The sequence below is a fragment of the Humulus lupulus genome, chromosome 1 (genome assembly GCF_963169125.1).
Source record: "Humulus lupulus chromosome 1, drHumLupu1.1, whole genome shotgun sequence".
NCBI classification, from domain to species: Eukaryota; Viridiplantae; Streptophyta; class Magnoliopsida; order Rosales; family Cannabaceae; genus Humulus; species Humulus lupulus.
The window spans coordinates 263,069,863-263,141,951 of NC_084793.1; positions in this window are offsets into that span (position 1 = coordinate 263,069,863).

Sequence of the window (72,089 nt, forward strand, 5' to 3'; positions counted from 1 at the left end):
ATCCTTTATTTACCAAGTTCTGAAACGGGTCATAGAGGGCGATGACTATAAGATTGGGATTTGGAATTCTTTGTTACCTTCAGACAGACTGACAACCTGATAGAACGACTTAGATTTTATGCATTTTACTTCGAATATATAGGTTTTCAGGACAGTGAGGCAAATACGGTCCCTTGATTGGATGGTCATGGTGATGAATGCCAGTCGACGGCTAGAGTGACTATGAATAAGATATTGTGAGATAGAGAATGAGAACTACTCATGTTGGGAAATGAAACAAGGGACAGGAAGTATTCTGGTTCATAATCGGTTCGGAGGACAAATGAAGTTATTAAAGATTGTTAGAGCAGGAGAGTCTGATTTATTGAAAGGGCATAAGAGTTCACAAATTTAAATATGGGAACGTGGAGTTCTAGGATTGGAGACTTCATACTTCTTTGAGTATTGTTAATTAAATGATAATATGGTTTGGGAAAGAAATAATAAAATTGACTCTAGATTTGATAGACATATGAGATCCTAATAAAGATTGGGACAAGGGGCCCATGAATTAGCCTTACCCCAGTATGGGTAAAGGCTCATAGGGTGTTACTGGTGCCAATGTCAAGGAAAGAGGTGTCGAGTAATACCCCTGATTAGGTGAAGGGACCCTAGAATTTTAGTGCAATTTATTGTGTAAGGAAAGGATAGTGGATATGTATTAAACAATAGTTTGGGATCCCAATGTAACTCTTTTATGATTTTAATGAAAGTTTAAATCTTTTTATGGAAGTTTTATTAAATGAGTCTTTGCTTTAAATTAATTACACTTTTGGGTCTAACACCTTGATTAGCTAGTCAAATACACATTTTAAAACCACATGGTAATGACTCTAAGGTAGTAGGGCGTTACACACGCTCTAAGCATCTCCTTTAGAATTTGTATCGTCCTTTCTGTCTAAGGATGGAATGTTGTATTGAACTTCAATCTAGTTGCCATTGCTTTTTACAAATAATCCCAAAACTTACATCAAGTTTCAGATCAGGGTCCGAGACTACAAATTTCGGTACACCATGAAGTCTGACTATTTCCTGTACATAAAGCTCTACGTACTGCTCTGTTGTGTACACTATCCTGATTCGTATGAAATGTGTTGACTTTGTGAATCTATCAATGAATTCCCAGAATGAATCATGCTGCTTTGTGGTCTTAGGAAACCCTACCACAAAGTCCATATCAACCTCTTCCCATTTCAATTAAGGGATATTTAACAGCTGCAGCAAATCGAATAGTCTTTGGTAATCTTCTTTAACTTACTTGCACATAAGGCACTTAGCTACATACTCCACTACGTCCTTCTTCATTTCAAGCCACCAATATAGCATGTTCAAATCTTGGTATATTTTTGTAGTCCTTGGGTGTAAAGAATAGGGAGTAGTATGCATCTCATCAAGAATCTCCTTTTTAGCCTCTATATTTGCAGGCACACATATTCGCTCCTTATATCTCATTGTTCCACTGTCACTGAGCGTAAAATCTTTGCTATTTTTTGTCTTGGACTTCTTGTTTATACTTTTGTATTTGTGGGTCCTTCTTCTATCCTTCTTTAATTCTTCCCAATAAATCCAAGTGTAGGATCAGGTTTGCTAGTCCCCCCACGATCATTTCTATACCCTCTCGCTCTATCTCTTCCATTAACTTAGCTGAGAAATCTCTTATATTCCTTACTTGCCCTTGGCTTCTACGAATTGGGGGATCGGCTACCACATTCATCTTTCCTAGATGATACAAGATTTCACAATCATAATCTTTGACCAGTTCCAAGCACCTCCGTTGCCTCATATTTAACTCCTTTTGGGAAAATAAGTATTTCAACTCTTATAGTGTGCATAAATCTCACATTTCTCGCCATAGAGATCGTGTCGCCATATCTTCAATACGAACACTATTGCTGCCAATTCCAAGTCATGCATCGGATAGCACTGTTCATACTCTTTCAGTTGTCTAGATGGATATGCAATCACATTCTCCGCTTGCATCAATACACAACCCAGTCCTTGTTTTGACGCGTCACAGTATACCACAAACTTCTCATTATTCGTAGGCAGACTTAATGCAGGTGTCGTGATTAGCCTATCTTACAACTCCTGAAAACTCTGTTCACAATCGTTAGTCCAAACAAACTTCATACCCTGCCTCGTCAATTTCATCAATGGCGTGGAAATTTTTGAAAACTCTTCTACGAATTTTCTGTAATACCCTGCCAACCAAGGAAAAATTCTCACCTCCGAAGGATTCTTTGGTTGTGGCCAGTCTTTTACGGTTTCTATCTTTATTGGGCCAGCCTTTATACCATCCTTACTAACAACGTGTCCTAAAAATGCCACTTGAGTTAACCAAAATTTACACTTCTTGAATTTTGCATACAATTGGTGCTCTCTCAACCTTTGTAGTGCCATCTTTAAATGTTCTTCTTGTTCCTCCTCAGTCCATGAATAGATCAAAATGTCATCTATGAACACTATCATGAATCTATACAAATAGTCCTTGAAGACTCGATTCATGAGATCCGTAAATGTCGATGGGGGCATTGGTAAGTTAAAAAGACATGTTGACGGTGAAATCTCGTCAACGAAATTAGATCGGAAAACTCAAAGGTAAGTATGGAGATATTTAGATAAGAACTTAGGATGAACTTATGAAAGGATAAACACGGGTAAAAAATGGAGTAAGCCCTTGTATATTGCTTAATAGCCTGAGTGTACAATGAATTTTCCAACCCCTCATTATGAGGGGTAAAGCTCTATTTATAGCTGGGCTCTGATGGCCCCTTATACATGGTGGTCCCTTTGGACAAAATAGTATAGGAGTACACTGTCAGGGTCATGGCACAGGTGGTAGTGGTGTCAGAAGAGTGGTGGTCTGCTCTAGTACGTGTCAGGGGCATGCATATAGTGCTTCCACTTTGGTACCATATTGTGCCTCCACTACTTGTCGGGTACGGACCTCATAGGCGTGCTGAGGGAGTGCTTGCTATGAACCATTCTTGTATTGCCACTACTTGCTTGGCGTGGACATCATGTCCATACTCTAATTCCTCTAGGTTTGTAGGTGTATACTGTACCTGTATGAGCTCCTCGGGCCATACATGGGCTTTCACCCTCACAAGGTACCTTATTCTTCAAGTATTGGAATCCCTACACGTTATCATGGAACATATGGTTCCAATATGCCTGGGAGACAAGGTCCTCATGTGAAGTGGGATTGAACATGCGAGGCTATGCCTCGCGAGATGGGGCGCGCGTGATGGCCTCGCGACACCCTTGGAGAGAAGTGGGACGCAACATGCGCGGCTGTGCCTCGCGAGATGGGGCGTGCGTGATGGCCTCGCGACACCCTTGGCGCGAAGTGGGACGCAACATGCGCGGCTGTGCCTCGCGAGACGGGGTGTGCATGATGGCCTTGCGACACCCTTGGTGCGAAGTGCAACGCAACATGCACGGCTGTACCTCGCGAGATGGGGCTTGTGTGATGGCCTCACGACACCCTTGGCGTGAAGTAGGACGCAACCTGCACAACTGTGCCTCGTGAGATGGGGCACATGAGATGGCCTCACGACACCCTTGGCGTGAGGCGAGGCTCCTGATGCAAGGTTGTCCCTCACGAGATGGGGCACATGAGATGGCCTTGCGACAACCTTGACGCAAGGCGAGGCTCCTGATGCAAGGCTATCCCTCGCGAGATGGGGTGCATGAGATGGCCTCGCGACACCCTTGGCGCGAGGCGAGGCTCCTGATGCAAGGTTTGCCCTCGCGAGATGGGGCGCATGAGATGGCCTTGCGACACCCTTGGCGCAAGACAAGGCTCCTGATGCAAGGCTATCCCTCGCGAGGCCTACAAGGTGCGAGACTCCTCCTGACGCGAGGCCCCTTCCAAGCGCGAGGCACCCTTGGTGCGCGAGACGCCCTTGGCATGAGACGAGGCTCCTGATGCAAGGCTGTCCCTCGCGAGGCCTGCAAGGTAGGAGACACCTCCTGATGCGAGGCCCTTTCCAAGTACGAGGCACCCTTGGTGCATGAGACGCCCTTGGTGCGAGACCCTCGGGGCAAGGCTAGGTGCGCCTCACTTGGTGCGAGACACATGGCCTCGCTATGCGAGGCTATAAGTGATTGGGCACTTAGGCGAGGCGAGCCTCACTATGCGAGGCAAGGTGGGCCTCGCTATGTGAAGCATTGACTTCGGCTGGGCGTGGCCGAGACTCCTTCATGAAGCCCAGGCGTGAGGCCCTGGGCGTGGCCGAGGCACCTTCACGAGGCCCAGGTGTGAGGCCTTGGGCGTGGCCGAGGAACCTGCACGAGGCCCAGGCGCAAGGCACTAGGTGTGGCTGAGATGACCTCTGCGAGACTCTAGCACGAGGCGCTTGATGTCCCGTGTGATGGTCTTGCAATGCGTGTGGGTCTTATTCAAACTTGATTGCTTAGGACTTTTTCCCAGTGTGGAATTCTTGTCCCTCATCTGGCATGAAGAGACTTTGTGAGGCTTAGGGCCTTGCACATATGTGGCCTTTTGGTGGCACGTGATGACCTTCTGACTCTATAGCGTACTTGGCGCCTTCAGTACCCCTTAGCCGCTCACTTCAATAAGGGACTAGAAACTTTTTTTTTTGGTGGATTTTTGGTATCCACAAGACATAATCATAAAATCATAATCACCGTACCTAGCACGGAAGGCTATTTTCATGATGTTCTCCTCTTTCACCCTTAACTATTGATACCTTGATCTAAAATCTATCTTTGAGAACTCCGCCTTTCATTGGAGTTGATCAAAAAGATTGTCTATCCCTGGAAAATGGTATTTGTTCTTGATTGTAATCTTGTTGAGCTCCCTGTAATCAATGCACATTTGCATTGACTCATCTTTCTTCTTCACGAATAACACGGATGCTCCCTACGGTGAGTAACTTGGCCTAACGAATCCTAGGTCAAGTAGTTCTTCTAGTTGAACATTCAAATCCTTCAATTCTGCTAGCGCCATTCTATAAGGTTGTTTTCATATTAGCGTTGTTTTTGGTACTAGTTCAATCTTGAACTTGACCTATCGCTGTCGTAGCGATCTTGATAAAATCTTTTGGAAATACATCCATGTAATCACGTACTATCCTGGTGTCTTTCGGTCTATGCATTCTAATTCCATTGTGTTTACTACACTAGCCAAGAATCCCATGTATCCATGTTGTAACATCTTTCCAACCTCTAATGCTGAAATGATTGGTATTCGTAGTCCCATTTTTGTCCTCATGAACACGAAAGGCTCATCTCTGTCTGGCTTGAACACCACCTTTTTATTCTTACAATCAATGGTAGCATTGTACTTCATCCACCAATCCATTCTGAGGAGTACATCAAAATCAGTCATACTAAGCTCAATCAAATATACAAATAGCTCCCTACCATCTACCTCAAAGGCAAAGCTCTAAACCACTTCCTAGATATGACCATCTCCCTGGTCGGTCTTATGGTCCCAAACCCCTTTGCATGCATTTCATAAGGTCTATTAAATCTATCCACTATTCTCTTAGCAACAAATGATTGAGTGGCACCGAAATCAATAATAACATGACAATGTTTTCCAGCGATTGAAATCTGACTTGAGACAACAAAATTTCTTGCTTCTTCTTAAGGCTTGGTGAGTTGGAACTAAATTATCGTCCTTCTTAGGTTGCTCCTTAACCCCTTCGTGACTCTTCTGTGGGCAGTTCCTTTTAATGTGCCCTTCGTTACCATTGTCGTAACATGCATTTGCCCGACATTCTTCTTGGTGGTGCTTCTTACACTTCTCCCACTCTGGGCACTGTACCGATTTGTTATTCCTAATGTGATTGTTTCCTTTGCCCTTTTATCTTGACTTGACTGCCCCGCATTGTCACTTCCTTTCCTCTTCTTTGTCATTAGAGTTATGACCCTAGGAGGCATTCTTTATTGCCTCTCTCTTAGTAGCACCTTCTTTCCAAATTCTGTCCTCCATTATCTAAGCAGTACGTCCTTTTCTAGAACTTGAGCATATGTGTCGTTAGCCAATGCTGACACAATTTCCATATCCCTGGCTATCATTGGCTTCATCCCTTGAATGAATCGATAAACTCTTGCTGCATTAGTTAGCACCAGATCTACTGCAAACTAGGTGAGTCTATCAAACTTTAACGCATATTTAGTTATTACCATCATATTTCCCAAGGTCAAAGTGGAAAAATCATCAACTTTTGTAGCCTGTACTACTGCATTGTAATACTTGTCATTAAATAATTGCTGAAATTCTATCCAAATCATTTTAGCGACTCCCCTTGACTGTGAGATCACTTCCCACCAAATCCTTGCATCTTCTCTCAGTATATGTGTTGCACAGTCCACCCTATTGTTCCTTCAACTTACATAAAGTCTAAAATCGACCACATCATGCTCATCCATTGTTCAGGCTTTAACGGATTAACGCTCCCTTCAAACACTGGAGGGGTGTTGCTTCCTGAATCTTTCATACAATGGTTCCAAATTATTTCAGCTTCATGAATAGCTGCAATTGGTGCGATAGGTTATTGTATGTCTTTAATTATCGAAGCTGGTTCAACTTGTTTCTGCCTCAGTTGCTTCAGTTCTCTTAACTCATCTGTTTGTCTTCTCATAACCTCTTGCATAATAGTAAACTACGCCTCCAACCTTTGGTAGGCAGCTTGAGGATTCTCGTTACGCCTACCTCCTCCATCAACTAGTAAAGAGTTACCATTATTGTTTGCATGTGTGTTAGGCCTCACAGCAGGTGGAGTGTCAAGGTTGTTGTTAACCCTAACATTTCTTCTTACAGATCTTCTAGGAGGCATGATTTCAGTTCATTCTTGAAACCAATAGCGTATCTTAGTGCAACTTTCCCCAAATCATGAACCATAACATACTTTCAATCCATCAACCAACCATTCTTTATTTGTTCACAAAACTAAAATATCTTGATACATCCATATCCACAAAGTTCAAAGTCCAAAAATTATGAAATAACCAAACTAAACCAAACTACGTGTCAAGAAACATCTAAATCCACATGCTGTGAATGGGGTAAGAATTCTTGATCATATCCATCAACTTCAGCGTGATTCCTAGATCATACGGTTTGCTAGCCATCTTGAGTCCTTGTTGTCTCGCGAACACCATAAGTGTGTGGTTATATTTGGTGCCCCTTAAACTAGTCTCGTGCACTTATTTCCACACAGCTTCTAAATCCTCTCGCATCATCTCTGAAGAAATCGTGCTCTTATGTACATCGTAATTTTTCTTACAACTTTGCAATCCTTCATCCTAGATGACTCCTTGAATATGCTCGTTCACTATTACGAAATGGTTGATTAGCTCCTCGATGTTCCACTCCGCAACATAACACGTCCTTATCTTTCATATCTTGCTTATCCTCCTTGATATCCTTCTTCGTTGCGTCTTGCTCAAGCGGCCCTTAGGAACTTTAAGTAAACAAGCCATTTTACTCTATACAAGAAAGTAAAGTAGTAAAATACATAAGGCAAATAATCATATAATCAAAACAACTCACACAAAACTTAACCCGCAATAAGTCGAGCATGTCTTCAGCGGTGAGAGTACATGTCAGGACATTCTACATGAAACAAAACCTTTGTTCTAATACCAAATTGTAACGCCCAAATTTCCATGAGCCGTTAATTACTCATATTATGAGTAAAGTAGGAATAAAACATCTTTCATTATAAAGAAACCAAACGTAAATGACAACCCAAACATTTTAAAAAGAAAAGAAACTCTAGAGTTTCATAAATACCATTTAAACAAATAAAACCAGCATTTGACTCTATAACAAGACTCAAAACATTACTCATAAATGTAATAAAACATGTCTTAAAAGTGAACAGAAAACATTAAAAACTTCCAAGTAGGCCCGACCACTAAGAGTCGTGATGCCCATGCATGTACGCCCTCAACTGTAGCTCTCCAACTTATTGTCCTATAAAAAATTCTTTGCCTTTACTTGCAACACAGAGTACCCGTGAGCCAAGGCCCAACAAGAAGAGTTGTGTAGGACACAACTCCATTAAAACTTACCAAGAGCATAAATCAATACTTCAATTTAATATAGCAATAAAAATTAATTAATAACATTAAACAACAAGTCAAATCCAAGGTAAAATAAACATAGTGCATTAAAGCACATAATAACATAAGCATGCATTTTCCAACATATCATAATCATTAAAGTTTGTAACATAGACATGCATTTAAGAACATAAGCATGTCAAGCAAAATATCAAACATACAAGTATACACACATGCAACATTCAAAACAAACTACCTAAAACATATAACATTCGCTAGCATAAATATACCTTAAGCATAAGTAAATAAACCATAAAATTTTACTATACAAAGTAAGTCAAGCATACTCCCTGCGTGCATGTGTCTACTCTTCTTACCATGACCGCAGTAGCAATCCATACACTAACACATTCCTTCAAGTATCATTAGCGAGCCCCTAAACATATAACACATAAACGTATCAATAACTTAACATTCACCAAAATAGACATCCCAACATCCTAAGACCTAATCGACCTTAAAAATAGGCTTCCAGAAGTCCTAAGAACTTACATTAGGATTCCCATAACTTATAAACCCAAATTACACGTTTTTTACATCATATACTATTCTTTGTGATAGGTCGGTCGACCAGTTACTAAATTTTTTTAAACCTGAAATAAATCGCAGGCCAGTCGACCTATCCCTACCAGCCGATCGACCGATTTAACCCAGAAACGCCTAAATCGCAAAAATTTGACCTTGAGCCCCTACCGAATCAAACCTAACATGTTTCTAACCTTAATAACTCATAATAACTTGACTCTAAACATTAACACAACCTAAAATCCCCATTAAACACAGCTGATTTACTATTTTTACTTTGAAACCATAGATCTGACATAAGACATAAACTAGAACAATTTGAAAACTTACCGATCAAAATCATAGCCACGAAAAATCAAATCCTTGCTCCTTATGATATCTCCTAGACTGCCAAAACTCATATCAATTGTAATGACCCGACTAACTTAAAGACCTCGGACCATTAAAAACTACTAATCATAACTACTATTTTGGAATACATACATAAAATAATAGAACGTTATTATAAAAATCCAAAATACAGGATCCCATTGTTATTACATAAAGAAAACAAAACTTTTATTAATTGTTCAAATACTAAATGCGGAAATAAAACATAAATACATAATTAAAAATACTTGAACAAAACGTCATCCTCGATCTTTCCCATCAGTCCATTCATTCAGTCTTCACCCAATACACATGCCAAAGTTTCCATTCATTTTGACTGAAAACATAATGACTAAAGCGTTAGAAATTATCATAAACATAATAATCATAACTTAAACACTTACATTGGCAGTTAGATTCGGAGCTTTTGCGTGTGTATCAAGGAGAACTTCTTGCATATGAACTGTGGGCTCTGATACCAACTGTAATGCCCCGATTAATTCTAGACCTCGGACCATTAAAAACTACTAATACATAGCTACTATTTTGGAATACATATACACATAAAATATTAGAACTTTATTAAAAATCCAAAATATGGTATGAGATCCCATCGTTATTTACATAAAAACGTAAACATAAACTTTAATTAATTGTTTAAAAACTAAGTGCGGAAAATAAATACATAAATTTAAAGACTTAAAATAACTTCATCCTTGATCTTCCAGTAGTCCATCCAATCAGTCCATCCCTAATACACATGCCAAGCTGCCCCGAATCCATCTCTCCTTCCAATCTCATTTTCATGCACCATCTAAAATAAAAGGAATGAGCCTAATGCCCAGCAAGGAAAATCTACAAAAAACATATATCATAAATCATAAGACTATATCATGAAATATATACTATAAAACATATGATGTAAAAACGTATATCATATAGGACTACAATATTAATGGCCATTAACTCATGACTGTAGCATGTGATAACCCATCTAGGTCCTCAGTCTACTAATCGAGGTAGGTTAGATCACAAAATAGTATATGATAACCCATCTAGGTCCTCAGTCTACTAATTGAGGTAGGGTAAATCATAACTCTAAACCACGATAATGATAAAAATCTTGGGGTTTGCTATCTAAGCAACTATAAGCCCCAAGCGACTAAAAACATATTCATACACATATACATAGCACATAACATATCATAGCATAATAACATATCATAACACATATAATCTAACCTATTTTCCTTACCAAAAACTGGGATATTGGAGACAAGAACGGGATTGGAAAACTCCTAAAACCAACAGTAAGAATCATGAGTTTCTAAAGAAATGGAGATGGAAAAGAGATCTAAACCATCAAGATAGAAACTTACCGAAAACCTTAAGTTTCAAGAATCTTAAACACCTAACTAAAAGCCATAATAATTAGTTAGGATCTAAAAGAAAATAAAAGAACTACGATGGATTAAACTTGAGGATAAGAATACCTTGAATGAACTAGAACTCTGATCTACACCTCGATACCGAAATAACACTCTATCTTACTTCCCAAGTGTTTATAACGCTTAGATTGATGTACGCCCTGATTTTCCCACGGGCTTATTAGCAAGCTAGGTTGCGGCCTAGTCATGATTATCTCGTGGACACCCCTCAAAATCGGAGCTGCCGTCATAAGGTCATACCTCCTTAGCTTGAGGCAACCCAAGGGTTCACCAAGATTTCCCGAGACTTGAGTCCAGACTCTGGAGGCCGAGGGTCGAGTTAAGTATCCAGTTCGTGGCACGAGCTGGATATGGAGCTATGACCCTTTGTAAAGTCAACACACGCAAGGTAAACGTGCATATATCAGAGTGCACGTGTCTGATATGCCCCTGACTTCTTAGACACGCAGCAGGAACGTGTGTATTCAGACACCCATGACTGGGTTGGGCCGTGCGGCCCATTATCTCCTTACCTATTGATTTGACCACACTTATGTGTCATGTTTAGGAATTAATCATGAATGTCACAGAGTTGATATGATAGGTAAGAAGGTCACGGGATGACCTTCTTACCAACTCCCAGGTGCCTTCTCCTATAAATATGGAGACCCTGGGAATTGATAGAGTTTGGATTATCTCTTGTAAGACATATCCTGTAATCATATACCCAGAATAGAGCAATAATATTGACTAGTGGAGTAGAAGGACTTTAACCTTTGAACCACTTAAAAACCGTGTCTTGAGTCACCTTTCCATTTTCTAAGATCATATATCTGTTTCGATTCATTATCAGCACTAATCCCTTTCTCTTCTTTTCTTAATTACCTGTTGGCGAAGAACCGCGTCAACAGTTTGGTGCTTTCATTGAGAGCAAGTCTGATTCAGTGCTGTCGCAAACATCCCACTATGGTGACAACTCGATCCAGGCACGGTAAGGAGACATAGCAGCATGATGGGCAGGAGGCTCATCATACCACCACCCCTGGTGAACAAGCTCCTGAAGTCCAGCAGCGGCCAGGAAAGCAGCCGGCGGGCCAAGACGACACCGGAAGTTCGGCGCCTCGGCCGCCTAACCCGAACCCATGTTATTACACTGCGGTGGAAATGGAGAATGCTCAGCTGAGGAGCTAGCTAGCAATAGCTAGTCAGCAGATCAAGGATGTGCTGGCCCGACTACCCCCTCTCACAACCGACGTTAACGTCGGAGAGAGGCAAGGCGAAGCTTCTAAGTCTCGCCGGGGTAATCGATCCAGGCATAGCCATTCAGACAGACTTCCGACGCCCAACTCCACTCCTTCATCACACCATTGAGAGGCAGACTTCAGAGGAATGCCTAGAGCCAAACAACAGCAATACAGCCGTTCGGTCAGAACATCGACTCCTAGCTCCCAACCATCCTCGAGCGCGCCCAGGAGAGCTCGAGGAAATTCCCGAAGGAGATCCGGAGAAGGCTCACAGCATCAGCCCGTCCTCAACAACCATCCTGCACCTCTTCCAGATCGTCAGGCGCGGGACCAGCAGGTTGGCAGGGCCGAAAGGCCCCCACCAAACTTGATCAGTCCTGACGAAACTAGGATCGCTTCTCCAGTCAGGCATCCTCCTTCTCCAATCAGATATCCATCTCCTCCTCGGCCCGTCCGAGACATCCCAGCCTATGGGAGTAGTAGGAGAAACCCACCATCAGCTGGACTTTCCCGGCGTAGCAGGGCGCCAAGGGAAATATCAGATCCTCACCACCAAAGGCGGACTCCAAGCCTATCTAGCAGGAGCCACTGGACCGGCAGTCGCCGGAGTGATTTCTCTGGGGGAGACCTGCGCCAGCGTTTGAGTTCGGCACAAAGTCCTCGAGTCACCCAAGGAGGCGACCTTCGAGATCGCCTCAACTCTCATAGAGGGGAGCAGGCAAGAGGAGACAGCCATGCTCGCTCAGGAAGGGCCCTGTCCGAAGTACGTAACGGAGGGAATGCCCCAAATAACTATCTCAAGATAGGAGGGGCAATAACCCACCAAATATGTACGATGGATCCGGAGCTGTTGAACTGCCCCGGAATAACCAAGGACACCAGGACCAAACCCTCGAACACCTAACTTAGATGGAGGAGCTGATGAGGAAGCTCCTGATGGAGAAAGAAAAAGATGAGTACGATTCAGGGGACGAGATGGAACTCTTCGCCCCCAGTATAGAGGCAATGGCGCACCCATCTGGTTTTCGTATGCCTCACTTGTCAAAGTTCAATGGGGACGGAGACCCATCGGACCATCTAGGGATGTTCAACACCCTGATGATGGCCCATAACATTGGCCCCGAGCTGAGATGTTTAATCTTCCCTTCCACACTGACTGGACCTGCCAGGCAGTGGTTCAAGCAAAGTAAAAGACAGTCAATCAGTTCCTGGAAGACCTTCTCAACTAACTTCAAAAGGGCATTCCGAGCCTCCCAGGCCGCCCGCGTTCAGGCCGACTCCCTGGCTAACGTGAGGCAGCAGCCCGATGAGACTCTAAAGGCCTACCTGAGCAGATTCGCGAACGTTGCTGCTCGAGCTAGAGACGCGGATGATAGCTCCAAGCTCATGGCCATGAGAACTGGAATCCTCGTCGGAGGAGACCTCTGGAAGGATATACAAAGGAAGGGAGTCAGCTCGGTTAACGAATTCCTTAACAGGGCCCAGGAATGGATAAACTTGGAGGAAGCCGAAGCTTCAGCTGCGGGAACCAGCCAGGTCTCCGAGCAGCCCGCTTGAGTGGGGACGGAGGTCATGGCAGCGACCCAAAACGTCACACAGAATAACCAGCCCGGTGGAGGCAAAAGAAAGGGAAATGGCGAAAACAGTCCGCACGGCCAAAAAAAGAATAAGCCCATAGACAAGTTTAAGCCTGTCTTCGCGACTTATACTGAGTTCACCCAGTCTAGGGAGAATATCTTCCTAGCCAACTCTGCTCGAGTCCCCTGGAAGAGGCCGGAGCCATTAAAGCACCACAAGGGGAAGGGAGATACCTCCAAGTTTTTCTGTTTTCATAACGATGTTGGCCACAATACCGACGATTGCAGGCATTTAAAAGATGAGATCGAGACTCTCATTTGAGCCGGACCCTTGGCTCAATACGCACGGAACAGGGTTCCAGCAAGTCGACCTGCCCCTGAAGTTCCGGCCAGTCAGCCCGGGTCTCGGGTAGACTAGGATGTACCTTCTCCTGTGGTAGGAGGAGAGATATCCACCATCTTTGGAGGTCCGCACATGGCCGGCATGAGTAGAGGTGCCCAGAAGAGATATGTGAACAAACTAAAGGCTCATAACAGAGTGGAGTTCGTCCCGGAACAACGTCAGTCAAAGCAGCAGCGATTGGAAAGGCAACTAATCATTTTTACGGAGGAAGATGCGGGCCATGTCCAGTTCCCTCACAATGATCCTCTGGTCATAGCAGTCCAGCTCGCTAACCGGAGAGTGAGGAGGGTACTGATAGACAATGGGAGTTCAGTGAACCTCCTATTCCGATCCACCTTAGAGAAGATGGGTCTGACTGTCGCCGAGCTGAAGGCAACCTCCATGAGGTTGTATGGTTTTTCGGGAGAAGGATCAGCAGCGATAGGGACGATCGAGCTGGTGATCACCCTAGGTGAAGGATCTCGGACAGTCTCCAAACTCCTAGAGTTCGTGGTCATTGACTGCTCCGCTGCCTACAACGCCATTTTGGGATGACCTACGCTCATAGCTTTCGAGGCCGTCACGTCCATTCGCCACCTCGCGATGAAATTCCCTACTTCGACGGGAATCTGCACTATCCGTGGCGATCAACTCGCTGCCAGGGAATGCTACAACATTTCCATGAAGGGAAAACCTAAACCCGGGCAGCTGGCAATGGCCATTCAAGGTGAAGAGGAATCTCAGGAACCCTTAGCCGATCTTGAGATTGAAAAACCTCAAAGTGGCGAGGGGGAAAATGTCGTCTTAAGTGAGGATATTGATCCCCGAGTAGGCGAGGACAGATTCGAGCTCCAGGCGATTGAGGAGCTCGAGGAAGTGAATATTGATCCGAGGAATCCATCACGGATGGTCAAGCTTGGGAAAAACCTCTGTAGCAAGAGGAGGGCGGAGCTGACCAGGTTTCTGCGAGATAACCTGGACATGTTTGCCTGGTCCCATGAGGACATGGTGGGAATCAGCCCAAGTGTCATCATGCATACACTTCATCTGGATAAGAGCGTCCCCGCCATGTCCCAGAAGCAAAGGCGTTTAGGAACAACTCGAGCTGAAGCCCTAGAGGAAGAGGTAGCCCGGCTCAAGAAATGCAGCTTTATCCGTGAAGCCAAATTTCCAATATGGGTTGCCAACCCCGTGCTGGTCCCGAAGCCTAACGGGAAATGGCGGACCTGCATCAACTTCTCCGACCTGAATAAAGCCTGCCCCAAGGATTGCTTTCCATTGCCCAGGATTGATCAGTTGGTAGATGCCACGGCAGGGCACGAGCTCATGTCCTTCATGGACGCATACTCAGGCTACAATCAGATCGCGATGAATCCGGCGGATTAGGAGCACACCAGCTTCATGACCCCGACTAACGTCTATTGTTACAAGGTCATGCCGTTCGATCTGAAGAACGCCGGAGCTACCTACCAAAGGCTAGTAAATAGAATGTTCGCAGACCAGATCGGAAAAAACATGGAAGTGTACGTTGATGACATGCTAGTCAAGTCAAAGACTGCCGATAACCATGTTTCCAACCTGGAAGAATGTTTGAAGATACTACGGGAATATGGCATGAGGCTCAATCCACAGAAATGCACTTTTGGAGTCGCGTCAGGGAAATTCCTGGGGTTCATAGTCAATACTTGAGGAATCGAGGCAAACCCCGACAAGATCAGATCACTGCTCGAGCTTCCTTCGCCCAGGTCACGAAAAGATGTCCAAGGCCTAACAGGAAGAGTGGCAGCTCTCAACCGGTTTATTTCCAAGTCCACCGATAAGTGTTTGCCCTTCTACAACCTGCTCCGAGGAAACAAGATCAGGCGCCTTCGTAAGAAGTGGAATGTGAAGAGTTCATGGGGACGCCTAAAAGCCCCTACTGTGGTCTTACACGACGTGGTATACCACGAGCACGGGCTTGGGGGGCAGATGTACGCTCTGATTTTCCCACGGGCTGATTAGCGAGCTAGGTTGCAGCCTAGGCATGATTATCTCGTGGACACCCCTCAAAACCGGAGCTGCCGTCATATGGTCGTACCTCCTTAGCTCGAGGCAACCCAAGGGTTCGCCAAGATTGCCCGAGACTTGAGTCCAGACTCTGGAGGCCGAGGGTCGAGTTAAGTATCCAGTTCGTGGCACGAGCTGGATATGGAGCTATGACCCTTTGTAAAGTCAACACACGCAAGGTAAACGTGCATATATCAGAGTGCACGTGTCTGATATGCCCCTGACTTCTTAGACACGCAGCAGGAACGTGTGTATTCAGACACCCATGACTGGGTTGGGCCGTGCGGCCCATTATCTCCTTACCTATTGATTTGACCACACTTATGTGTCATGTTTAGGAATTAATCATGAATGTCACAGAGTTGATATGATAGGTAAGAAGGTCACGGGATGACCTTCTTACCAACTCCCAGGTGCCTTCTCCTATAAATATGGAGACCCTGGGAGTTGATAGAGGTTGGATTATCTCTTGTAAGACATATCCTGTAATCATATACCCAGAATAGAGCAATAATATTGACTAGTGGAGTAGAAGGATTTTAACCTTTGAACCACTTAAAAACCGTGTCTTGAGTCACCTTTCCATTTTCTAAGATCATATATCTATTTCGGTTCATTATCAGCACTAATCCATTTCTCTTCTTTTCTTAATTACCTGTTGGCGAAGAATCTTAAACACCTAACTAAAAGCCATAATAATGAGTTAGAATCTGAAAGAAAATAAAAGAACTACGATGGATTAAACCTGAGGATAAGAATACCTTGAATGAACTAGAACTCCGATCTACACCTCGATACTGAAATAACACTATATCTTACTTCCCAAGTGTTTATAACGCTTAGATTGAAAAAGATTTTTAAATCCCAAACCCTAGTGTTTTCTCTCTTAGAATAAACTTAGCAGCTTGGAGCCTCTGAAGAATGCTTGAAATGATGAATGAAATGGCTTAGTACTTGGTCCAATTTATAGAGTTCAATGATTGAAACTAACCCCTTTTAAAATGAATAAATAAAGGATTAACAATTGAATAAATTTGAATTTTTATTTCAACAAATGCCTAGAACTCGGTCAAAAACGTTCAAGAGCAAGTCTAAGTGGTTGAGGGCTATTTCTAATTTAATCCACAAAGTTTCAAAAATGGCTCCAAGAGTCGATATTTCGCCTACCCTAGGCGATATATCGCCCCTACCTATGCCCCAAGCTTCCGTGGTTTCGTTCGTGCGAAGTCGACATGTCTTTCGTATCTTCCGTGGGCGATGTATCGGCTCTATAGATGTAATATATCAACATACGATGATATTTTAAACACGTTTTTGCACACTTTCATCATATTTGAAGTTTTTTAAAACAACTTTGACTGACTAAAACGTAATCTTAACAGCTACTGGAAGGTTATAGAGCTTCTAGATCTATCTTTTATTCATTTATTCATCTAAAATGCTTAAATCCTCAATAAACATGCTTGTGACAAGTGTCACATTCTTATTAGTTCTATCTAAACCTTAGGTTATAATAAAATATTTCTAGGACCAGCTATATTAATCAAACCTTATGTTAAATTTAATATTTCTAAACTATAGGTTAAACTTATAAAATCCATAACTATTTCTGAGTTTCCAACTAAATCCCGGCTTGAACCAATATCCATGAAAACTAAATTTAATACTACTACTACTACTGCTACTGCTACTACTTTCTAACTAAGTAAAATTCCAAGACGCTACATCGATGCCCTCTCTTCCAAATGCTTAACCTTCGAAGACTGATATCAAGAATGAAAGAATTATTTTTGGTATGTAACTCTTTCATATATCGCAATAGAGAAATATGATCATTCGTACGACGTCTAAACCTATTTTACTTTATTCAATATTATGATAATAATCATATAAAGACCCAATTTACAATAATATCCCCAAATCTTTACTATTCTAACATGATTTCCTAAGCCCATAATTGTACTTTACTTTAGCAAATAGTTTTGTTACTCTTTGTTTACACTTTCTACTACAAAAGCTTATTTTTCTGCTTTGGCCACCATAATTTAACTATTACTATTTGTGTAACACCCTAGATAGCCAAGAACGCTACACTGTGTATTTATAAAGGTGCAGGACTTGCTAATCAAGCCAGTCAGTTAAAAACGTGAATTCTAAAGTCATTAATGTGCTAGGGTTAAATGGTTTTGGTCTCAAAAGATATTTTCCATATAATTAAACATTTACACGTGGGATCCCAAAAGAAATAGCATTTAAAAGCCCGTTTACAAAATTTCCAATGTACAGACAACCACCAGCCTTTCTAAGGCAAACAAGAAGTTTATGGTTTTCCTGTCCCTGTCTCCCCTCAACCGTGGTGGCTGAGCAGCTGATCATGTACATTATGCTCTCAGAGCTCTCCAAATCAGGGCTGATCAAGCTTGCCCTTGCCTTTACCTGCACCATGAAGCACCCGTGAGCCAAGGCCCATCAAGAAAACATATCATATTATATAACAAGCAATAATAAAATTTGGATAACCCTTTGAGCATGTTCACACACTTAACATACCACAATAATCACCAAGCATGAAGAATCAACCAAAGAGTCAACTAATCATCATCCAGCTAAACAGTATAACAATCAACCAATCAATAATAACAAGAAAATCACATAATAATCAAGTTCAACACCCTAGGTCGCACCCTCTGTTTACCCCACTGAATCCGGCCTGCTTAAACCGAGCTCAATGCATAATAAGCTATCCTCAGCTACCAGTGACCGAGCCGTGCCCTATGCGCTAGTGTAAACTTTGACACTCTTAGGCCGTTGGTTTACTGTTTACATGGCATAATACCATCCTTTAAAAGCATACAAAATAGTGAACCCTTAGTCCCATTATAAATCCACAACCGGGTGTAGTTTTCTTACCTTTAATTTCCAAGTTTACTGATTATGAACGACGCCCCTCGAGCACGATCCGCTTCCTGAGCTTTAGAGTAATTACTAGTCACAACCAAGATAGGGAGTACCATTAACAATCGCATTAATATTTCCAGATGGAGTTCTAGCCTCCGGGACGTCGAATTCCACCAAACACGGTGATGGAATCGATCCCGAGCACCCTATGTTAGGTTCCCGCTCTTAAAACCTCTAAAAGATCAAAATTACCCTTAAGGGTTGCGGCCCTTGAAACCCAGTCGCAACCCGCTCCTGAAATAGAGGTTAGGCCTCTCTGAAGACAGAAACGCGCCGTGCCCTGCATTGTGGCGCCGCAGCGCTTCCCCACTGCAGAGCCTCCTTGGCTCTTCCTTGCTCCACAGGGCTGCGGCACTCTAGAACAAAGTCGTGGCACAGCCCTTCGTGCCCAGAAAAACCACCATTCTCATCATTCTAACCTTGCTCAAAGCCACCTCAAAGCACCCTAATTCCAAAACCCTTTGGTCACAAGACTTTTAACATGATTCTAGCAACATAACCCAACAAAAACCTAGCTTAAAAACTTAGTTGTTATCCAAAAAGCTGGCATTGATGACGTGGCAAGTGATCCCTGGACACGTGGCTGACATCTGGAGGAACTCTGCTAGTGTATCGACCAGAAGACACATTATAGGCAGTAGGCGGTCCAGTCTTTCCTGCGACCAGTCTGGTCGATGGTTCCGCAAGCAGCATGATGTTCCAATAAAGATCTTTATATATCCCGAAATTAACTCCCACAATCTCCTAGTATCCGATTATTTAGGAGAGAATATCTGTAACAAATTCATGTAATCCCCCTTGAGCCTATAAATAGAGAAAGATAGCTCAAGGAAGGGACTTTTGGCTTTTGAATCATTTGAGACTAGAGTAATTCTACTAGAAATATTGTATTGTTATTCAGAGGTTAGTGAAACTCATTGAACCCTAGTTCTTTGATCACTCCTTTGATTCTCGTATCAATAACAATCTAAGTGGACGTAGGTTATTACCAGATCTTGGGGCCGATCCACTATAAAATATCGTGTTCTTATCCTTTTCGCTATTACGTTCTTTTCAACGCATTCATTCACATCAAGCATATTCTGACTCCGTCTCAGTTGGCCAAAATCAGGGTCAACATTCTGGTGCTTTTGTTGAGAGGTTGATTTGTCACCGTTGAGAAAACCAATGGCGAAAACTGCAAGGAAAAATGGACAGGCGGCCGCCGCTGCACCGTCAAACCCGCCTCCTCCTCCTCCTCCTCCTGCAAGCGTAGATGAGGATGAGCCACATTTGGACTTTAAGGAGGAAGAAATGGATGACGCAACGCTGAAAATTACTCTGGGGGCGTTGCATGAAGAACTGGCCAATTTGAGGGCCAGTCAAGAAACTGCTGCCGAAGTCATGGCAAGGCAGTAGCAAGAGATTGAACGGTAGCGCGCAGAGCTAAGTGAGAGGCAGGCGGAGATGGAGCGCCGCCAGAGCGAGGCCATGGTAGCCTTAGAGGCAGCCTTGCAATTGGCTAGGAATCAGGCCGCACCTGCCTCGCAGTCTGATCAACCAGCAAATGAGCTCCCCCAAAGGGGTCCCAATCCAAGTCCGCCTATCCAACCCTTGAGCCCACAAAGGCCCGAGCAGCCTCAGGTGCCCCATGACGAAGTCCCACTGGACCCTGAGGCATAGCCTCCATCCCAAGCTGGTTGCGGCAATCCCCTGCATCAGAGGCAGAATAGGACCAGGCATCAGCCTCGTAGTCCTAGACGCCATAGGGGCGACCAGCCGAACCTACCGAACAGAGGTTAGAATCCTCCTGGTAATAGGAGGAACTCAGAGGCAGGCTCTGTGGTCCGGGGTCCCCCACGGCATGATAATGCACGGGGACACAACGACCAGCGCAGGCCACCCTCTAACGTTCGAGACGTTTCAGCCCGGGATGGAAATCGAGGGAACAGTCGATCCCACCATAGCCAATCAAGATTCAGAGATGGCCATGGGTATAATGAAGCCGGCTCCGGCAGAGGAAATACCGGTCAGAGGAATGACGAAAGAGGTGGAAATAGGAATCAACCACCTCAGGATGACCAACCCGGCAGACGAGACGCTGGGGGGCAATCTGGACAGAATAACGTCTTCAACTGGCTCGGGGGTAGCGAGCAGCGGAGAAAAGACGAGGATTTGAGAGATGTACTCAACGATCGCCGCGAGCGGCATGGCGAGAACGTCCCCCCAGCGACAGAGGCCACAGCAATTCCTGTCGCTGTACAGGCCCAGATAGATGCCCTCAACCAGGCGGTGCAACAGCTGGTCGGGGGAAGGACATCTTACATCGACCATGATAGGAGGAAAGGCACTCCTTTCGTCCAGAGGATAGCTATGCCAGAGACTCCTAGCAAGTTTAAAATGCCTACACTACCAAATTTTGATGGGTACGGTGACCCGGTATCTCACGTCAATAAGTTTGAGATACAGATGGACATTCAGAAAGTGTCCGAAGACACACGGTGCAGGATCTTTAGTAACGACCCCAAATTCGCTAATAAGGCTTAAGGGCCTTGATTAGTGTGCCAGGAGGGCATATTGGGATTTACGTGTGACTTTATTGAGTAAAATGCATGGTTATGATTTAAAGCATGTTATATGACTATTTGACTATTTGAGATGCATGACTATGTGTATTAGTATGCATGTAGGCCCTGATTGTGTTGGAAGGGCATAATTGTAATTTTGGCCATTTTGGGCATAACTGTATTGATATGTGCTGATTGTTGAGACCACATTGTGATGTGGATGTATCTGGGATTTGTGACTCGAGACGATCCCAGAGAGAGCAGTTTAGCGGAAAAGTCCAGGCGGGAATTTATACCCGGCTCGGAGCGGGCCTGGGGTATAAACAGGAATTTAGAGAATATATTGAGATTAATTTTTGATAATGAGGAATACATATTTGGTGATTTATCAGGTATTGGGAAGCAACGGGAAAATATTAGAGACACTTGAGGAATTAACGGGAATTGGGTAAAATGACTAAAATGGCCCTACATGGACAAAAGGGTTTAGAATTAATAGGGAGGGCATTTTGGTCAATTGGCTTCTTAGAGATAGATTAAATGAGGCTTTATATAGTGAGTGGGATTGTTGACGGTGAAATCTCGTCAACGAAATTAGATCGGAAAACTCAAAGGTAAGTTAGATGATATTTATATAAGAACTTAGAATAAACTTTAAGGAAAAGTAAACACAGATAAAAAATGGAGCAAGCTTTGGTATATTTCTCAATAGCCTCTGCATACAATGAATTTTCCAACCCCCTCATTCTGAGGGGTCAAGCTCCTTTTATAGTTGGGCTCTAATGGCCCCTTATACATGGTGGTCCCTTGGGACAATATAGTACATAAGTACACTGTTAGGGTAATAGTACAAGTGATAGTGGTATGGGAAGAGTGGTGGAGCAGAAGATCATGGTGTCAGCCTGGTACATAGTCAGAGGCATGCATATAGTGCCTCCACTCTCTATACAAATCTGTACCTCCACTACCTGTGTGATACAGGTGTCAGGGTCATGCTTCTGTCCTCCTCATGGTTGTACGTCATGCACCCATACACGCACGGGTACTATGTACCCGATGGTTATTCTCACCTCTCCAAGGCTATTCCACGTCCTACTAAGTGTAGGGAAGCTAGTGTGTTGACATGAATGATATACTCAGTCATCTATTCCACTATTGGCTCTATACCTAATAGTTATTGGGTCTCTCCTATTGCTCTTCACCTCATGTGACTCATAGGGAGAGTGGTGCCCCGTTGGCGGTACTTACCTCAGAAAGAGAGATAAGGCCTCTTCAACGGGGCATGATGCGTGTGTGATGAGGCATGATGCCTACAAATGAGATGAGGGTCTCATCTTGTGAAACCATCACTTTGCAGGCCCCGCACTACAAGGCTCCTGATATATGGCCGAAGGGTGTTTAGTGGAGGCTATGTCTCTTGAGGCCTTTGACGTGGCCGGTGAGCGAGGCGAGGCACTCGTGGCCCTTGGGGGAGGCCCTTGAGGGCGTGGCCACTAGGCATGCGTGACCCATGGGCGAGACCCTTGAGGGCGTGGCCACTAGGCATGCGGTCGTGAGCCCCTGGTGCGCGCGGGGCGCGAGGCCCCTGGTGCGCACGGGCGCGAGGCCCATGTGCGCGCGGGGCGCGAGGCTTCTGGTGCGCGCGGGCACGAGGCGCCTGGTGCGCGCGGGCACGAGGCGCATGCCTTGGTGAGACGTGGAATACATCCTAGGTGCGAAATGTCTCCTTGGCGTGAGGTCCTTGGTGTGGGACACCTCGGGGCAAGGCTAGGCGTATAAGGTGTTGGCATGTGCGGGGTGCAACGGGGTACTGCTGGAGTGGTGTTCGCGAGGCTGGGGCCTTAACTTCGAGGGGCATGGATAAGGGCCATGTGTGCATGACTGAGGCGTCTAACAAGGTGATGCAGCTTGGAGGCCTGGAATGACCTCGTGAGGCCTAGAGCCTTGCGAGTGTCTAACACTTTGATGGCCTGTAATAACCTTCTGCCTTCATCGCGTACTTGGCGCCTTTGGTGCCCCTTAGCTGCTTACTTCTTTAAGGGACTAGAAACTTCTTTTGTTTGTTTTTCTTATTTGGTGGATTTTTTGCATCCACAGGGATTGTTACAGAGTGTGAGAAATCTGAAGGAAAAGAAAGAAAAAGGAAGAAAAAGAAAAGAGAGAAAAACAGAGGGTTTTCCTAAAAGGGGCGGTTTGAGGATTGTAGGACCATTTCTCTTCAAATTTCTTGGGGCAAAGCTCAGAGGAGAGCTAGGATAGGCTGAGCATCAAGGATCCTAAGCTAGGCTTGAAGATTTGGCAAGGGATTAGCAAGATCACATCAATGTTTGAGGTAAGTTTTTAGAGTTTTCAGTTTTGGGTTTTGACTGGTTTGGGCTGTGTATCTAAGCTGGATTGATGGGAATCTTAGGGGAATTTCTGGGCAAGCTTTGAGAAGAGCAAGCTAAGGAGGTCTAGGAGTTGAATCAAAGTCGAAATTGCATCAACGGTATGAATTCTAAGCCTTTAACTTGATGTTTGACTGAATTTCTGGGTTTAGGGTTCATCTATGGTGAATCTTGAGATTTGGGATGCATGAGCTTGGCTTTTGAGATTTGGGAATGCTTGGGATGAGTGGAGAGTGTTTATAAGCTTGATTTTGAGTTTTGTGATGATTTGGGGAAGTTTGGGTTGAGATTGGCTCAAAGAATTCGCAGAAAAAGAAAACTGGTGTTGCCTGCGTGCAACTAGCGCTACAGCGCTAGTCTTTGGGCGCTGTAGTGCTAGGCCCTGTTTCTGGGTGGTGCGGTTCTGCTTGTAGCACTAGAGCGCTCTCTTTTGAGCGCTGTAGCGCTACCCTGTTCCCAGAAAGGGGTTTTTGGGTTATTTTTAAGGGATTTTGACCTAGGGTTCGGGGTTCGATTCCACCATCTTGTTTTGTGGATCTAGGACTTCCCGGGGGGCTCGGGATTGGTCCCGAGGCTAGGTTTTCGGACTTGAGGTTCGGTGATGACTTTGACCTATGGCTGTGTTTAGGTGTGCGCTAGGGCTCGAGTGGGATCGTGCTCAAGGAGTCAAGTGATGAAAGCTATCAAATTGACAGGTAAGAAAACTATAGCACCCGTAGGACAGGGCATGGGCCCATAGTGTGATTGAAGGGCACGACCCTATATTGCATTACATGTTAGGGTGCAGACTTAATTGAATTGATATCAGGGCATGTTAGGGTGCAGACTTGATTGGATTGATATCAGGGCACGACCCTATATTGCATTACATGTTAGGGTGCAGACTTGATTGAATTGATATATGTTTGAATGTTATTTGAGCTATACTATTTGTGATTATAGTAAGAATGTATGGCAACAGAGCCGGGAACGGAAACGAAGCCGGGGACGGCAAAAGAGCTGAAACGGCAAGGAGCCGAGAACGGCAAAGGAGCAGAGAACGGTGAAGGGCCGAGAACGGCAGCTGGGCCAGAAGTAACACTTAGCACGCGAAGTGCTTGTAGGCAGGGTGAGACCCCAATGGATACAGGGGATATCCTTACGGTGAGGATCGAGACCCCAGGCTTTGGTAAGGCCTCTGGGACGACATGGCCGTATTTGTTTAGTCTAATGGAATACTTGTTTATCTGTGGATTATCTGATATGTTAACTATATAAATCGCATATGTTATGTACTGTATGAGTTTTCTTGCTGGGCTTCAGCTCACGGGTGCTCTGTGTTGCAGGTAAGGGCAAAGATTGAGTCAACCAGCCATGAGTACGGAGAGCGTGAAGCGACGCGTACATGTTTGGCCTGCCCGACTGCTTTGGTTGGGGGTTTATTTGAGAAATGGCTGTAATAATCTGTGATTTTTATAATTAATCGACTGTAAACTTATTTTAAGTTGTAAATAGTTTTCAAACCTTATTTTGGGATCCCAGATGTTAAATACTAGAAGTTTTCAATGAAACAACACATTTTTAAAGATTACAGCCTTAACTTTTGCTTAGTCACACTTTTGTTTTAAAAACCTCGGTTAGCGAGTTCATTGCACATTTTTCGTTTTAAAACCCACCTCGTAACAACACTAAGGAAGTAGGGCGTTACATCTTCCCTGCGACACTTTCTGAGGCCGCGCAGGAGTGGTTTTTTAAGTTCCCTCCTGCAAGCATAGTTTCCTGGGAGATGTTCGTAAGGGAGTTTTACGGACAGTTTTATGCAGGTCGTGTGCATCCGACCGAGGCAAACCAGCTGGTTGAAATTCGCCAGCAGGATGGAGAATCTTTGAAAGACTACATCCAGCACTTTATGCGAGCAGCAGCTAGAGCAAAAACGGTGGGGGACGAAGGCAAAATGATGGCCATAACCACAGTGGTTAGGCGTCGTTCCCCCCTCTGGAAGAGCCTTCGCAAAGATGGGGTTATACTACCCAGGAATTCTCGGACCGGGCTGATTGTTACATCAAGCTCGAAGATGCCATTGCCGACGATGGAAAGCCCTCAGGCAAGGATAAGAAAGCAGCCGAGCCCGCCAAAGCCGCCAATAGGTCCAAACCTAACGGCAACGACAAAGGCAATGGGAACGGTAACGGCAATGGCAAGAATGGTGGAAAACGGCCACACAATGAGCCTTCCACCTCCGACAATAAACGAGCTAAGGGTAACCGTTATGAACCTCGATTCACTAACTACACTGCCCTTGTTGAGTCTCGGGGGGAGGTTTATCAGGCCACGAATTCCAGTGTGCCTTATAAGAAACCTGCCCCCATTCGAAAAGAGACACTACCAAGTTTTGTCGTTATCATAACGACTACGGACATGACACCAACGAATGCAACCAGTTGAAAGACAAAATCGAGTTCCTTATTAGACAAGGACACTTGAGAAGAAACGTACGGGCCTCGGGAAATTCCCAACGAGAAGCTCCGGGTAGCAACGAGCAAACGCCCACGCGCCAACGATCGCAACCTTTGCAGCCTGCCCCCGTGACTGGCACACTCTTAACCATTTGTGGAGGCCCGCACCTCACGGGAAATAGCGGAAATTCCAGGGAACGATATGCTCGGACTCTGCGCCATGACCAGGACATCGAGATGATGACTGTGGAAGACCGCGCGCCAAAAAAGGCTCGATCAGAGGAGGGCGAAATAACCTTCTCTGATAGCGATGCCCAACACGTCCGGTTCCCACAACCCGATTCACTGGTCGTGGACATCCAAATGGCCAACATGATGATAAAGAGAGTGTTGGTCGATACAAGAAGTTCAGTGAATATCCTGTATAAATCTTCACTGGAACGCATGAAATTTTCCGTTAAGGACTTGGAGCCCTGCAACCAAACAATATACGGCTTCTCTGGTGAAGGACTCGCCCCTGGCGGATCAATCAAACTACCAGTGACAACAAGTACAGCACCGGCTACCAGGACATTACTCGCTACTTTTGTAGTAGTCGATTGTCCTTCGGCGTACAATGTCGTCATTGGGAGGCCTATACTGGTTGATCTACGGGCCGTCACCTCTGTGTGGCACTTGGCCATGAAGTTCCCAATGGACGCAGGGGTAGGACGCGTGTTGGGGAACCAGAGGGAAGCCAGGGAGTGCTATAACGCCTTAGTCACGAAGGCGAAAAAGGGAACACCAAAGAGCACTACGTCAGATAGGTTGCAGATGGCAGTTGATACACAAGCCCAATCCGGTGATGAAGTCACTAAATAGGGTGTTGCCCAAAGTGAGGACAGAGACTTGGATCCTCGCTTTGGGGATTTTGAAGAGAATGTTGGACCCGTCGAGGACCTGGAAGAGGTCCAACTCGACGAAAAAGACCCGACCAGAGTTGTGAAGGTCGGAAAAAACCTAGACCCAACCATGAAGCACGCACTGGTGGAATTTTTGCGGAAGAACCAGGAGGTTTTTGCCTGGTCGCACAAAGACATGGCTGGGATAGACCCTGCAGTTATCAGCCATGTCCTGAATATAGACAAGACTTTTCCACCCGTGCAGCAAAAAAGAAGGCTGCTCGATAAGGATCGGTCGAGAGCCTTAAAAGAAGAAGTTAAAAGATTAAAGGAAAATGGCTTCATCAGGGTGGCATTTTATCCGTCGTGGGTCTCCAATCCAGTGCTGGTTCCCAAGCCTAACGACAAATGGCGAACCTGCGTGGATTTCACAGACCTCAATAAAGCCTGCCCAAAGGATTGCTTCCCACTCCCAAGAATCGACCAGCTGGTCGATGCTACTGTAGGACACGAGAACCTCTCATTCATGGATGCATATTCAGGCTACAATCAGATTAGCATGCATCCCCCTGACGAGGATCACACCAGCTTTCGGACCGATACAGGCTCATACTGTTACAAAGTAATGCCCTTCGGACTGAAAAACACAGGTGCGACTTACCAGCGGCTAGTCAACCACATGTTTAAGGAGCTGATCGGAGTAAACATGGAAGTATATGTGGACGACATGTTGGTAAAGTCTAAGAAGGCAGAAGGACATGTGAAGGATTTACAAGAGTGATTTGATATATTGAACGAATACCAGATGAAGCTAAATCCCATCAAATGTTCCTTCGGAGTTGGATCAGGGAAGTTTTTGGGGTTCATTGTAAATTCAAGAGGAATCGATGCCAACCCCGAAAAGATAAAAGCCCTGATCGACATGAAGTCGCCAGAAAGAATCAAAGATGTACAGAGTTTAACCGGGAGAATCGCAGCCCTAAGTAGATTTATTTCAAAGTCAACAGACAAATGCATCCTTTTTTTCAATCTACTTAGGGGCAATAAGAAGTTTGAGTGGACAGGAGACTGCGAGCAAGCTTTCCAGGCCTTGAAAGCCCATATGGCACAGCCTCCCGTTTTATCAAAGCCAATCGAAGGAGAGACTTTGTATATTTACCTGGCAATTACTGAAGTTGCTCCCAGTGCGGTACTAGTACGAGAGGAAGAAGGCGTACAAAAAGCGGTCTACTATGTTAGCAAAAGGCTGATCGGGGCAGAACTGAGATATCCACGCATCAAAAGATTGGCATACTGCTTAACCGACCAGCCCCTTCAAGGAAACTACGTCCTTACTTCCAAGCACATCCCATCATAGTTTTAACCGACCAGCCCCTTCGGCAGGTCCTTCAAAAAATGGAGGCAGCTGGGCGATTATTAAAATGGGCAGTCGAACTAGGGCAGTTCGATATAACTTATTCACCGCGAGCAGCAGTAAAGGGACAAGTCTTGGCTGATCTTATTGCGGAGTTCACAGAACTCCCAGACAGCGAGCAGTGCGAATCGCCTAGTGCGCCTGAGCCTCAAGAGAAAGCTCCTTCGTGGAAGTTATTCATGGATGGGTCATCCAACGAATCCCACGCTGGAGCGGGAGTGATATTGATAACGCCGGAAGGGCATCGATTTCACTGCGCCATCAGGTTCGACTTCCCCGCATCAAACAATGAAGCCGAGTACGAAGCACTCCTCGCTGGATTGAGAATGGTGAAAGACATGAGCATAAAGACGCTTGATATTTACAGTGACTCACAGTTGGTGGTGAATCAAGTTCTAGGAGAATATCAAGCGCGAGGCTTAAAAATGGCGGCCTACTTGAATAAAACAAAGGACCTGCTAGCCCAGTTCACGAAGTACACCCTCCAGCAAATACCGCGGGATCAGAATTCAAACGCAGACGCCTTAGCCAAACTCGCGAGCGTGAAGGATGCTGACACTTTGAATATTGTGCCAGTAGAAAGATTGAATGAGCCAAGCATACAAGCGGTCGAGACCAGTATGGAGATTCGAATGGAGGATACATGGATGGCACCTTACTTGGAGTATTTGACAAACGGTATGCTACCAACGGATAGAAACAGAGCCAGAACTCTACAAAGGCAGGCCGCCAGGTACATACTGGTCGATGGTGTTATGTACCGAAGAGGGTATTCAATGCAACTGCTCAGATGCGTTACGCCAGAAAAGGCTAAGGAACTCATGAAAGAGGTGCATGAAGGCTTCTGTGGGGATCATGCTGGGGGGCAGAGTTTGGCAAAGAAAATTCTAAGGCAAGGCTACTTCTGGCCAACTATGAACGAAGATTTGATGGAATTTGTACGAAGATGCGATAAATGTCAAAGGTTCTCCGAAATTCCATGATCAGCTCCAAACGAGTTTAAACAAATGCAAAGTCCATGGCCTTTTGCGGTATGGGGGATAGATTTAATTGGATCCTTACCAACGGGAAAAGGCAGAGTAAAGTACGCAGTCATGGCAGACGATTACTTCACTAAATGGGCCGAAGCTGAACCACTCGCCACCATAACGACCAAGAAAGTTCTTGACTTTGTCATCAAGAACATTGTTTACCGCTATGGTTTGCCCTGAAAGATAGTTTCAGACAACGAAACCCAATTTGACAGCGACTTATTTACCAACTTCTGTGAAAGGCACGGAGTTATTAAAAGCTTTTCTTCAGTTGCGCATCCCCAAGCAAATGGGCAGGTCGAGGCCGTGAATAAAACCCTTAAGGACACCTTGAAGAAGAGGCTTGAAGACGCTAAAGGAGCATGGCCGGAGCAGCTGCCTGAAGTCCTCTAGTCGTATAGAACGTCTCACCAAACAGCGACAGGTCATACCCCATTTTCCTTGGCCTATGGATATGAGGCTATGTTACCTGTCGAGTTAGATCCCCCCTCACATCAACGCATAACATACGACCAGGACCAGAACAACCAATTGATGATGGAGTCCCTAGACTCAATCGACGAGATATGGGAGAAGGCCCAACTCCGAGTTTCTGCTTACCAGCAAAAGGTCGCCCGGTACTTTAACTCAAAAGTCAAAGAAAGAAAATTCAATGTCGGAGACTTGGTGCTACGACGAGTTTTCTTAAATACCTGCGACCCCACTGCTGGAGTACTCGGACCTAATTGGGAAGGACCTTATCAGATTGAAGAAGTCCTTCATCCGGGCACCTACAAACTTGCACGCCTAAACAGAGATCTCGTTCCACGATATTGGAATGGAGAACACCTGCGCAAGTAGTATCAGTAAACAGTCCTTTTTAAAGAACTGGCATGTATTAAATTTTACTTTTTTACATGTTTTGCAAAGAGGGTTAGCCACGTTCTATGGCCAATCGCTCATATATGTAAGGTCCTATTTTAGGATCACTCGTAAAGACATGTTTAGTCCATTTTTAATACGAGATTATAAGGGACTATGCGCAACCAGTCGTTCTTGCCAACCTTTGTAAATTTATTTTTACAAGTATTTGTTCATTACGTGTGTTGTTTTACTGTATTATAAAGTATTGCGTTTCCTACTGAGCAGAAATGTTCGAACAGGTCGTGGTCAAGGCAAGTGACCAAGGACCTAAAGCTCCTCAATCACTTGGGAGGCATATCAGGCACTTTGATAGCAAAGCGTACCATGAGGTATGTAAACACATGAACAAAATGAGTGAAAGCATGCTAAGGTACTTAGAGTATTTTTCAAAATTTATATTTTGTTAAATCAAGCCAAAGTATTATGCTAAGTTCGGTCATACAGACAAATGTTATAGTAAATGAAAATATTATAACATTATAAGGCAATCTTTTACACCGCAAGGATCACTGCTTGGATGTAATTGTTCAAATAAATGGAAAGTTTGCTGCCCATGCAGTAAATTCAAAAAAAAGATATTGTCTTTACATCACGGCCCATGGGTCGTGTAATTAGAGAAAGAAAAAATAATAGTAAAAGCTCAAGAGGCATTAGGAGCAGGAGGGTCTTTATCAGCATTCTAATTGGTCGCATCCTCAACAACTCTTTCTTCCTCTGCGCCAACGATGCTTGGGGAAGCAGGGATCCTTGCTCTTGCCTCCTCTTCAGCTAATTGAGCAGTGCAGCAGGCCAGCTCAGCATTTCTAACATCTTCTGAAAGATAACCGAAGTTTGTGCCTCGATTGATTTTCCAGAAGTTGTAAAAACACCAGAGCGTCGCGTTCTTGTACCTTTCCAAATCTTTGGCATTGGAAAGCTTCAGCTGCTCTACTTGGCTCTCAAGAGTAGCGATGGCCTTATCCTTGGCCTGGAGCTCCTCGCCTAGTCTCTTGCATTCTCGATATTGGACTCAGCTGGCCTCCTGATACTCCTCCCTCTGCTCGCTCAATGCCGCCTTCGAGGCTTCGACCTCCGCCAGCTTGGTCACCGCAGCATCCTTCTGCTGGGTGATCGCCTCCAACTCCTTTGCATGCCTGGCCTCTGCAGCCTGAAGCTCCTCAGCAGCTTTCGCCTGGTGCCTCTCGATAGCCTTTGCCCGAGCCTGGTCGATGGTGGCTTGGGCGCGGGTACGAGCAGCAGCTGCAGTAAGCAGAGCCTATGGGCAAAAGATAAAGTTAGCGCCTGTTGCAAAGAATAAAAGACTAAGGCCAAAGAAGTAAGAAGCACTTACACTGGCCATTTCATTGAGGGCCCTGTTCAGGATTTGGTCGACCCCCATATTCTCTGCCTCCGCCATGGCATCCTTGCAACGGTCGTACCTCACGATGTGTGCAAGGCGGTCCTTGGCTGCTCGTAAGGCGTGGTTTGAAAGTTTAGCCCCAAGAGCTTCGTCCCGCTGGGTTTGTTCTTTGGCAGCTACGGGCGGAGGATTCGTCGGGGCAGGCGGAGTTTCCTTCTCAACAGGACCCGAAGGCTGGGCAGAAGTTTGCCCAATTGGCACATCCTTAGGAGGATCTTTTGTTTGACTCTTTTTGGCAGGAGGTCCATGGCTCGATTCGCCGTTGTGTCTCCTAGACGACTTCCGCCGGACCAGAGGAACCTCTACTTCCTCCTCAGCCAGATATAAGTCAAAGATGTTAGGAGTGGCCATATCTGCATACAAGTAAACACATGCAAATGATAAGATAAAGGCAGATAAAAACTCTCGATAAAACAGAAAAGAGGTCACAAAGTTTAATACCCGAGCTACAACTACTGGTCGCTACACTATTGACTCTATTAGTCACACACTCACTATCTGGCATGAAGAAGTCTGGCCCTAGATTTGGAGTATACGTAAAGTTGCCCTCCCCATCAAACAAGTGACAGGGAATTGGCAAATTATTTAAAAGCAAAATAACTTTACCGATCTCATCAGAGGATTCCCCCAAGTCCACAACCGGCTCTTTTGCCTTTTGTTTCCCCTTGCCTTGGGGAGCAGAAGGCCTTTCTGCAGAAGGATTGCCCGTGGGCTCCCTGATTGTAACCCCCGTCGGCCTCCTTCGTGGAGGGGACGCAGGGGGTTGCTACTCGGGAACCCTCTCGGCAGTGGCATCAGCAACCACAGGTCCTCTTGTTTCATGGCGAGGAGCCAGGAGGCCAGATAGCCTCAAATTTTCATCAGTAACCAGGGACTTGACGCTTTTTTCTGCGTCTGTCATCCTGGCCAGTGCATTGGACCTCAACACCATGTTTGGTGTTGGGGTCGGACGTAACCATGGGCCTAAAAGACAAAGAGTACTTTAAGAAAGATGAAGGAAATTTTGCTGTTAAAAAGTATCGACCAGTAAAAACAGCACTTACCTCCTCGAGCGAAGGCCAGGTTGTTGCTGGTCATGTCCGGAGTAAGGAAGTACTCCATGCTGTATTTCCCCACGTTGGATATGTGCGTGGTGTCACTCAGGAACGTCCTGTTGGTCTATTGGTGACAAAGATGGAAGAAGCCCGTCCCGTACTGTTGAGGGTTGGACTTGAGGTCGAAGAGATAATTGACCTCATGTGGGGTAGGTTCTGGCCATTTTTTGAGTTTGTACAGGATATAGAGTGCGGCCAGCATTCTATATCCATTCAGAGTAATTTGGAAGGGGGCGACACCAAAATAATTGGCCACCCCCTGATAAAAAGGATGTAGAGGGAGGGTAGCCCCCGCCTCTATGTGATACCGAGACCAAGCACTATATACACCTCCGGGGAGGTTAGCCCTTTGGTCTGCAGCAGGAATTTTGAGATTGACCCCTGTGAGAGGATACTTCCTAAGGTAGTTAGCAAGCATCCTAGGAGTCACTAGGCTGGTCGGGGAGAAATACCACTCGACATCAGGCAGATTCTGATGGCGAGGGCGAGCTCTAGTTTGAATATTAGGGTCAAGAGCAAGATTTCCTCGACCACCGATCGAAGGAACCCTAGCCTGTGAATCAGGCTGGGCAGGAAGGTTTGGACTATCGTCGGATTCAGGTCTTTTCTTGCCTAAGGATTTTGAACGTGCCATTTGAGGAGGAGATGAACGAGGTCTAGAAGAAGATCGTCAAAATGGGATCTCGTGAACTCTATCGGTCGGTTGTGCTTCGCCTTCGAGCAGCTGGGCAAGAAGATCGTCGTCGATGAGCCGTTCACCTCCCCACAAATGTGGCATTAAAGTCTGCAAACAGAAGAATGGGGAGGTGAGGATAGAGAATTTTTAAAAGCTTTTTAGAATAAACGCTGATCGAGTATAAAAGTTAAGCTTTTATACAGCAGCATTCTAGCAAAAAGCTAAAAAATTTCACACGAACAGTTTGAGGAACGGATCAAAGGGTGAAAGCAAAAAGTTTTTCGTAAAATCTTTTTCAACTCCCCTTAGGGTGGGAAAAACCCATTTTTTCGGCTGGTCTAAAAATCGACTTTTTACTTCAGTTTTACGTCCTAAAAGTATGATCCCAACTATCAAACTAACTCGTAACCTTTTTCACCCACAAGACATTCTATTGACAAACATCTCAACAGAAGCAGATAAACTCAACAGTCAACATACAGGAGCATGCATTACAAAAATACGAAACATAAAGATTCGAAGACTTACCAGAAAGAAGGTCGTGGAGATTGGTAAGAGTTTTCGAAGATCAAGGAACTCTCGAGCTGAGTCTTGAAAATGCAGAAGAACGGTCTCTGGGAGAAGATGGAAGCTCTGGTTTTAGGGTTTCAGGAATGAGTAATGGCGTGCGTAAAAAGAAAGAGAAAAACTTCGGAGATGTTATATAAGTTTGTCTGTGGCATTAAAAAAGGTGTAATCATCAGTTTCCCCTTTTTCAAAATATGGGGAAGTGGGATAGCCGTCGAATTATTACTGGGGAACCGAAAAGTCATGATTAGACATAAGTAGGTTGCTTTTTCCAAGAACACACGAAGGGTTCTGACACGTATGGCGGGGTCACAGAAGGGTTGTTTACTCAAAAGTTTATTTATAGCTCGTAATAAATAAACTTGGGGGGCAAATGTTATCCAAAAAGCTGGCATTGATGACGTGGCAAGTGATCCCTAGACACGTGGCTGACATCTGGAGGAACTCTGCTAGTGTATCGACCAGAAGGCACATTATAGGCAGTAGGCGGTCCAGTCTTTCCTGCGACCAGTCTGGTCGATGGTTTCGCAAGCAGCATGATGTTCCAATAAAGATCTTTGTATATCCCGAAATTAACTCCCACAATCTCCTAGTATCCGATTATTTAGGAGAGAATATCTGTAACAAATTCATGTAATCCCCCTTGAGCCTATAAATAGAGAAAGATAGCTCAAGGAAGGGACTTTTGGCTTTTGAATCATTTAAGACTAGAGTAATTCTACTAGAAATATTGTATTGTTCTTCAGAGGTTAGTGAAACTCATTGAACCCTAGTTCTTTGATCACTCCTTTGATTCTCGTATCAATAACAATCTAAGTAGACGTAGGTTATTACTAGATCTTGGGGCCGAACCACTATAAAATATCGTGTTCTTATCCTTTTCACTATTACGTTCTTTTCAACGCATTCATTCACATCAAGCATATTCTGACTCCGTGTCAGTTGGCCAAAATCAGGGTCAACATCAGTAAAATCCCATTTTGATTTTTGAAACCCAATAGCTCAAGGACTCTAAAACCAGTCATGCAAACTCAGAATTTAAACTCTAAATTACGAATTGAAGCTTACCTTCTTTGATGAACCACTTCCTTAACAAATTTCTGAGCTAAAACCCAAGTTTCTCAGCTTCAATTCAGTCCTTAAACATCAAAACCATAAACACTTTTAATACTCAGCCAAAACTCAGAATTCTAATGATCAAGAGTGTAACTCAGCCCTTACCTTAATCCTGGTTGAGTTTCCTTAGCTGGACACTAGAGTAACCTTCAAGATTCCAGCCCAAACCATTGAATTCCAAGCTGAATTCCCTTAGGTTCCAGTAGTTTTTCTTGAGAGAGAGAAGAGAAGGGAGAGAGGAACAAAAAGGGTTGGTTTGGGTTTTTGTTCTACTGTCTTCTAGTTACTTAGTTTAACCTTAGTTAATTAAGTCAATCCCGAGGCTCGGGGTATCGAAAACGTCCCCGAGGGCGAAATGGTAAAATTCCCCAATATTCCCTCCTAGGCTTCCTATCCTCAAATATATCTCCACATATTTATTTCCATAACCCGATAACCCAAATAATCATCTAATACCCGAAATACCCCTTGACTTGCCCCAAGTCAAATATTAAGCCCTGTTGTGACTTTCCCGCTAACTAGCTCCCTAGGATCGCCTCGAGTTGCACGCTGCAGATTTACCCACATAATAATATGGTTCTCACAAATACAACATATAATCACATTTACATTAATATAACCATGCAAGCATGTTTATCAAATAATCACACGTTAATTTAATAAATTCACACATAAACCAATTACGCCCTCCCGACACATTAATTAAGGCCCTTAAGCCATATCAGTGATTTTGGGTCGTTACAACTATCCCCTCCTACTGAGAATTTCGTCCTCGAAATTTACCTGAATAGCTCGGGATACTAATCCTGCATCACTGTCTCTAGCTCCCAGGTCGCTTCCCCGACCTTGCTATTTCTCCACAACACTTTAACTAACGAAATCGCCTTGTTCCGTAAACTTTATCCTTCCGGTCCAAAATCTGAATCGGTTACTCCTCATAGGACAAGTCTGTCTGTAACTCATGGTCCACATACTTCAATACATGTGTCGGATCTGAAACATACTTCTGCAACATGGAGACATGAAATACATCGTGAACTCCCGACAACGACGGTGGCAAGGCCAACTTGTAAGCCACCTATCCAATCCTTTCTAAAATATCGAAAGGTCCAACAAATTGAGGGCTCAACTTGCCCTTTACTCCAAACCTCTTCACCCCTCGCAGTGGTGAAACTCGCAGAAACACGTGGTCCCCAACTTGATACTCCACGTCTCTACGCCTAGGATCAGCGTAGCTTTTTTGCCTACTCTGTGAAGCAAGCATCCTGACTCGAATCTTCTCAATAGCTTCACTTGTCTTCTGAACCATGTCTGGCCCTAAATACTTTCTCTCACCGATCTCATCCTAATGAATGGGCGACCTACACTTCCTTCCATATAGCAACTCATAAGGAGCCATTCCAATCATGAACTGATAACTGTTGTTATACTAGAACTCAATCAACGGGAGATACTTACTCCAAGACCCCTCGAAATCAATCACACACGCCCTAAGCATATCCTCCAACACCTGAATCGTCCTCTCAGATTGTCCATCAGTCCGAGGATGAAAAGCTGTGCTAAATTTCAACTGAGTCCCCATGGCTCTCTGTAGAGCTCCCCATAACTTAGAGGTAAAGATAGGATCTTGATTAGATACAATAGACTTTGGAACCCCATGGAGACGAACAATCTCCCTCAGATACAACTCTGCATACTGTTCCATCGTACAAGTCGACTTCACTGGCAGAAAATGAGCAGACTTGGTGTATCTGCCCACTATCACCCACACCGAGTCACAAAGTCCCACTGTCCTGGGTAGACCTCCCACAAAATCCATTGTAATGTCTTCCCACTTCCACTCAGGAATACCCAAAGGCTAAAGCAACCCTGCTGGCTCCTGATGTTCAGCCTTCACCTGCTGACATGTCAAACATTTGGCCACATACTCCACCACATCCTTCTTCATCCCAGGCCACCAATATAATGTCCGTAGATCCTGATACATCTTTGTGGTACTTGGATGAAGTGAGTATGGCACAGTGTGAGACTCATCCAGTATCTCCCGTCTGATTCCCTCATCTGCCGGAACACAAATCTTTCCTTGATATCGAAGCATACCAACCTCTGAAACAGAATAGTCCTTAGCTATCCTTGCTAAGACATTCTGCCTAACTTCCTGTAGTTGTGCGTCTACCATTTGACCCTCCTTGACCCGCTCTAGCAGGGTCGACTACAGGGTAATATTAGCTAACCAGCCTATCACCAGTTCTATCCTTGCCCTAGCCATCTCATCAGCTAATTCTCTCGAGATCTGAACAGAACTAAATAACTGCCTGGAGCCCCTCCAGCTCAATGCATCTGCTACAACATTGGTTTTCCCTAGGTGGTAAAGAATATCATAATCATAGTCCTTAACCAACTCCAACCAAAGAAATACTTTAAACTATTATGGTCAGTGTATATCTTGCACTCCTCCCTATACAGATAATGACGCCAAACCTTCAGTGCGAATGCCACTGCCGCCAGCTCCAGATCATGGGTAGGATACCGCTGTTCATACTCCTTCAGCTGCCGCGATGCATAAGTTATAACCTTCTCATTCTGCATCAACACACAGCCCAAACCCATCCTCGATGCATCACAGTATACTACAAACTTTCCTTCTTCTGAAGGAAGAATCAGTACAGGTGCAGTAATAAGTCGTCGCTTCAACTCTTGAAAACTGTCCTCACACTTCTCTAACCAAACGAACTTCTGGTTCTTTCTTGTCAACTTTGTCATTGCTGAAGAAATCTTTGAGAATCCCTCTACAAACCGCCTGTAATATCTTGGCAACCCAAGAAAACTCCGCACCTCTGACGCGTTCCTTGGCCTCGACCAATCTCACACTGCTTCCACCTTGGACGAATCCACCTTATTCCCTTCTGCAGCAACTATATGTCGAAGACAAGTCACCTTAGGTAACCAAAACTCACACTTCTTAAACTTAGCATATAACTAGTGTTCCCTTAATCTCTGTAAAACCTGTCGAAGATGTCGCTCGTGCTCTGCCTTTGAACTAGAGTACACCAAGATGCCGTCGATGAAGACAATGATGAACTGATCCAAGAAGTCCTTGAACAGCCTATTCATTAGATCCATGAAAGCTATTGGGGCGTTGGTCAAACCAAAATACATGACCAAGAACTCGTAGTGCCCATACCGCGTTCGGAAAGCCGTCTTCGGTATGTCCTCATCTTTGATCCTCAGCTGGTGATAACCAGATCAAAGATCAATCTTTGAGAACACCGTCTTTCCCTGCAGCTGATCGAACAAGTCATCAATCCTTGGTAGAGGATACTTATTCTTAATAGTCAACTTGTTCAATTCCCTGTAATCTATACACATCCTCAAAGTCCTGTCATTCTTCTGAACAAACAAAACTGGAGCATCCCATGGAGAGTAACTAGGTCTGATGAATCACAAATCCAGAAGTTCTTGCAGTTTTATCTTCAGTTCCTTCAACTCTATTGGTGCCATCCTATATGGTGCTTTTGATACTGGTTCTGTCCCCAGTGCTAACTCAATAACAAACTAAATCTCCTTGCATGGCAGCAACCCCGATAGCTCCTCAGGAAATACATCTAAAAACTCACAAACCACCCTGGTCTCACTCGGCCCTCTTGGTAGTGTCCACAACACTAGCTAGAAAACCCATACATCCACCTTGTAACAAGTCTCTGGCTCTCAATGCAGATATCATGGGTACGCGGGGTCCACACACCGCACCCACAATGACAAAAGGATCCTCGCCCTCAGGCTCAAAAGTCACCATCTTCTTTCTGCAATCAATAGTAGCCCCATATCTGACCAACCAATCCATCCCTAAGATCATATCGAAGTCCTCCATATCTAGCTCAATCAAGTCAACAAAAAGCTCCCTACTGTCAACCATCACTGGCAGTGCCCTAATCCACCTCCTAGAAACTACCAGTTCCCTAGTAGACAATAAAGTCCCAAACCCTGCAGTCCCATACTCACTAGGTCTAGATAGTCTATCATTCACTTTACTAGAAACAAAGGAATGTGTAGCACCAGAATCTATCAATACAAAAAAAGGAGAGCCAACGCTAGAAAGCTGACCTGTCACTACCGAGGGACTAGCCTCGGCTTCTGCCTGCATCAAGGTGAACACTCGAGCTGGAGTCAAGCTGTCTGCCTTTCCTACTTCCCCTTTCTTCACTGTTGGGAAATCCTTCTTGAGGTTTCCCACCGTGCCACTTACATAGCGAGCCTTGGCCTGACATTCACCCTAATGGCGTCTTCTACACCTTGGGCACTCTAGATAACTCCTCCATGGTTCACAGCTGCCCTGACAACTGCCCAGACCACCCCGACCCCTCCTATCAGGACCAGCAGTAGTCAAAGTGTCTGGGGTCTTTCTCTTGAAATCACTGGGGCCCCCGCCCCTACCTGACCCAGAATAAGGAGGCACCACCCTGCGACCCTCGCGCCTTACTACACTGTCCTTCCAAATTTTGTTCTCCGCTTCCTCAGTAGTAAGAGCCTTCTCAATGGCCTGGGCATAAGTTGTTCCTCCAGGTACCATTGTAATCCTAACATCCCGAGCTATCATAGCATTAAGCCCCCTAATGAACCTGTCTTTCCTGGCTGCATCAGTAGGCACAAGGTCTGGTGCGAACTTCGCGAGTCTGTCAAACTTCAGGGCATATTCTATAACTGTCATGCTGCCCTGAAAAAATCCTATGAACTCATTAACCTTTGTTGCTCTGATGGCAACATTATAGTACTTCTGACTGAACAAATCTTTAAATCCTTCCCAACTCAATGCAGTGACATCCCTGGTCTGAAAGGCCACTTCCCACCAGATGCGGGCATCCTCTCTCAACATATACGTGGCACAGGCCACTCTGTCATGTCCCTCTATCCTCATGAAATGCAGGATAGTAGTAACCATATTCAACCATTGCTCGACTTTCAATGGATCAGGTTCTCCCTCAAATATTGGAGGCAGCTGCTTCCTGAACCGCTCATATAACGACTCCCACCTGTTTCCAACCTCCCCTGACTATACAACTGGTACCACTGCAGGTGGTACAATAAGGGCAGCACTACCTGATGGAGCCTGCTATCGCAACTAGCGAATCTGCTCATCTTGACTCTGCAATTGCGCTTGTAAATTTGCCATAAGTTGCTGCCAGTTCTCAAGAACTGGCGGAGGAATCTGGCCCTGGTCATCACCCCCGACCCCAGACCTAGTGCCGGCTAGTCGCATAGATTTTCTTGGACGCATGGCTATCCAAGTCAATCTGCAATCAATGACTCGGCTATCAAACCATGATAACAGGGTAAATGCTTCTCCAAAATCCACCAAAAGAACATAACCAATCATAAATATTCAAAATATAGGCATTTATTCACATGCACCGGCTACTAATAAGCATGCCCAACATTACCACATAACAACTAAGATAAAGGCATTCACCCATACACAATATGCAGTTAATCATCCAAATATTCATTTACATGCACATTGATGCTAATAAGTATGCCTTAATATTTTCACACAACAGTCAAGGGCCAGGCCCTATCAGTATCTCATGCTTCCAATTAATTAAATAAATAACAACATTCATAATTCATTCCAAGCATACAAGCATATATGCACATATACACATTACCAAACCCTGAATCGAGCTTGTCTCTAGCAGTGAATGTACATGTCCAACCGGTCTTCAGGAACCCTTAAACCTAGGACACTCTGATACTAAGTTGTAACGCCCTGGATAGCCAAGACTGCTACACTGTGTATTTATAAAGGTCCAGGACTTGCTAATCAAGCCAATCAGTTAAAAACGTGAATTCTAAGGTCATTAATGTGCTAGGGTTAAATGGTTTTGGTCTCAAAAGATATTTTCCATATAATTAAACATTTACACGTGGGATCCCAAAAGAAATAGCATTTAAAATCCTGTTTACAAAATTTCCAGTGTACAGACAACCACCAGCCTTTCTAAGGAAAAACATAAGTTTATGGTTTTCCTGTCCCTATCTCCCTTCATCCATGGAAGCTGAGGAGCTGATCATGTACATTATGCTCTCAGAGCTCTCCAAATCAGGGCTGATCAAGCTTGCCCTTGCCTTTACCTACACCACGAAGCACCCGTTAGCCAAGGCCAGCAAGAAAACATATCATATTATATAACAAGCAATAATAACATTTGGATAACCCTTTGAGCATGTTCACACACTTAACATACCACAATAATCACAAAGCATGAAGAATCAACCAAAGAGTCAACTAATCATCATCCAGCTAAACAGTATAACAATCCACCAATCAATAATAATAAGAAAATCACATAATAATCAAGGTCGACACCTTAGGTCGCACCCTCTTTTTACCCCACTGACTCCGGCCTGCTTAAACCGAGCTCAGTACATAATAAGTTGTCCTCAGCTACCAGTGGCCGAGTTGCGCCCTATGCGCTAGTGTAAACCTCGGCACTCTTAGGCCGTTGGTTTACTGCTTACATGGCATAATACCATCCTTTACAAAGCATACAAAATAGGGAACCCTTAGTCCCATTATAAATCCACATCCGGGTGCAGTTTCCTTACCTTTAATTTCCAAGTTTACTGATTATGAGAGACGCCCCTCGAGCACGATCCGCTTCCTGAGCTCTAGCGTAATACCTAGTCACAACCAAGATAGAGAGTACCATTATCATTCGCATTAATATTTCCAGATGGAGTTCTAGCCTCTGGGACGTCGAATTCCACCAAACACTGTGATGGCATCGATCCCAAGCACCCTAGGTTAGGCTCCCGCTCTTAAAACCTCTAAAAGATCAAAATTACCCTTAAGGATTGCGACCCTTGAAACCCAGCCGCAGCCCGTTTATGAAACAGAGGGTGGGCCTCTCTGAAGAAAGACACGCGTCGCGGCGCTTCCCCACTGCAGAGCCTCCTTGGCTCTTCCTTGCTTCGCAGGGCCGCGACACTCTAGAACAGAGCTGTAGCCCAGCCCTTCGTGCCCAGAAAAACCACCATTCCCATCATTCTAACCTTGCTCATAGCCACCTCAAAGCACCCTAATTCCAAAACCCATTGATCACAAGACTTTTGACATGATTCTAGCAACATAAACCAACAAAATCCTAGCTTAAAAACTCATTAAAATCCCATTTTGATTTCTGAAACCCAATAGCTCAAGAACTCTAAAACTAGTCATGCAAACTCAGAATTTAAACTCTAAATTACGAATTGAAGTTTACCTTCTTTGATGAACCACTTCCTTAACAAATTTATGAGTTAAAACCCAAGTTTCTCAGCTTCAATTCAGTCCTTAAACATCAAAACCATAAACACTTTTAATACTCAGCCAAAACTCAGAATTCTAATGATCAAGAGTGTAACTCAGGCCTTACCTTAATCCTGGTTGAGTTTCCTTAGCTGAATACTGGACTAAACCTTCAAGATTCCAGCCCAAACCATTGAATTCCAAGCTGAATTCCCTTAGGTTCCAGTAGTTTTTCTTGACAGAGAGAAGAGAATGGAGAGAGGAACAAAAAGGGTCAGTTTGGGTTTTTGTTCTACTATCTTCTATTTACTTAGTCTAACCTTAGTTAATTAAGTCAATCCCGAGGCTCGGGGAACCGAAAACGTCCTCGAGGACAAAATGGTAAAATTCCCCAATATTCCCGCCTAGGCTTCCTAACCTCAAATATATCTCCACATATTTATTTCCATAACCCCATAACCCAAATAATCATCTAACAACCGAAATACCCCTTGACTTGCCCCAAGTCAAATATTAAGCCCTGTTGTGACTTTCCCGCTAACTAGCTCCCTAGGATCACCTCGAGTTGCACGCTGCAGATTTACCCACATAATAATGTGGTTCTCACAAATACAACATATAATCACATTTACATTCATATAACCATGCAAGCATGTTTATCATATAATCACACGTTAATTTAATAAATTCACACATAAACCAATTACGCCCTCCCGCCACACTAATCAAGGCCCTTAAGCCATATCAGTGATTTTGGGTCGTTATAGTTTGGCCCCCCAAAAACTTGAAGAAACATGTGTGGATTGATTGACAGATTTCATAAAATAAAACATACGTCATGATTCATGCATATCATAGCTCATATAATTAAACGTATAAAAGCATACAATTTACCATAATACCCTGACCCAAGCTAGATTACCAAAATGTCCTTACTAACAGAAGTAGATATTACAGCCATAGTTTTGATCATAGTGGTCACATAGAGGACCAAGTGCTTATTCATTGTTATATCTCCCATTTATGTGTGTAGTGCGAGCATAGGTTTCTATATGATGATTCTATGTTTTGTTATGATATGTTTATGAGAATGTTATGTGTTTTGTTTACTTTCCTTACGGGGATGTTTAGCTCATTCTCCTTACCTTTCCCCTTGCAGGATATTAGTGAATGTCTTATATGTGTTGTGGTGAGTTGAGATCGACACATAACAGAAGTGTGTATCCTGTGGAGAGCCACAAGGATGAACAAAGATCAAGACTGCCTTAGACTTATTAGCTAATTTTGTAATGAAGGTGATAGCGAAAATATTATGTTCAAGTATGCACAATCGATTCAAGTAATAAAATAGTAAGTAAAGTATCATTCCCACAAGGACTATTAACCAATTACCAATAATTGCTTTTAAATTTCTATTTGGCTATCGAAAATAGAGTGATTTTTAAACTAAGACTTAAAATTGAAATAAACTTTGTAATAATAAAGATTGATTCAATAATTAAAAACCTAGGGTATTAAATTCATCAACTTTTCATTCTATTAATTTTACTAATCAGTTCTAAATCTCTTCTTCCTATTCTAATAGCAAGTTAGCAAAAATTAATTCCTATTCTTTTTCAACATATAAGATCTCAACCTATATGCAGGTTTTCTACAACTCTGTGATAAACTTAAACACATAGCAGGCATTAAGAATGGTAACCTAATTGCTACACAGGTCATACAGGTACTCTCGCCCAATATGTAGCCTATGTCTATATAACAATAGCATATTCAATTTTCATCTTTCGAATTTTGAATCAAAATCATAAATCAAACAAATATTGATCAAGTATTTACTAGCATTAGGCAAACATTGTATAGATTAGAATAAAGAAGAAGAATCAATAGAACATCAAATAGAAATCCAAGCGACTACATCAAACCCCGGAGAAAAATATTTAGTTCATGACAAACATAGCTAACACCATAAAAATAAATGTTATCATCTTTAATATCCAAAACTTGAAAAGAAATTAAAGAAGAAAAATACAGAAAATAAGCTTAGCCGACAAGAACTCTCTGAAAATTCGTAATTAAAAACCCTAATTAATTCTTAATATCGAATGTTTTAAACCTAAATAATATTTTTTTCTCTCTTCAAGGAGGCGCACTATGACATTGGTCTTCTCATGTCGTGGCCCGTGTCTTCAAAATGCCAAGGAGGTTTGTGCCTCCGTCTTTAAGCGTCATGGCCCTTAGGTGACCATGCCGCGACCCGTGTGCATGCCCAAATTTTCATTTTCTCTCTGCCACTCATCATGTCGCAACCCTAAAGGGCATGCCGCGACATTAATTCATGCTGAATTTTGCATAGTTTCTGACTTTGCTAGAGTCGCGTCCCTTAAGCCCATGCCGCGACTTTAATTCAATTTTTCTCAAAACTTGACCATTTTGAATCCTTCCTTCATCAACTTTATCAAAAAATTATTCTAGCTTCGTCTCCATGCCAATTTGACTCAAACAACCACCAAAAACTCCATTTCCACCATTTCTTCTTCTTCAAACATTTAGCTCATGATTCGTAGCACCAACCTACAACATAGACAAATACAAGCGTAATCTTGCACAAATCAAACAAAAAAGACTCAAGATTACCACAAAAACACATCCTAAAACAACACTAAAATGGAGTTATCAAACTCCCTCAAACTTACTCTTTGCTCGCCCTTGAGCAAATGACACAAACTCACATGACAAAACTTAGAACCTAAACAACCAACACACTTGAATCAAGCCGACATCAATAATTCACGCCTCAAGCTATGAAGACTAACAAACTTATATATCTTTTGGAAAATCAACTTATAATCTAGAATTTCAGTCAAATCTCTCAAAATAATGATTAATAAATAAAATTCATTTGAATCAATTCATGGTCACCAAATTTTTTTCATTACAATCAATTAATATCATTACACCATAAGCTTACTATACTTACTAATCTCCACTGATGTAGAAAACACATGCTCATAAATCAATAGGACTCTCAAAGCTTATAATTGAAAGGTTTAGGTAAAGGTAGATGAAAAAGTCATTTAGGTTCAAAATGTACCATAAGCACTCAAATAAACAATTCACAAACCCAAAAAAACCAATCCCAAATTTCCCAATATTTCTTATTTTGAGAGAGAATTCATAATCTGATTTTTTTTCTTTTTTTTTTCTAATGATACTACACTCCCCCAAACTTATTTCTTTCTATTTTCAATTGAAGTGTAGTTCATATTCACTATACTTTTTATTTCTTTCTCTCTCAATTTTTCTTTTTCTATCGACACAAATTTCCAAATATAAACCCCATTATAAATCATCCCCCAATCACTTTTCATATGCTCATCGTATATCGAAGGGAAGGAAAAATAAAAAAGTTTCAAATAAGCTCAAAATAAATGTCAAACAAAAAGAATCAAATTAGGCTCAAAATTGGGTAACTAAGGATTTAACAAATCAAGGTTGGCTTGAAAGGCTCAAATGTTTCAAAGAATTTCCTAAATCATTTTCCTAAGCATACATCATCCAAGGTTTCGTCTCAAATAACAAGCAAACAAGTTCTAGGATAACAACATTTTCATAATTTTTTTTTTCAACATTGAACAAGCATAAAAAATTTCAATTACACAAAAGTTATTAAAAATCATAATTAAGCTATCAATTATTTAAGTAGACTCATGTAAACATGGTAAGAAATATTCAACCAAGCACACAGATTTTTATAGCTTCATTCCCATTCAATTTATACAACATATCACTCAATCATATTATCATTGGCTAATCATTGTTAACTTGATTTAACTAACACTCTAAACAACCTAGACAAAACATCACAAACACAACAGAACATGACTAACAAAATAAAATAATATATACAAAACAATAAATCCCTTCCTCCAAACTTAGCCTAAACATTGTCCCCAATGTTTATATAAAAGCTAAGGAAAAGAAACTTACGTATCACCTCAGACTACTTAAAATTTCGTGGCCCGTGTGCATGCCAAGATTTTCATTTGCTCTATGCAGCTCATCATGCTGCAACCCTAAAGGGCATGTCACGACATTAATTCATGCCAGATTTTGCATAGTTTCTGACTTTGCTAGAGCTGCGGCCCTTAAGCCCATGTCGCGAATCTAATTCTATTTTCCTCAAAACTTGACCATTTTGAATCCTTCCTTTCATTAACTTCATCAAAAACTTCTTCTAGCTTTTCCTTCATGCCAATTTGACTCAAACAACCACCAAAACTCCATTTTCCACCATTTCTTCTTCTTTTCACATTTAGCTCATGATTCATAGCACCAACCTACAACAAGGACAAATACAAGCGTAATCTTGCACAAAACAAACAAAAAGACTCAAGATTACCACAAAAAATCATTCTAGAAAAACACTAAAATGGAGTTATCAAAAGGACCCCTGGATGTGATTTTCTTTAAAGTTCATGAACTATATATTTGTTTTAACTCGAATCTGACCTTGTGCAAGTTTTGAATACAAGATCCACTAAAAAAATTTCTCATATTATTTTAAATTAGATAGTAGTGTGGAGACATTATTAATTTTAATCTCTAGGAATGTTGGGTTCAATCTTTAAGAATCCATTAGCATTTATATTTAACCATTGTAATGTTTTCACTAAGGTAAAGTTCAAACACAAAAGGTACTTTACTTTATGCACTAATATCATTTGGCTAGAGAAGTGAAGATGTATTTAACCAAGTGGAGTAATGTTTTGATTGGTGAAATAAATGGTGAAATTATTTAGGCACGAAGAAGTGCAAAAACAATAACAATTTCACAAAAGTTAACATGTGATAATTGACTTTCACTATAGGCATTTATAAATAATCTTTTTTGGGTTCAAAATATTTATTTGGAGTATATAAGAGTACCCAAGAAGTTTGGAAGTATTTGGGGATGTTTTGAGATAAATTTTGGAGTGCAAAGTCAAAAGCATCAGCAATGTGTCGCCCATGAGAGGCGACGCCTTGCCTGACCCTTGAAAATTGGCCCAAGACAGACCAGGCGATACATCCCCTGGTGTTAGGCGATGCATCGCTTGGGAGGTGATTTATCGCCTAGTGCAAGGTGATACATCGTCGAGGTTGTACGTGCATGTTTGTACAGTTACGCGTTTTAGCTCCAAAACTTAAATTTAAATGCTCTAATCTCATTGGTTGAGTCTAATGAGGGTCCTATACTATTTAAGGGGTTCATATAAGTTAATTGGTGACTCGATCACTCACCTTTCTCTCTCTAGCCTCCAAGATTACTAGTTTTCTCCAAGATATTCATCAAGAAAGTTTGGCTTGTATGAAGGTCCAAGGCTTGTGTATCCCGATCTCATTCCATTGCAGTACCTTCAAGCATTTCTATAGAGATGGCTAGGAATATACATTTATGGACAACAATTCTAGGTTTGCCAAGGACGAATAAGCAGCATGATTCCGCTTGGGTAGTAATAGATAGACTAACCAAGTTGGCTCATTTCCTGCCTATTAAGACGTCTTACACGGCAGACCAATATGCAGACATCTATGTCCAAGAGATAGTACGGTTGCATGGAATCCCCAATACGATAGTATCGAATAGAGGATCGGTGTTTACATCGAGTTTATGGGGAAGTTTACAGCAAGCCATGGGTACGAAATTACGTCTTAGTACAGCTTTTCATCCTCAGACAGATGGACAGTCCGAGCGTACGATTCATATTTTAGAAGATATGCTACGCGCTTGTGTACTTGATTTCAGAGGATCATGGAATAAGTACTTGCCGTTGATAGAGTTCTCCTACAACAATAGCTACCAGTCAACGATCGGCATGGCACCTTACGAGTTGCTTTATGGAAGAAAGTGTCGATCATCGTTGCATTGGGACGAAGTAGGAGAAAGGAAGCTTCTCGGTCCAAAAGCTGTTGGAAAAGCTCAAGAAGTAGTAGCGCTAATTAGACAGCGTATGCTAGCTGCTCAAAGTCGTCCGAAAAGCTTTGCAGATGCCAAGCGACGCGATGTGGAATTCAAAGTTGGAGATCAAGTCTTCCTGAATATATCTCCTATGAAAGGCGTAAAGCGGTTTGGGAAGAAAGGCAAGCTTAGTCCCCGATTCATAGGTTCTTTTGAGATATTAGACAAAATGGGAGCAGTTGCATATAGACTAGCCCTACCACTAGCCCTAGAAGATAGCCACAACGTGTTCCACATCTCGATGCTACGCAAGTATGTGTTCGACCCATCTCACGTCCTTAAGTATGATACGATAGCACTCCAGAAAGACTTGAGTTACAAGGAACGACCGGTTAGCATCCTAGATAGAGGGGTGAAGCAATTACGGTCCAAGAGTATTCCAATAGTCAAAGTCCTATGGAGTAATAGTTCTGAACGAGAGGCAACGTGGGAGTTGGAAGAGGACATGCAAGGCCGGCATCTGGATTTATTTGGTAGGTAAATTTCGAGGAGGAAATTCTTTTTAGTAGAGAAGAATTGTAGAGTCCAAGAACTTTACTTAGCTAGTTAGATAGCAGTAGTAATAGTAATAGCTAATGATAGTTGTAGTATTTTTATGATCGTGGATTTTAGGTATAAGCCGGGACTTAATTGGACACTCGTAGTAACACTTGTAGATTTTCTAAGTTTAACCTACAGTTTAAGAATATTAATTATAGCCTAAGGTTTGATTAATATGACTGATTATGAAGGTGATAATTATTATACTACAAGGTTTAAATAGACCCAATAAGATAGTAACACTTGTCATATGAAGGTTTAATGAGAAATTAAGTGTTTTTGAGGAATAAGTTTATTAAGAGTAATATTTGAAGATCCTAGGGTCTGTTAGCGGCCTTGAAGTCGTTAAGGACTTAGTCAAGGCTGTTTACTCAATTCAAAATAGGCTAAAAAAGTGTAATTACATGTTTAATATTTCAGCGTATGCCAATATATCACAGCTATAGGGGGCGATATATCGCCATGCGGGGATACGAAAAAAACGTAGCTTCACACGACAACCTCGACAAGCCTCGGGCATATGAAGCCAGACGATATATCACCTATAGTGGGTGATATATTGGCCCTAGGTCATAAAATTTGAATGATTTTGAAACCGAGCTTATTTTAATCCTTAACCTCTTGATAAGTCCAGCATCTTTCTGACCGAGTCTTCAGCCTCTGCTGAACGATTATTCAAATTTTTTTCAATTAAAAAGCCATTATTTTATTCAAGTTAAATAAAGATCTTTTCATTCTTGAGCTCTATAAATAGGACCTGGTACCCATCCATTTCTTCATTCATCAAGCTGAGTTCAGAGCCGACAAGCTGCTAAGATTACTTTTAGAGTGTTAAACACTTGGGTTGGGGTTATAAGCTTAATCATTATAAGCTTAATAAACACTTGGGAAGTAAGGTATATAGTATATTTCGGTTCGAGGTGTAGTTCGGTCATAGAAGCATTCAAGGTATTCCAAATTCTAGATCATTTTGTATTGTTTCTTTATGTTCTTATAGTTTTTCTACTCAAATCCTAACTCGTAATCTCTATTCTTGGTTAGGCACCTAAGATCTTGAACGTAAGATTCTTGTTGGTAAGTATCATTTTGATGGTGTAGTTATTCTTTTCATCTCTATTCCTTAGTATACTCACTTCTCTATTATGGTATTTAGGAGTGTTCCAAAATCTCGACTTTGTTATCATCATCCCGGTAATTTGGTAAGGAAAATAGGATAGTTGTATATGCTTATATGTTATGTTGATATGTTATGATAAGTTATGCTATAGTATGTTATGCTATGTTTTCTTATGTTTCATGGTTATGATTTACCCCACCTCAGATATTAGACAGGGGACGTAGATGGGTTATCATAACGTACCTCAGATATTAGAAAGGGGAAGTAGATGGTTTATCACATGTTTTAATGGCCATTAATAGTATAGTCTTATATGATGTATGTTTTTATAGATATATGTTATATGTTTATAGTTTATAGTTATGTGTATGATATGTTTCATGCTTGTAGTAGATTTTCCTTGCTGGGAATTAGGCTCACTCCTTTATGTTTTGTATGTACAGGAAAATAGCTATGGCGACGGGAAGATTTTTAGCAGCTTGGGGATGTGTATTGAGGCAGGATGGAATCAGTGGATTGAGTGTTCGATTCGAGGATGAAGTTGCTTCCTAGTCTTTTAAAAATTATGTTTTATATGTATTTTTCGCACTTAATTTGTAAACCAATTATTTAAAGTTATGTTATGTTTTTATTTAAAATATAATGGGATCCCATATCCTACTTATGAATTTATGTATTTTTGAACCTTTACTTTACAGTTTTAAATGAAGTTATGGTTATTTCTCATGTACGTTTTCTTAAGATTAGTATAGTAGTTTCTAATGGTCCAAGTTTAGAATAGTTGGGTCGTTACACACTACTACAAAAAAGGGCAATTGTGTCAGTCAAACGCATCAGTCAATGCAGTTGACTAACGCTGTTGACCAAGAATTAGCATTTGTGGCAGTTGGAAACTGCCACAAATGAGGATCCAATTGTGTCATAACGTACACTGGCGCTGTTTAATGGGACCGTCTGCGTCAGTGGGGAACTGACGCAGACGGGCTGTTAACGGCGTCAGTTGACCACTGACGCAACTGGGCCTCCTTTTCAATAAACCCTCATCGTCCCCAGTCGAGCCCCATTTCACTCAAAAAAATTCAGAACTGTTTCCTTTACAAGCCAGCGGCGCCCAACCGAACTTCTACTCATTTAGGTACGTTTTTAGCCTTTTTTTTTCAATTTTAATGTCAAAATAATGATTTATATATGTTTATGAAACTTATATATAGTTTTTTTTTTTAAATTTTTGTATAGATTCTGTTTTTTGAAGATTATAGTTTGAAAACCCATAATCTTTATTGGTTTTTTGGGGTTTTCTACTTCAAGAACCCACATTGCTCAATTACCACAAGTAAGTGTAATTTTATTAATTTTTATGATTTAAATTTAATTTTTGTGATTTTTTTTTTTATAAATTGACTATATTTTAGATTTTTAGTTTTTCGATAGTTTTATATTAATGATTATGAAATTGTTTTAGGTTTAAACATTGCATTTTAATATTTTATTTTTTAGAATTTTTTTATTATAATATTTTTTTTTATTAACTTCAATTAAATTTCGAATTTACTTATGTAAATGAGTATATATATATATTAATGTATATATTTTGTATAAGTTTCGTTTTATTAATTGTTTAGTTTGATTATTATTAGTAAATTTTTGTTTATATTTTGTTAACTTTTTAAATTTTGGGTTTAATTGGTTAAATAGGTATATATTAAAATTCTTTTTTTTTAAGTTATATTTTATTATTGATTTAATTAGGATATTTATAGTTGATTTTTATTTATGTGAGTTGTTAATTTAAATTTTTTTTTTCAGGTTTAAGTAAACAAATGAGTACATATAACAAATTATTTGTTTTCTTTAAGCACTTTATTGTTTATTTAGTTACAATATAGCTTTAATATATTTTTCTTTATATTTTGTTAACTTTTTTATTATTTTTTTGTTTATTGTTATATTTGAGTAGGTATTTTGTTGACAACTTTGTTGGTAAGATCAAGCTTTGGACGATTTTATATTAGAGGTAATATTTTAATCCTTAATGTACAATTAATATATTGAACTCAGTAGCATGTACAAATTATAAAATAGTGGAGATAGGATCTGGGACTATGTGCTGCGGTGATATAAGGCTGTAATTGTGCATGTTTGATTGATTACTTGATTTGTTGTATTTATGTGATGAATATATGTTTATTTAAATTTTGGGAAATATGATAGAAATAGGGGAAATGCTGCCCAATTTTTTGTAAGATTTAGTAATTTGAGAATTATGCATGTTTGATTGATTAATTGGTTTGTTGTGTTTATGTGATGACTATATGTTTATTTAAATTTTGGGAAATATGATAGAAATAGGGGAAATGCTGGCCAATTTTTTTAGGATTTAGTAATTTGAGAATCATGCATGTTTGATTGATTAGTTGGATATTTTTGTGTATACCATGTGTTGTATAAATGCACATTTTAAATTTGGGAAATGTGATAGAAATAGGGGAAATGCTTCCCAATTTTTTTGGACATATTGTTTCCTTTATTTACTTGTCAATTAAGTAATCCATGAACTTAATTGTTAATGTTTGTTTGTTTTTTTTTGTTGTGTGAAGTTTGACAATAGATAGAGATTGGATGTCAGCGGATAGGTTATCCATGAAATATAGGAATGGAGTTGATTTTTTCTTGAAATTTTGTGCAAGAAATACTCAATCTCCTAATAATATTCCTTGTCCATGTGTTAAGTGTGGTAACGTTGTGAGGATGCCAATTTTTAAAATAAAAGACCACTTATTTAGGAATGGAATAGACAAAAGTTATAAAGTATGGTTTTTGCACGATGAAAGAATGAAAGTCACTGATGAGGGACCATCTAAGAATAATAAGTATTTTGATGTTGATTACAAAGTTGATGATTGATGATGCACAATATGAATCACATGTGGATCCAATTAAATTTCAGTCAATCTTAGAAGATGCTGAGAAACCTATTTTCCCTAATTGTACAAGTTTCATTAAATTATCAGCACTTCTTAGGTTGTATAACTTAAAAGCCAAACATGGGTGGAGTGATAAGGGAATGGCAGAGTTGTTAACATTTTTAGGAGAATTATTACCCGAAGGCAATGAAATGTCGTCTTCATTTTATGAAGCGAAGAAGACATTGCGTTCGTTAGGTATGCAATATGAAAAAATACATGCTTGTCCTAATGATTGCATCTTATATCAAAAGAGATTTGTTGATGCAATTGCATGTCCGACATGTGGCGAGTCTAGATGGCAAAAGAAAAAAAATTCAGATGCAGTTAGAAAAGGTGTCCCTGCAAAGGTTTTATGGTATCTACCACCGATACCTCGTTTGGTTAGGTTGTACCGAAATGATGATCATGCTAAAAATTTAATTTGGCATGCTAAAGATAGAGTAAAGGATGGCAAGCTAAGACATCCAGCTGACTCGCCAGCTTGGAAAACAGTAGATGTTAAATGACCGGAATTTGGGAATGAACTGAGGAATATTCGTTTGGGTCTTTCTGCTGACGGAATTAATCCACACAATTCCCTTAGTAGTAAATATATTTGTTGGCATGTAATGCTAGTCATCTATAATCTACCGCCATGGTTGTGTATGAAGAAGAAGTTTACCATGTTGACCTTGTTGATATCTGGTCCTAAACAACCTGGAAATGATATTGATGTATACCTAGCTCCTTTAATTGATGATTTGAGCACATTGTGGTATGAGGGGGTTAATGCTTACGATGCTTATAAGAAAGATAATTTTAATCTTAAAGCAGTGTTGTTGTGGACTATTAATGATTTTCCAGCCTTAGGTAATCTTCTGGATTTAGTGTGAAAGGGTACAAGGCATGTCCCATTTGTGAAGATGGGACTCATTTTGAATATTTAAAACATTCTAGAAAGATTTGTTATATGGGACACCGAAATTTCTTATCCAAAAAACATAAATTTCGAAGCTTGACAGATGCCTTTAATGGTAAACCTGAATTTGGAAAGGCACCACCACCTTTACTTGGAGGAAAATTGTTAACAAAGTTGAACAAAGTCCAATGCAAGTTCAGAAAACCTAGAAATTTTACAAATAAGAGAAAAAATGTTAGATGTGAAAAAACAAAGGAGGTTGTAGATGGTGCGACAGGTTGTTGGAAGAAGAAATCTAATTTTTTTTAGCTTGAGTATTGGGAGCATTTTGTTTTGCGGCACAACTTGGATGTAATGCACATTGAGAAAAACGTGTCGGATAGCTTAATTAGTACATTGCTGATTTTGCGATTTTGTTTTTATGTATTTTTCGAAGTTTATACTAGATAATATTTAGGGTGATCCGTTTGTTGATGATGATGGTAATGGTCTGGAGGGGATTAATGCTACCACACCGACAAATACACAAGATAAGAAGTATAGGGGAAAATCGACTTGCAGTGATGTATTCAAAGCAAGATGTGAGGGGCGCAATTATGAGGTCGAGTACAATCGTTTTGTTTGAGCGATGGGAAAAGGGATGATCAAGATAAACAACACCATCGGTCTTCTATCACGCACAACCCTTCCTTTAGATATCGACAATTGGAAACAAATGCCAAAGGATAAAAAGGAGACTTTATGGGGTCAAATGCAGGTAAGTTATGGTGTTAACTATTAAATTTATCCTAACAAATTAATATATTGAAAAAAGTTTAATATTTTTGGGTTCGTTTGTGCAGACTACGTTCAAACTTCCAAACTCTGCTAAAACAGACGTACTAAAAGAGGTAGGAATAACATGGAGAAATTGGAAAACAAGACTAACAAAAGATCTTATTTATGTATATAAGAATGTAGCTCCTGAGCTTCTTGCCAATCCGCCACTAGAGTACATCGAATATTACGACCCTGAAGATTGGAAAAAATTTGTTGCAAAAAAACTAACTCCAGATTGGGAAGAGATGAGAAAAAAAAAGATGCTCGGTCTCAGAACAAGTATCCACATCACTCAGGGCATGGCGGTTATGCACTGGTAGAGCAACAAATGGAAGATGAATTAGGTCATGAGTTGACCGAATATGACATAACTGAGATGTGGACACGGGCACGGATGAATAAGAAAGGAGAAGTTATTGGTGAAGAAGCTCGAGAGGTGGTGAAGAAGATTGTAAGTGTTTTTCGATTTTTTGAAATAATTTTAATGATTAATGTGTGTGTTAAATTCTAATTGATTTATTTACTATGTATATAGGCGGAATACAGGCAAAACGTAGTAGAAGGTGAGTTGGTGGAGGAAGGTTCAAACGATATACTAACAATGGCATTAGGCACTCCAGAGCATGGGGGATGTGTTAGGGGGGTCGGTGCACATGTCGCACCCCATCAATTTTTTCATGTCCCACTGCCAAGAAGAGAAATGGCGTCAATCTGAAGAAAGGTCACGTCAACAAGAGGAAAAGTTAAACCAGTTGATGGCGTATATTGCATCTCAACAGAGCGATCTGTTTGGATCATCAAATGAATCTGGTTCGGGTGTAGGAGGAGCCTCAAACACGCCACATGCACCATATGCCCCTCCACCACCGATGACGCAGGCACAATATGCTCTGCCACCACCGGCATGGACATCATAAGCTCACCGACCACCCTCACAGCCACCATATGCTCATCAACCATAGACACAGGCACCATGTGCTCCCCCACCACCACAGTCAAATTTTCCTGATGAGGTAATAGTTTCTTATTAATTCATTATTGCATATATTTGAACTAGTAAAAATAAACTAGTTTATCGAAAAGTCTAACCGATTAATTGGAATGTAACAGATTAATTGTAAGTTGTGTCTTGGTTCGACACAAAATATAGATGCAGAGGGGAAACTTTTAAGTACCTGTTGCACAGAAATACATAGCGTTCAACTGCCTCCTGGAAATTATCGTGTGAGAATTGAGGTAGCCATTCAAGAGAACGCTAGTTTACCATATCCACTTACAATGGAAGGTTATACATTGGTTGGACAAGCAGTCGGGTACGATGTTGGATGGCCACAACATTGGGTCCTTACTAATTAGCAAACGAAAGAGCCACTTGCGCCCTCTACTCAACAGCCAAGACAATCAATGAAAAGAAGAGAGGCATTGACACAGGAGCCTACAGAAGTGCCTATGCCAAGAATTGTTAAGTGTTTGGTAAAGTTTACTGATAAATGGAAAGATGACCACGTGGTAGAAATTCCAATTGTAGAAAAGGTATTTGGATTCCAAACTACTGCTATGTTAGGGAAAGATGAGATCCTCCACTTTTGCAACTATGAGATGATCGGGCAGACTGAACTGGCATTATATATGAGGTACAATGGTGTTTATAAACTTTTAGTTTATTTAGTGTAACTTGAAATTTAATAGTTTATTGACTTTTTTAATTATATGTAGCATGCTCGATTATTTAGTGCAAACGAAGGGGTTGAACAACATGTACACTTTCATGCATCCTACTTTAGTGTCCACTAATGCAGGAACCAATGAAATACGTGCTAAAAATCTTTTCGATCGGTTTCTACAGATGGAGCTAGAGACACAGTTTCTAATTTGTCCTTGGAACAACAAGTAAGTCAATTTAATTTTATATTTATACATTTTTTTTATTGATAAATAACTTACGCAAATTTTTTTATTGTAGCTATCATTGGATGTTAATATTAATTTAGCCACATAGTCATTCGGTAGCTTTTTTGGATCCTGTAAACTCACATTTTCGCACAGAAATCAAGAAGATAATTATCATGTAAGTTATACATATTGCTTAATTAATTTATAATTTCATTTTAAACTCATAATTGGGTAAATATTAATATTTTGTGCAGGGCATTGGATCAATATGATACTCATCGAAGACAAAAAGAGTCAATCAATCTTAAAGTTTGTGTTCCTAAGGTAAGTAAATTATATTACTTATCGTATTAAAGTTTTTGACATATTTTTATTATAATCACTTGCTAAATATAATACTTAAATTTGTATAACTATGTTGTAATAGTGACGAAACCAAACTGGGCCAACCGAGTGTGGCTTTTACATTATGAAGTTTGCTAGAGAGTTGATTTCACAGCCTAGACCAAAGCCCTACTAGAAAAATGAGGTATTGTTTTACCTTTTAATTTTAATTTAAACTATCGTTCATGATTTTATTTGGATGATTTCTAACTTATTATTTTTAATATTTTCTAATTAGTTTACGAATACGGCACCATATTCGGCTGACGAAATCAACGAGGTACGGGATGAGTTGGCTGAATCAATTTTGGTGTGTCTTGCTTAGCAAATGAGCAAGTTGGTGAGGAAATTTTAGTTAAATGAGGTTTAATACTTAGAAATTTAGAACACAAGACTACCTATATGCATAGACTAACATTGAAATCTGAATTACTTTTGTAGATTTGATCATAAAAGTTAACTTTAGATAAATGTTTAAAAACTTTATACAGTTGTTTTTCTATTTATATTGCTGTTTTTTCTATTTCTGCGGCTATTTTTTCTGTTTCTACTGCTGTTTTTTATGTTTCTGCTGCTGTTTTTTATAATCAAAATAGGCCAGGGAAATTGGCATAAACATTTGCAATTTCCTGGTTAATACTTTATGTGACAGTTCCCAACTGATGCAAAAAATACCCGTTTTTAACATTTGTGGAAGTGGCCCACTGACACAAACTCCTGGCGTTTGCGTCAGTTGGGCACTGTTACAAATCTGACATTTGCGTTAGTGGGGCACTGCCACAAATGCCAGATTTGTGACAATGCCCAACTGACGCAAATGCTACTCTGGTTTGCGTCATGGGCAATTGCGTCACATATTAATCAGACGCAAAAACTCAATTGTGGTAGTTATAAACTGACGCAAATTGCCTTTTTTGTTGTAGTGACAAATGGTATCAGAGTAATGGTTCATTCGCATGATGTTCTCCTCGATACACACACTCAAAGCTCTGAATCTGACCGCCAAGTAAGTATTTAAGTTATAGTTATTATGTTTATATGTATAGCTAACGATTTTAGTCTTTATGTCTCAGTTAAGAATGAACGAAGCATTAACCTATGAGGACATCCGAGCCATTAAGGCTTTAAAAAGAATTAGAGAACCGAGAAACATTGTAGGAGTGCTGGAGAGAATCACTCGGAGGCTGGTTTTGTTCCATAGAGAAATAGGTCATCTCCAAGAATCTAAGCAAATCATGATGAGAGCAACATAGCAATATGTTTTAGTAATTAGATTATTTAGAGACTATCATACCGTAATTGCAGCATTAGAGGAAATATGGGAAACAATGGATGATGAAGATGAACTGCCAGTAGCAATGAGATATTATTTTCTCTTAATTAGGTTCACTTCAAAATTAGAATTTCAGTTTACAAATGAGCAAAAGCATAGAATTTTTACGAACCTTCCTCAAGGGAATTTTGAGGCACATGATAATGAGGACTATGAGGAGTTAGATGATGATATGCTAGATGAAGGATCGGACATAGAAGATCCCGATTTTTAGAATAAATAGTTTCATTGTTTGTTTTCTTTTATGGTTGTAAATAGTGAAAACTCTTTTCCAAATTAATATCTTGATTATTTTGTTATCATGTATGAGTTTGATTTTCTTTCGCAATCATAATAAATAATAAATAAAATAAATAATGACTAAGTTCGGTGAGGGTGGATACAAATCAATGAACCAAGTTTCTATATTGAGAGTTAGGGGGCCATAGGAGTGGGAACGATTTTACTGATCCCAGCCCTCCCTCAATATGGTTAACTTTGGAACAAAGATGAGTTTCGAGCCTGAGAATTAAGTCATATAGGATGATTAGAAATAGACTTAGAAAATAATAAAGATAGCTTGTTTTTCTAAGTATAGAAACCCACTCTAATAATAAAGAAGACTTATATAATTTTCATAAGAAATCATAATTAATAAGTTCGAGTTATGCTTGTTTAGATTAAGCTTTTGCCTTAGAGCCTATTAGGGTAAAGTTCTGACATGTTTCTCTCAACTGTTAGAACTCTGCTGCAATGTCACTCTAAAGATCTGCTCGCACCAACGGAAACGCCTCCAACGCTGCTCCGGTGAACAATGAAGCCCCTCTAGTTCGTAGAAGGGGAGTGCGTGCTACTGCCAGTTGTAACACGCAGCCACCGCCAGCTGACAACACTGCAGAGATTGCCAGACTGCGACAACAAGTCGAGGAGCTATTGCAGCAACAGTGACAACAGGCTCAGCCCCAGACTCAGCCTCCGCCTCAGCCGCAACCGCAGCCACAGCAAATGGCCTCAGCACCCCAACAAGTTGGTCCATATGGGGGATGTACAGTGGTGAATTATGCGCCGTATCCAGTATAGCACATGGAGCTAGTTTATGAGAGGTTCCGTAAGCAGCACGCTCCAAACATTGAAGGGACTACAGACCCCTTTGAGGCAGAAGAGTGGCTAAGGAATGTGGAGCCAATCCTGACGCACATGAACCTCAGTAACGCGGAACGTATATCCTGCGTTTCGTCTTTGCTCAAGAAGGATGGCAGAATATGGTGGGACTTGGTCCAGTAATCGCATCATGTTGCCACCATGACTTGAACTCGATTTGTGGAGTTGTTCCACAAAAAGTACTACAATTTGGCCGTACTCGCTTCAAGAGTTGAGGAATTTGCTGTCTTGAAGCAAGGGAGTTTATCAGTGGCAGAGTATGCTCGGCAGTTCGACCGATTAGCTAAGTTCGCACCAGAAATGGTTCCAACTGACTATCTGAGGGTGTCTAAGTTCATTAGAGGACTTCGATCGAAGATCAAGCTAGGGGTTATGCTAGCAAACACAGAAAACACTATTTATGATGACGTTCTAGAGACGACAATAGAAGTAGAAAGGCTACAGGCTAATGTTAGTAAAGAAGAAGCCAGTAAGCCTGAGCCTAGACAGCAAAATCAACCTCAGACTAGTCGGAACAACAACCATAACAGCAACAATCAGTCCAGCCACAATCAGTCCAGCAACAACGACAACAACGGTCAGAAAAGAAGGCATTCTGACAACAAACAATCCGACAACGATAAAAGGGCATGGACAAATAATGGGGGAAATAGGTCGGGTTATGTAGAATACCCTCCATGTGCTAAGTGCCAGAAGAAACATCCTGGTGAATGTCAGGCAAACACTAAGGGATGTTACAACTGTGGTCAAGAAGGACACCAGAAGAAAGACTGTCCTCAGCTCAAGACAGAAGGGAAAAAGGAAGATAAGATGGTTCCTGCCAGGGTCTTCGCCTTAACCTAGGGAGAGGCTGATGCTAGCAATAAGGTGGTCACAGGTCAGGTTTCTATCCTCAATAATATATGTTATGTATTATTTGATTCGGGAGCCACTCATTCGTATATCTCGTTAGGAATGATAGAAAAACTACACTAACCTTGTGAAAGATTTAGAACAAGGTTTGTAACCAAGTTACCTTCGGGCAAAGTAGTTCTATCATCACGGATAATACGAGGCGTACCGATCAAGATTGAGGATGTAGAACTATAAGGAGACCTGATAGAACTGAAGATCAAGGATTTCGACGTAATACTAGGCATGGAATGGCTAGCACGGCATGGTGCAACCATTGACTGCAAACGCAAGAAGGTGATGTTCGAGACTCCTGACGGCCAAAGATTATGTTTCATGGGACAAGTTTCAGGACTACCTACACTGCTAATATCATCTCTCAAAGCCCAAAGAATGATAGAAAAGGGGTGTCAAGCATTCTTAGCCAGCATCACAAATATAGTAAAGGAAACACCACTTAAAGTTGGAGATGTCCGTATTGTAAGAGAATTCCCAGAGGTATTTCCCGACGACTTGCCAAGATTGCCGCCGACTCAGGAAATTGACTTCACAATAGAATTAGTACCGGGCACCGAGCCTATCTCCAAGCCACCATACCGGATGGCACCTACGGAACTCAAGGAGTTAAAGACATGGCTGCAAGAACTCCTAGACTTGGGTTTTATTAGGCAAAGCCATTCGCCATGGTGAGCACCGGTTCTATTTTTGAAGAAAAAGGATGGAAGTATGCGGATGTGCATAGACTGCCGCGAGTTGAATAAGGTAACGATTAAGAATAAGTACTCGCTACCCCATATTGACGACTTGTTTGATCAACTCCGAGGTGCGACCGTATTTTCAAAGATTGATTTACGGTCCGGGTACCATTAGCTCAAGGTGCGGGGAGAAGATATTCCTATGACAGCTTTTAAAACTCGTTATGGGCATTACGAGTTCTTGGTTATGTCTTTTGGTCTTACTAACGCACCAGCCACGTTTATGGACTTGATGAATAGGGTCTTCAAGGACTACTTAGATAAATTCATCATAGTGTTCATCGACGACATCTTAGAATACTCCAAGGATAAAGAAGAGCACGAGGAACATTGAGATTGATTTTGTCACGACTGAAGGAGCATCAACTCTATGCCAAGTTCAAGAAATGCGAGTTTTGGCTTTCGCAAGTGGCATTTCTCGGGCACATTATATCCAAGGATGGAGTTCCAGTAGACCCATCAAAGGTAGAGGCCGTGAAGGATTGGACAAGACCAAAGAATGCATCCGAGGTAAGGAGCTTTCTGGGATTAGCAGGTTATTATAGGAGATTCGTAGAGGGCTTTTCTAAGATAGCCACTCCACTCACCAACGTGACCGCAAAACAGCAAAGATTCAACAGGAATGATAAATGTGAAGAAAGCTTCCAGTTGCTTAAGGATAAGTTTTGTTCAGCACCAGTACTTTGTGTACCAACACCTAATGATAAGTTTGTAGTCTACTGTGATGCATTGAAGCAAGAGTTGGGTTGTGTGTTGATGCAGAGTGACAAGGTGATAGCCTACGCCTCAAGGCAACTGAAGGAGTACGAGAAACACTATCCAACTCACGATATGGAGTTGGCAGTTGGTCTTTGCATTGAAAATTTGGCGCCATTATCTTTACGGAGAACGGTGCGAGATTTATACGGACCACAAAAGTTTAAAGTACTTCTTTACTCAAAAGGAGCTCAATATGAGGCAGCGCAGGTGGTTAGAGCTAGTGAAGGATTATGACTGTGAAATCTTATACCACCCGGGAAAGGAAAACGTAGTTTCCGATGCGCTAAGTAGGAAGAGTTATGGAAGTTTAGCAGCTTTGGCCGGAATAGAAAAGCCGCTACAGCAGGAGCTGATCAATGCTAGAATAGAAGTAGTTGTCAGCAAGCTAGCTAACTTGTCTATCCAGTCCAATCTGCTAGAAGATATTCGGATTGGGCAAGGGCATGACGACACACTAGTGGCACAAATGGATGCAGTTAGTGAAGGCAAGGCCACAGATTTCTCAATATCAAGTCAAGGATTATTGAGATATAAGGATTGGGTATGCGTGCCAAATGATCAAAAGATTAAGATGACGATTCTAGAAGAAGCACACAATACCCTGTACTCAGTTCACCCAGGGTTGACCAATATGACTCACGACATCAAGGCAATCTGTTGGTGGCCAGGGATGAAGAAGGACATAGCGGAGTTTGTGTCTAAGTGTCTAGTATGCCAGTAAGTGAAATCAGAGCATCAGCGACCTATAGGCTTATTGCAGCCACTTAGCGTACCAGAATGGAAGTGGGATGATAAAGCTATGGACTTCGTGACAAGTTTGCCAAGAATGAATAAGCAGCATGATTCCGCTTGGGTAGTAATAGATAGACTAACCAAGTCGGCTCATTTCCTGTCTCTTAAGACGTCTTACACGGCAGTCCAATATGCAGACATCTATGTCCAAGAGACAGTACGGTTGCATGGAATCCCCAAGACGATAGTGTCGGATAGAGGATCGGTGTTTACATCGAGATTTTGGGGAAGTTTACAGCAAGCCATGGGTACGAAATTAAGTCTTAGTACAACTTTTCATCCTTAGACAGATGGACAGTCCGAGCGTATGATTCAGATTTTAGAAGATATGCTACGCGCTTGTGTACTTGATTTCAGAGGATCATGAAATAAGTACTTGCCGTTGATAGAGTTCTCCTACAACAATAGCTACCAGTCAACGATCGGCATGGCACCTTACGAGTTGCTTTATGAAAGAAAGTGTCGATCATCGTTGCATTGGGACGAAGTAGGAGAAAGGAAGCTTCTCGGTCCAAAAGCTGTTAGAAAAGCTCAAGAAGCAGTAGTGCTAATTAGACAGCGTATGCTTGCTGCTCAAAGCCGTCCGAAAAGCTATGCAGATGCCAAGCGACGCGATGTGGAATTCAAAGTTGGAGATCAAGTCTTCCTGAATATATCTCCTATGAAAGGCGTAAAGCGGTTTGGGAAGAAAGGCAAGCTTAGTCCCCGATTCATAGGTCCTTTTGAGATATTAGACAAAATGGGAGCAGTTGCATATAGACTAGCCCTACCGCTAGCCCTAGCAGATAGCCACAACGTGTTCCACATCTCGATGCTACGCAAGTATGTGTTCGACCCATCTCACGTCCTCAAGTATGATACGATAGCACTCCAGAAAGACTTGAGTTACAAGGAACGACCGGTTAGCATCCTAGATAGAGGGGTGAAGCAGTTACGGTCCAAGAGTATTCCTATAGTCAAAGTCCTATGGAGTAATAGTTCTTAATTGTACACTGGTAGTAACCCTTGTAGATTTTCTAAGTTTAACCTATAGTTTAAGAATATTAATTATAACCTAAGGTTTGATTAATATGACTGATTATGAAGGTGATAATTATTATACTATAAGGTTTAGATAGACCCAATAAGATAGTAACACTTGTCATATGAAGGTTTAATGAGAAATTAAGTGTTTTTGAGGAATAAGTTTATTAAGAGTAATATTTGAATATCCTAGGGTCTGTCAGCGGCCTTGAAGTCGTTAAAGGACTTAGTCAAGGCTGTTTACTTAATTCAAAATAGGCTGAAAAAGTGTAATTACATGTTTAATATTTCAACGAATGCCGATATATCGCAGCTATAGGGGGCGATATATCGCCATGCGGGGATACGAAAAACATATAACTTCGCACGACAACCTCGACGAGCCTCGGACATATGAAGCCAGATGATATATCGCCTATAGTGGGTGATATATCGGCCCTAGGTCATAAAATTTGAATGATTTTAAAACCGAGTTCATTTTAATCCTTAACCTCTTGATAAGTCCAGCATCTTTCTGATCGAGTCTTCAGCCTCTGCTGAACGATTATTCAAATGTGTTTCAATTAAAAAGCCATTATTTTATTCATGTTAAATGAAGATCTTTTCATTCTTGAACTCTATAAATAGGACCTGGTACCCATCCATTTCTTCATTCATCAAGCTGAGTTCAGAGCCGACAAGCTGCTAAGATTACTTTTAGAGTGTTAAACACTTGGGTTGGGGTTATAAGCTTAATAAACACTTGGGAAGTAAGGTTTATAGTATATTTCGGTTCGAGGTGTAGTTCGGTCATAGAAGCATTCAAGGTATTCCAAATTCTAGATCATTCTGTATTGTTTCTTTAAGTTCTTATAGTTTTTCTACTCAAATCCTAACTCGTATTCTCTATTCTTGGTTAGGCTCCTAATATCTTGAACGTAAGATTCTTGTTGGTAAGTATCATTTCGATGGTGTAGTTATTCTTTTCATCTCTATTCCTTAGTATAATCACTTCTCTATTATGGTATTTAGGAGTGTTCCAAAATCCCGACTTTGTTATCATCATCCCGGTAAATTGGTAAGGAAAATAGGATAGTTGTATATGCTTATATGTTATGTTGATATGTTATGATAAGTTATACTATAGTATATTATGTTATGTTTTCTTATGTTTCATGGTTATGATTTACCCCACCTCAGATATTAGAGAGGGGACGTAGATGGGTTATCATAAACCTACCATGTGATCTAACCTACCTCAGATATTAGAAAGGGGAAGTAGATGGTTTATCACATGTTTTAATGGCCATTAATAGTATAGTCTTATATCCATTACCACGAGTTGACTACATTTCTTACCAATTACTAGGAGAAGTAGTGTTTTTCAAGATAGATCTAAGGTTAGGGTACCATCAACTAAAGGTGAAGGAAGAGGACATTTCCAAAACAACACTCAGAACTCGATATGGACATTATGAATTTTTAGTGATGTTTTTTGGACTCATTAACGTCCCAACATCATTTAGGGATTTAAATGAATCAAGCATTCAAAGATTGTTTGGAGAAGTTGTAGTAGCGTTGATGGATGATGTCTTGATATTTTCAAAGGCTACAGCTAAACATAAGGAACATTTTCCTTTTGTATTAAGGAGGCTTATAGGACATCAGATGAATGCAAATTTGAGAAAGTGTGAGAAAAAAGCCACGGTGGACCCATCAAAGAATGAAGCCATTACGGACTGGCCAAGGCAAAAAAAAAAATGCGGCAGACATTAAAAAATTTCTTGGCCTAGCAGGCTATTTCTGGAGGATCATAGAATGATTCTCCAAAGTTGGCAACGCCGCTAACCAATCTCACTCACGAATGGCAGAAGTTAGCCTTGTCATAAAAGTGTGAATGGAATTAATAAGAACTAAAGAGAAAGTTGATTAAGCTCTAGTGTTGTTGTGTACATAGTAATGAGGAGAAGTTGGAGTATACTGAGAAGCACCCAAATTAGGATTTGGGGTGTGTTTTGATGTGGTAAGAGCAAAGATACAAAACTCATGACTTTGAGTTGGAAATGGTGGTCTTTGTTTTAAACATTTGGAGGCACTATCTGTAAGGATAAAAGTGTGAAATCTACACAGACCACAAAAGCTTGAAGTACGTATCCACTTAAAAGGAACTGAATATGGGGAAATGGAGATGGTAAGAGTTCGAAAATATTATTATTGCAAAATCCTATACCACCAAGGGAAGGCCAACGAGGTTGCAGATGCATTTAGTAGACGCAACTATGGGAGTATCTCTGTGCAAAGTAAGATAGAGATGCTACTTCAAAAGGAGATTGTGAGGGTGTGGATTGAGCAAGTGATCAAGAGTATGTCAAAAATATCACCCTATAGTTGATGCTACTAGAACATATTGAGAAGAAATAGAAAGAGGATGAGACGCTAGTGAAGCAAAAAGCGATGATTCAAAGAAATGATGACAATGTGTAGGGGACTGATACATTACAAGGACATGATATGTGTGCCTAATGATAAGGAGCTTAAGGAATGCATCATGAAGGAGGCATAGACGACAACATATTCCTTACACCTTGGATCCACTAAAATGTATAAATAATTGAAGACACTGCATTGGTGGTAAGGGATGGAGAATGACATAGCTGAATATGTTGTCAGTTGTCTTACTTGTCAGCAAGTTATGGTAGAACATCGGAAACCTAATGGATTATTACAAACCATAAGCATCTCGTATTGGAAATGGGAGGACATAGACATGAATTTTGTGGTTGGCTTACCCCAAACCACAAAGCACCATGACTGAGAATGGATAATAATTGACGGACTCATGAAGTCAGCAAAATTTTTTACCATTGAAAATGACTTATAATGTGGATCAGTATGCAGAGTTGTATGTAAGTGAAATGGTGCAACTTCGTGGAGTACCAAAGTCGATTATATCAAATAGAGGTTCGGTGTTTACCTCTAAGTTTTGGAAGAGTTTTCAAAAATATTTGGGCACGAAATTAAGATTCAATAAAGCATTCCATCTATATATTGATGGGCAATCTGAGAGTACAATACAAATCTTAGAGGACATGTTAAGGTCTTTGCACTGGGCTTTTCAGAATCATGGAGTCATTATCTACTATTGATGGAATTTTCATACAACTATAGGTATTAGTCAACTATGCCAATGGCACTATATAGGAAGTTATATGGTCGAAAGTGTAGATCACCTATTCATTGGGATGAGGTAGGTGAAAAGAAAATGTTGGGACCAGAAGTAATTAAGGAAGTCAGTGAAGTAGTTGAAAAGATTAGGGCAAGGATGTTAACTGCCCAAATTAGACAAAAAGAGTTATGTAAACTCAAAGCCCGTGAAATGGAATTCGCAGTAGGTGATCATGTTTTTCCAAGAGTATCACCTATGTAATGATGTATGCATTTACGGAAAAAGGGTAAGCTAAGCCTAGAATTGTAGGTCCATTTGAGATTTTGGACAAAGTTGGCAGAGTTGCCTGCTGCTTAGCCTTACTGGCAACCCTAGCAGACGTGCATAATTTCCTTCACATTTCCATGTTGTGAAAGTATATGTCAAACCTATCCCACATTATGAGCTACAGGCGTTAATACAAGACCTAAGCTATGACGAGAAAAAGGTACATATCAAAGAAAATTGAGTTAAGGAATTGAGTTCAAGAAGATTCCAATAGTCAGGGTCTTGTGGAAGAATTGTTTAGCAAGAGCGACAACACTAGGAGTTGGAGGATGACATGGGAAAGAAATACCCCTAGCTGGTGGAAAGTCAAATTTTAGGGACGAAATTCCTTTTAAGGAAAGTAGATTGTAATATCTGGACGAGTATTTTATTTTAATTTAATTTTTGTAGTTATTTATTTCAATTATTGATTTAATTCTTTGAATTAATTGTATGTGATAAAATGTGTGCACGTGAGTATGTGACTAGCCTACTTGGGCGTGTGGTGTGTGAAAATGATTAAGAGGTAATCACGTTGATTTTTGGATAATCAATGAGAAGCAAGAATGGAAATCTTAGTGATTCAATGTCAATTGAGGAATTAATGTGATTATAATTTATTTGGGAATTTGCTAGTTGGCTTAGAGCTTGATTTTGCAACTGAAGGTATCTTTATTAAGCTCATTTCAAATTTTGATTAAGAGATTATTACTCATTTAAGTGTGAATATCAAGGCAATAATGGATGATCAAAGGGTGATTTTTCTTTCTATTGATAGTGATTTCAAAATTAAGATGATGAAGGAAAAGATTTCGAGAACCATGGTGATTGGAAGTGGAATCATGAGCTGGGGGCAAGAAGTAGGCTAGTTTCATAGTCTTTATGATAGTAATTAAGAATGGAATCAAGTTTGTTAATGGTGATTAGAAATTTAAGATCAATTAGCATTTATGGTTGGTTGTTATTTAGTGATTTCAAAAATCATGGGGATTGGAAATCAATCAAGAACATGGCTTTAAAAGAGGACTAGTTTCATAAGACAAATTACTGATCGATGCTATGAAATCAAGATTTTATGATGATTTGGTAATTAAGATCAATTACCATTTAATGTAGAATTGGTGGATAAGGCATTTGGAGCCTATATAAAGAGAAGACTCACTTCTCTTTTCTCCTTTACGTGAACTAGAAGGAAAGAGGAAAATAGTAGGCATCAGAAATAAAGAGAAGAGAGAGAGTGGAGGTCGAGAGTTAGAGCTCAAGATCTAAGAGTCGGGTTTGGACACAAGGGTTAAGGTAAAAATATTGATTTTATGTTTAGTCTTAAAGCTCATTCTCTTCTTGTTCTTTTGATGTTTAATGGAGATGCATGGTTCTTATGGCTAGGATTCAAAACCTCTAAGGCGGGGTGCTTCATAGTGGTTTGGCCTACACATCAACTTAAGGTATCTTTGTTATTTTAGAAAGTTGATTAGTGTTTGTGTTATGATAAATTTGATTTATGGGAATGGTATATTATTAATTTATGAAATAAAGCTACATGTTGCATAGCTCATGCAAAAGGGGTTTTTGGGCGTGTAACTTAGCTATTTAAGCATGATATTGTCTAAATACAGTTATTATTATTTTATGGAAAGTCTTTGATTGTTAAAAGAGATCACTTTATTTTTCAAAGACTCCACACACACGCCAAGGTAAGGAGGTTAAACATGTTTGCTTGATTGCTTATGTATATTTTCTTGATTGCAAATTTTTGTGGAATGCATGTTGTTGATGCGAGTTTTTGGCAAAATGGGATTTAGAAATCCGACAATAGAGATATTAGGCTCTTTGTAAACTGAATGTATAAATAGTAGCATAAAACAAGAATGCAAATGATCACACAATTTTACATGGTTCAGTGGTTAAAATCCACCTAGTCCATGAGTCACTTTTATTGATCTATTTAAGACTCTAGAGGAAACTGTTTATGACAATTTCAGCAGAGTTTTTGCATACAGAAAGTCGATCCCTTTAACCTTCCATTCCCCTTATATATATATAGGATATTCTCATCGATAGTTTTGGGTAACTGTACACTAATATGATAAATGACCAATTTAGGTAACTTCTCATTTACATAAATATAAGATTGTTTATTTAATTTATATATGTTATGTCTTCTAATAAATGCATAATAAAATCTGGACCTTTATGATGCGTATAAAGAATCTCTGAGTCTTTTGGGATCATTCATTGTGCATCATGACCAGGCTTCTGCGAGCTGAACCCTTCCTTCGAGCTAGATGTCGTAGGACTAATCTGAACTGACATGAGTCATCTTCAAAGATTCAGGAAGGCAATCTGGGTGACGCATATCTCAAACTTAGTTGTTGGCACAAGATGCGATCTGGAGACTATATGGTTGTCGTAAGCTATTAAGTTTGACTTGAGCAACTCACTTCAAAGTCAGCGTCTCACTTTCATTATACACTTATATGCTAGTTGTACCTCGTACTGAGTAATTTAGCTTGTATTTTTGGGTTATAACATTTTCCCCCAAGCTCCTGCTCGTGCATGACATCACTTATGACACACACAGTAAGGGATTTTTTGCTTATGTTATGAGAAAATGTTCCCATCCACTCAGTCGAGTACGGGACACGTGTCAGTCTACAATAGGCGGATGTTCGGGTTTCAAGTACTGTGATAGTTGTCTTGTAAAAAAATTTCCGCCACTTGGCTTATTTAATTCAAGCCCTTGGATCTCGAACTGATCTAATCATGTGTCCTAGATTTGTTTATAAATTTTACCTATAAATAGGAGAACCAAACCTGAGTCTTACCACCTTTGCATTCAAAAAAATTCCTCTTCTCTTTCTCCTCAAAACACTCAAAGCTCTCTACATTCCCTCATTTTCCAGAATCTTTCAGGACATTACTTCCGACCCTGCTATCACTTCCTTGATCGAGAAACCAAACTAAAAGTATCTTTTTATTCGGTTTAAATTTCATTTTCTTATTTCCCGATAAGTTTTATGAAATTTTCCAGTATATTTTCTTTTGCATGCTTTCGTCTGGTGCGAGTTAAGTTTGGACTTTATACGTGACCGAGATTGATAGCATTAGGAATGGCTAGGGACAATGCACCAAAAAAGATAGGCCAATTTTTGGGTTTTCTGGGTTTGAAAGAGGAACATCTGAATATATGAACTTGAAGATTTGAGGATTTTTTTAGGCTCAGTTCTAGGTAGCTTAAGGGTCACAGTTTCTTGAGTGGTTTTGCATTAAACTGCTTTCCAAAAAGGTATTAGGTCTAACACGTGAATACCGAAGTATCACGGGTTTCCCGAGATTATGGCACGTGGTCACTGACTGTGCGTGTGCATGAGTGCAAGTATCAACGTTAGGGGAAATTTTAGCTCATAGATATCTTAGGTCGAATAGATAGAATCCAAACCTTCAGGCTGCCTCACTTTTATCATCACAGTATGGTTATACCTTAGGTCACTTCTAACAAATTGCTTTGTCGCCAAGCGAACTAAATTATGGCTAACCAGAAGAAGTCAGTGGTGAGCTCTTCTTCTCAAAACATGTATAAAGGTAAGCAAAGTGCTTCCGAGACCCCTATTCCCTACTTCGGCCCAATGGTGGATAGGTAGGTCGTGGTGGACCCCAATGCCTTCTTCGAGGTTGTGCATGTCGAATTTCGGATAAAGATTCAAGGTAAGAAGAAAAAAATCTTACCGAGTCACGGGATCAAGACGGGCTCCAAAGTACTTGTTGTCCGCCCTTTGTGGGAGGGAGTAAAAAAAAGGAATCCCCGAATGGTTTTTTCCTCTCGAGAATGAAAGGAAAGGCAGGAATGCAGAGTTGCACCCTACTCCAGGACGACTTTGGAGCTTGGAGTGATGAACACCTGAAGGCAGGTACCTTTCTTCCCCTGGACCAGTATTTCTTAGATATTTTAAACAACGTGGAGCTGGCACTGTTCCAGCTCCCCCAGACTCATATAAAATCTTGGCGGGGTTGAAGTATTTATTTTTGAAGAAAGAGTGGGAAGTCCCCACCCCTGCTGATATTATGTATTTCTTTTGCCTAAAGGCCAAGCTAGAGTCAAAGGGACGAGGTGATGGCTTCTACTACCTCACCAAATTCCTTCGCATAGCCTCCATCATAGACCTCCCCAGCCACCCAAATGACTACGAGGATCAAATCTTTATGTCAAACGGGTTCAAGAATTGCACCCATCGATATTTCAACCATCCTCATAAGTTTCTTAGCTTCTTGAACTTTGTGCTTGAATTCTTTCTTAACCAAGTTGAAACATATTCTAATAGAGTTTTTATCTTGTGCATCTATGTACAAGAGAACGAAGTGGTCAGAGACCCTCAGAGGTCAATATGAGACTTTGGCCCATGCTCCTATCAAAGAGAAAGAGTTTCGGGTGGTGGTGAATGATGCCACCATGGTGGCTTGCAAGTTGATCCGTGAGGATCAGACGCTGGCCATCAAGTCCCGAGGCCCCCTCCCCGAGCTCCCTACTCCCTAGGAGTACCTCCCAGTCGCTGAGGAGGTTGATGAAGAAAAGGAGGATACCTTGTTGGTGTGCAAAATAAGGGTTCCCGATGATAGACAAGATCCTGGCCGAGCTGAATCGGGGGTAGCAACCGGCACCTCCAGCCGAGGTAATCCATATAGAGAAATGAACCGAGATGCTGCCAGTTTTAGGCTAGTCTAATTCAACCCGAGATAGCTTGTGAGCCGACATCCGGTAGATCTAGACCTGAACATGACCCTTCTTCAATGCATTCACCAATTGGTCGTATGCCACGATCATAGCTACCCCAAATGTACCATAGTGGTACAAATATTTTATCATTGCCTTCCCTATGTCATGGTGTCTTTACCCTGAGTATTTGGTAGGTCGAGTACGAGTCTATT